This window comes from Monodon monoceros, unplaced genomic scaffold, assembly GCF_005190385.1.
Source record: "Monodon monoceros isolate NGI ecotype Baffin Bay Population unplaced genomic scaffold, NGI_Narwhal_1 Super_Scaffold_16, whole genome shotgun sequence".
Classification (NCBI taxonomy): Eukaryota; Metazoa; Chordata; class Mammalia; order Artiodactyla; family Monodontidae; genus Monodon; species Monodon monoceros.
The window spans coordinates 8,406,124-8,475,884 of NW_021703772.1; the positions used below are offsets into that span (position 1 = coordinate 8,406,124).

A 69,761-nucleotide genomic window follows, 5' to 3' on the forward strand; every position below is an offset into this window, starting at 1 on the left:
CTCCTACTTGTAGAAACTCTTTTAATTTTTAACCTTTTTATTTTATTTTTCTGGCTGTGCTGTGTGGCACGCAGGATCTTAGTTCCCTGACCAGGGATCCAACCCGTGCCCCCTACGTTGGGAACGCAGAGTCTTAACCACTGGACGGCCAGGGAAGTCCCTCAAAATTATTTCTTAAACAGAACTTTTACCTTGGTCAGTCTTTGGTGATCTTTGGGGGAAGAATGGTCTTTTAAGCCATCCAGTTCATTTTTGTGTTTTTGTTTTTTAATCTAGAACGAGATGCGAGAACACTTTTGGCTAAAAATCTTCCTTATAAAGTTACTCAGGAAGAATTAAAAGAAGTGTTTGAAGATGCTGTGGAGATCAGATTAGTCAGCAAGGATGGAAAGAGTAAAGGGTATGTTTTGTGTCTACTGCAGTGTTTCATTAAAATTAATGAACTTTACTAATTTATAAAAGAAATGTTGATTTAATTTTCCTGTGTTTGTGATTTTGGGCAAATTAATTATTCTGTAACCTATGTCAGTCACCCATCTGTACAATGGGGATAATGTACTTTAAGTGATAAAATAAGAGTGATTTTATTATAAGATGAGCTAATGTATAAAATACTATACATGTGCCTAGCTTACAGTAAATGTTTTGGAAATAATTGTAATTATTGTAGTGAGGTGGACTTAATGTGAACAAATTTTCTAGAAGTGTTTGGCAAACTTTCTGTAGTGGGAGGAAAGTTTAAATTGAAAAGTGGAAGATGGCAGAAACCTTGAACATTTCAATTACTATAAAAGAAAGGACATTTTTATTGTACTCATCTGAAATATGGGCATATTGCTGAGATTAAAAAACATCTGTGTTAGAGAATTAATATGGTTTTTAAAATCAAGTGAGTTCTTAATGTTTTTTCCTTTTGTAGGATTGCTTATATTGAATTTAAGACAGAAGCTGATGCAGAGAAAACCTTGGAAGAAAAGCAGGGAACAGAGATAGATGGGCGATCCATTTCCCTGTACTATACCGGAGAGAAAGGTCAAAGTCAAGACCACAGAGGTGGAAAGAATAGTACTTGGACTGGTAAGAATTTATAGGCTTCCTACAGGGTTCTGGAATTGATGGAAGGAAAAGAAATCCTTTGCATCTTTGTACTTTATAAAGTTGACTTGATAAATTGGATGGAGATGTAGATCAGCAAGTTATACCTGTATTTGTAATTGAGTGTCTTGAATGAGGGCTATATGAAATCTTTGTACTAGAACACAGATAAATCTAGCTTCCTTTGCATGTTTTATACTGTAAAGGACTTAGATCGTGTGCATTTAAAAATTAGAATATGCTAGGAAGACACAGGGCTGTGGTCAGCTTACATCTGAATAGTAAGAGTGGAAAGAAGCAGCATGTAACAGTACATAGTAGGTACTTGATACGTTGAGTACCAGGTAGGGTTCCACTTGTATCAACATTGGTGTGTTAACTCTCCCAAGCACAGAGATTCTTTAAGAACAATGTATATCTGTGACCGAGGTTGGGAACTGCTGCTTCAGTCTTAATTTGACATCTCTTTATTTGTAGGTGAATCAAAAACCCTGGTTTTAAGCAACCTCTCCTATAGCGCAACGGAAGAAACTCTTCAGGAAGTATTTGAGAAGGCAACGTTTATCAAAGTGCCCCAGAACCAAAGTGGCAAATCTAAAGGGTAAAATAATTAGTATCTTTATGTTGTCAGTTACAGGCTTTTAAGAGTATCTTGTGGAGGTAAAGTCATGTTCTCCTGGCCATTAGTAGAAGTTGCACCATTGAAGTGTTTGAAGAAAAAGGCTTGGTGGCATCAGAGGAGCTGTGTGCTTGGTAACTTACTCTAAATGTTGACTCTTTATCCTCAGGTATGCATTTATAGAATTTGCATCATTTGAAGATGCTAAAGAAGCTTTAAATTCATGTAATAAAAGGGAAATTGAGGGCAGAGCCATCAGGCTGGAGTTGCAAGGACCCAGGGGACAACCTAATGCAAGAAGCCGTAAGTTAACTTCATTAACAGGATGTTGTTTGTGGTTGCGTCCTCAGATCTAGAGCGTTTGTTTCCGTTGCTGCTGAGTAAATGATACTGGATATGATGACTGATTATCTGAGAAATAACTGATGAAATCTCAAGAAAAGTCCTCTAGATAGTCAAGTTCTGATCCGGCGAAGTCAACACTGAGCAGCACATTTGCCAGGGGTTTACTGTCTTGTATGGTGTTTGTAGCTGCCTGGTTTAGAACTACTTTCACTTGCTTGGGTCGCTGCTTCTTCTGTTTTCCATAAAAGATTCTCAGCTGCTCTGGTGATCAGTGTAAACTTGACATGGCATTTGGTCTAAGCCCTTCGCTTTAAACGTTAGTTGACCAAGTTGCTTTTACCCAGACACTCAAGGTGAAATGCTACTACCTTTTGCTAAGATGAGCATTCTTAGCCAGTAGTCAGATACTAGACTGCAACATGCAAGTCCAGCATGTTGTCATAAATTGTGACTTTAATAAAAAGTACAATTTTTATTTTTCCTTTCCCAGAGCCATCGAAAACTCTGTTTGTCAAAGGTCTGTCTGAGGATACTACAGAAGAGACATTAAAGGAGTCGTTTGATGGCTCTGTTCGTGCAAGGATAGTCACTGACCGGGAGACTGGGTCCTCAAAGGGGTAAGTAAGATGCAGGGAACATGTGGCGTCCACCAGGTGGAGAGTTCCCACCTAAGACGTCTTCTCATTGAGCTCCTTTCTGTCGATCGGTGACAGTTTAGGATTCGCACGAGAAGAAGAGACAATTCACAGAGCTAGCATTGTTGCCTTCTGTCTTCACAGAGGTATATTCAGCTGTTTTGTGGGACATTCTGTTTCAGCTTTCCATAGGGAACTGCCCTCACCTGGGTCTTGCCCCAGCTAAGCATCACCATCCAACATGTGGGAGTAACTTGGCATTTGTTCCACGTGTTGGCTTTATAATGGGCGATTTCGTTTGGTGTTTTTAGGTTTGGTTTTGTAGACTTCAACAGCGAGGAAGAGGCCAAAGCTGCCAAGGAGGCCATGGAAGATGGTGAAATCGATGGAAACAAAGTTACTTTGGACTGGGCCAAGCCTAAGGGTGAAGGTGGCTTCGGAGGCCGAGGAGGAGGCCGAGGTGGCTTCGGTGGCCGAGGAGGAGGCCGAGGTGGCGGCCGAGGTGGATTTGGAGGCCGAGGCCGGGGAGGCTTTGGAGGTAAGGGGCGCGGTGGCCACCCAGCTGTGTGTGCCAGGTAGCCGTGGCAGTGCGCTCCTGGACCTGAGCCTGCAGGCCCCGGTTCCTGCACCAGTCCCCACTTGTCCTGCTGGGGAGGGCATGGCTGGCAGCTTTGCAGCCACTCTTCAGTGACGGCTTGCCTTCCTGCAGGGCGAGGAGGCTTCCGAGGAGGCAGAGGAGGAGGAGGAGGAGACCACAAGCCACAAGGAAAGAAGACGAAGTTCGAATAGTTTCTTCTATCCCTGTCTTCCCCTCTTCCATTTGAAAGAAAGGACTCTGAGGTTTTTACTCTGTTACCTGCTCAATGACAGAGCCTTCTGAGGACATTCCAAGACAGTATACAGCCCTGTGGTCTACTTGGAAATTCGTATAGATAACATTTCAAGGGAGATAACCCTGTTGGTGTTGACTGGATATTCGTATAAACTTTTTAAAGAGATGAGTGATAGAGCTAACCCTTATCTGTAAGTTTTGAATTTATATTGTTTCCTCCCATGTACAAAACCATTTTTTTCCTACGGAGTTTTTTGGTTTTGTTTTTGTTTTTTTGCGTTGGTGGGTTATAAAGGAAAGCAGAATGTTTTATCATGATTTTTGCTTTAGCAACTTTGGGACAAATTAAAAGTCCTAAACTCTGGTGCCAGACTTGTACTTCCTGTCCTAGAGTGTTTCTCCTGGAATACACTGAGAGTGGAGCATGGCAAATCAGTTCTGCCACTCCAGATCTCCACCCCCTGTGAAAATGCTTATGCTTTGGTTTCAAGTATCCCAGCCATAAGTTTTTGCAGCCCTGTGTATGTCACGTGAAAGGCTCATTGGAAGTCCACTGTGACCTTAGCCCACTTAGAAACAGGCCTGAGGGGTCAGGTGTCCTGAAAAAGTGCTCTGGAAAGAGGGCCAGGAGCACTTTGGTCCGGCCTTGTTTAGGTGGGCGCGAGAGCGACGACTGAGTGTACTTCCTGCTGGGTGCGTGGGCCAAAACGGAGGCTGTGGGACTGTGAGGCTGGAGAGGAAGCTACCGGTCTAGCCGATGGACCTGATATCTTTTGTAATTCCCCCAGCACCCTCAGGTTAAACCAACAAGAAAGGCCTTTGGTTTTGCACTATGATGAGAACGTGGACATTCTGGCTTGTTAAGCATTCCCTTGCCCACCCCCCACTTCCAGTAAAAGGTCACATGAGAGGCCTAGGTCAAGCGATTAACATGATACATTTAGTTGAAAAATGGTGCGCAAGATGGTACAGAATGAAAGTGCCAACTCAAAAATCCGGTACTGGTAGACTAGAGGGCAAACTAAAGGATTTGAATTAGCTTAGTTTTGGCCTGGTTATGAGTTGTTGGCAGGATGAGGGAATCTAAACCTTGTGCATATCACGCACCACTCACCAAGTCAAGTCCGTTGTAAGTACTAAAGGCGCAGACCAGGACAAATAACCTGGTTTGAAGGGGTGGAAGATTGGAAGTTTGGGTGCTGCTGGGAAGAAAAATCAAGCCAGTAGAGGGACATCCTCTCGTCAGGCAAACCTAAAAACTAAAATGAACCATTGGAGAGCCTACTGTCTAGCTCAGGGAACTCTACTCAGTGCTCTGTGGTGACCTAAATGGGAAGGAAATCCACAAAAAGGGGGATATATGTATACGTATAGCTGATTCACTTTGCTGTACAGTAGAAACTAACACAACATTGTAAAGCAACTATACTCTGATAAAAATTAAAAGCAAAATAATGAAATGAACCCTTGGTAGCCTATATTTTTCTAGAATTAAAAGTTTAATTAGTTGGAGCCCATTAGGGCTACTCACGAGTTAAAATATGTTACGTCTTAAAGCAACGCTGAGTAGAGTTTTAGCTGAGCATGTGAAAAGTTATGTCATTCATAGCAGCTCAGTCTGTCCCAAACTGGAATTTGAAGAAGGGGCCTGTGAGATTGGTCTTTGGGTCTGCAGGGCCTTCTCCATTACCCCGCAGCTGTTTTCCGGGTTTAAACCTGAAAGCGGAGTGCACTCTTCGGCCATCTAGCAACATGAATTAGCATTTGCCGGCTTGGCAGAGCCAGTGCTTATTCAGTACTTGTGTTAACTTTTAAGACCCTGTGGTGATGGGGGGGGGTTGGGTTCCCTTTGGCAGGGGGGCTGAACCTGACCCTGCTAGCAGCCCAGTTGCAGGAGTTCTTGGCTCCTAGGGTAGGGCCTGCATTGAGATAAGTCTGAACCCACTTTGCTAACCCACTGGCAGTCAATGGTGCTGGTAGTGTGCCAGGCGTTTACCTCAGCCTCTCTGTAACCGGCTGTGGGGCAAGACACGAGCAGAAAGATAGGATTCCTTCTTCCTAACTGCAGTTTTTCCTTCAAGTGAAGGAAACAGTCCAGCCCTGTGTCTTACTAGTCATTCCGGCCAGGGGTATTATGCCGACTTCCAGTGAAAGGAAGATGAGGATGGAGGGTGGTTACCCTTTGCGATGGCAGTGGAGCTCTAGGGCTTGCACGGAGGGAGTCCTGCAGACTTAATCCTAGGCCTGCCTGCTTCCTCTGGTTTCTGGTTTGGATTGGGTGAGGGTTTTGCAGCCATTTTAGAAAAGCAGCTCCCTACGGCAAATGGTTGTCGCCACTTCCATCATCCTTCCAGCAGGTGGCAGCACATCCACAAGGATGTGGACACCTGACAGAGGCGTCGAGAAGGAAGCCGAAGATTGTCTCAGGCCAATGGGTTTTCAACTCCAAACTCAATCTACGTAGTGATAGGGTCTGGGAATCTGCAGGAAGTGCACTCAGCACACAGAGATGGTGTGGAATCCCCGCCAAAAAAGTGGATTCCAGTTGGGTACAAGAACTACAGTTTGTTGAATGCTTGTCCTGTGCTTATCTCAGAGTTGTCCCATTTACCCATACTTGGCCCACTAATTACTTCATTGTAACCCAATCTTTGTCTGCCCTCAGCCTTAAAAAGTGCCAAAGCTACTTCCCTGGTGGCGCAGTGGTTGAGAGTCCACCTGCCGATGCAGGGGATACGGGTTCGTGCCCCGGTCCGAGAGGATCCCCGATGCCGCGGAGCGGCTGGACCCGTGAGCCATGGCCGCTGGGCCTGTGCGTCCAGAGCCTGTGCTCCGCAGCGGGAGAGGCCACAACAGTGAGAGGCCCGCACACCGCAAAAAAAAAAAAAAAAGTGCCAAAGCGTTTCTCATCTCAAGAGAGCTTGTCTCCTGAGCCTACCTCCCTGCCTAGCCGTTCCCTCTAGCCTTTATTGCCAGACTTTGAGAAGGACCACACTCCTGCCTCCCACTTTGCCTCCAGTAGTGTGGCTTCTGTCCCCACCTCAGCACTGAGTTCGTTAAGGGTGCCAGTGACCAAAGGCTGCAAATCCAGTGGTTGGTCCTCCCCTAGTTTATGGCTTCCCTGCAGCAGCTGACATTCCTCCTGCCCACCTGCAATGTCCTTTTCTCCCACGGTTAGGAAAAGGGTGGAGGCTCTGTGACAGTAGGATGAAGAGGGATGAGAACAAATAAACTTGTGAGTAGAGCCTCCCAACAGGATTTTATCCAATTAATATTTATGAGCCAGTGGCTGTTCCTCCACATCAGGTAACCCCATCATTGGAGGAGAAAGACTTTACTGCTGGTCCTTCGACATGGAAATGTGAAAAGAACACTCGTGTTCCTGCCAACCTCTGAGTGGAGGGACTTGGTTTTATTTACTGTTCCGTCTCATGGGCCTAGGACAGTCCCTGACACATAGTAGGTATTCAGTAGGTAATGAAGGAATCCTGGAGAAACTCCTTCCCTCAACTGCAGGAAACCTATGGCAGCAGCAGGAGGGACTCTCTAAGGCCAGGAGTTCTTAACGTATGTTTTTCAAGTTCTTAACATTTTTGTGTTGGGAGTTCTTTTGGGAGTCTGGCAAAGCTTTTGAAACCTTTTCAGAATGATGTTTTCAAATACTTTTTTTTTTTAAAGCATTATAAGGGAAATCAAGTATATTGAAATTTTTTTTTTTTTTTTTTTTTTTTCGGTACGTGAGCCTCTCACTGCCCTGGCCTCTCCCGCTGCAGAGCACAGGCTTCAGACGTGCAGGCTCAGTGGCCATGGCTCACGGGCCCAGCCGCTCCGCGGCACGTGGGATCCTCCCGGACTGGGGCACGAACCCACGTCCCCTGCATCGGCAGGCGGACTCTCAACCACTGCGCCACCAGGGAAGCCCTGAAAAAAGTTTTTAAAATATTAAAGTACATCATTTGTGATAGAATTGTGTTATGTGTTCACTAATACATTAGGTAAGATGTATTTACATTTTTTAAATTTGTAGTTGCTCTACAATTGTACAATGAAGTGAATCAGCTATATGTATTCATATATCCCCTCCCTCTTGGACCTCCCCCTCCACAAGATGTATTTACATTTAAAATACAGTTAGAGAGTTTGGTTCTGGTAATGATGGAGTGGCTTGTAACAGACTAACCCTCCTGTTGATAATTATAAACTCGACAAAATATAGGAATCAACTTCTGAAGGTGTTGAAGACCAAACAATACCAGATAGAAACTGGAGCAGAAACCATCCTTGAAAGAAGGTAAGGACACGGGAGGAGATACATGTTTAACCATCTTTCCCCTCAGGGGTACCCAACCCTGCACCCCGATTAGCATGAACCTTTGGGCATAGAGTTTAAGCAGAAAGGGAGTCTTACTAAACTGAGAAGTCAGGTTGGAGTTTGAGTCTGGAAACTTTCCTGAAGATGAGGGAGACAGAGAAGAAAGCCATAGAATATGCATACAAGTTGCCTTCAAATTCTTGGTTGAGTCCTAAATTGATGAGCAGAGCAAGAGTCTCGAGCACAGGGGAAAACAAGGGAAAGGTGAGATCGCTGGCTACAGGTTCCAGCACATACCTGGTGCTGGAGAGAAGTTTGAAGTTCAAGTTCTGCCCAGTTAGAGGTGTTTGATAAACACTTAAGCTTTTCTTTGAAACTCAGAAGAATCATACTTCAGAAGTAACAGCACGTTCCAGGCCCATGGATTAAACCCTAGGACTAAGGGCAAAATGCAAAACTAAGATAGACTCACCCTAACAAAACCTAAAGCCTAAAACTAAGCCCCCACGTAATCAATGGGGGAATCTGTTGGGAATTTAATTGCCTACTAGAACAAAATCCAACAGTGTTCAGGGGACGGTAACAATCCAAACTCTGCAATATGTCATACATAATGTCCAGTAAGAAAAAGGTAACTAACTATATGTGCAATGAAGTATGAAAATGTCCACAATCGAGAAAAAAGCAAACAACTCATGTTGAAATTTGTAAGCAAGGACTTTAATCGTTTTAAATATGTTAAAGAATTTACAGGAAAAGATAAATGAAATGGGGAATTTCTGGAGAGAGATGGAGACTCTGAGAACCAAATGGAAATCCTAGAACTGAAAACAATATATTAAAAAATTCACTAGAAAGGCTTAGCAGCAGGAGAAAGTATCAGTAAACTAGAAGATAGACCAATAGTAATATAGAGGTCAAAGCATGCTACCCCAAAATATGATATCATATTAAATATTTCAAGCTGAAGGAATTTGAGAAACAGCAGGTGCAGGAAGGACTTACAGAGCCTCCCCTGAAGCAAGTCATAGAACCCTCATATGAGAGGTGCCCTCCTTATACCCGGAGGAAAGGATCACCCTTATCTCTGAAGACAGACGGACACCAAGAGGGAATTTGAAGGAACAGGCCTTGCTGTTTCCCCCGGTTTACTACACTCAATTCATACCCTTTTTTGGGGGGTTCTATCATATTTTTCCACAACTCTCCACCCTTCATCAAATCTAACATAAAAATACTAAGGTTTAACCACTTCTTCAGGTTTTCATTTCCTTATGAAGGCTCCCACATCATGTAAGACTTATATTAAATAAATTTGTATGCTTCTCTCTTTTTAATCTGTCTTTTGTTACAGGGCTCCAGCCAAGAACTTAGAAGGGTAGAGGGAAAAGATATTTTTCCTCCCCTACATGATCCAAACTGAAGCTCAAAGAAAAAATGTTGGGAGAAAAATGAGCAGAACCTCAATGACAATACCAAACTGTCCATCATGTGTAATTGATCCCAAGAAGGAGAGGAAAGAATGAGTGGGCAGAAATAAATCTCTTAGAAAAGTAATGGCTTAAAAATATCTAAATTGACGAAAAACAACCTACTGACCCAAGAAGAAAGTCATACACACCTCAGCACATCATAACTGAATTGCCGAACAACAAAGATAAAGCCAGACAAGAAAGACCCATTATGTGCAAAGGAACACCTATAAGAATGATGGCTAAGTCTCATCAGGAAAATTATAAGACAATGGATGATATCTTTAAAGTGCTAAAGGAAAAATATCAATCTAGAATTCTAAATCTACAAGGTGTTCTTCAAAAATAAAGGAGAAATAAGTCATTTTCAAACAAATGAAGCTGAGAGAACTCATCACCAGTAAGTACACTTGCACTTCAAGAAATGCTAAAGAAAGGTTTTCATGCCGAAGGGGAATGATATCAGCTGGTAAACTGCATCTTCCAGAAGAAATAAAGAGCACTGGAAATGGTAAATAATTTATCCTTTGAAAGGTAGTCTTTGTCTAAGGCAAAAAACATACACGTATATTCTGGGGTTTATAATATATGTAAAAGTAAAGTACATGACAAAAATAGCACAAACTAAGGGAAGTAGGTCAATGAAGTTATATGATTTTAAGAGTCTAGTATTACACTTAAGCTAGTATAATGTTAATTTAAGGTAAGCAGTGATAAGTTAAAGATGAGTATTGTAATCCCTAGAGCAAACATTAAATAAAATAATACAAGCCAATAGAGAATATGGAATATTAATTCCAAAGATGTGAAATGTGGGCTTCCCTGGTGGCGCAGTGGTTGAGAGTCCGCCTGCCGATGTGGGGGACACGGGTTCGTGCCCCGGTCCGGGAAGGTCCCACGTGCCGCGGAGCGGCTGGACCCGTGAGCCATGGCCGCTGAGCCTGCGCGTCTGGAGCCCGTGCTCCGCAACGGGAGAGGCCACAACAGTGAGAGACCCGCGTACCGCAAAAAAAAAAGAAGGAAAGACGTGAAATGTTAAAAAAATAACCCCAAATAAGGTAGAAGAACAAGGATTAGATGGGATACTAGAAAACAAATAATGGAATGATAATTTATTTAAACTCAATCATACCAATAATTACAGTAAGTGAAGATGGACTAAACGAAAGGTAGAGATTGTCAAACTGGATGAAAAACACAAGAACTAACTATAAGCTATTTACAAGAGGTGCCCATTAAATACAAAGAAAAAGGTTGACATAAAAAGATGGAAAGGAATATACCATGAAAACACCAGGCGTAAGAAATCTGTTGTGGCTATATCAATGTCAGACAAAGTAGATTTCAAAACGAGGGGGATAGGGCTTCCCTGGTGGCGCAGTGGTTGAGAGTCCGCCTGCCAATGCAGGGGACGCAGGTTCGTGCCCTGGTCTGGGAAGATCCCACATGCCGCGGAGCGGCTGCGCCCGTGAGCCATGGCTGCTGAGCCTGCGCGTCCGGCGCCTGTGCTCCGCAACGGGAGAGGCCACAACAGTGAGAGGCCCACGTACCGCAAAAAAACAAAAAACAAAACAAAACGAAAAACCGAGGAGGATAACCAAAGATAAAGAGCATCGTTTCATAATGAAAAAAAGGTCAATTTATCAGAAATGTATAGCGATCCTAAATGTATATTAATAAAAGTCTTACAATATGTGAAGCAAAAATGGACAGAGCTAAAAGGAAAAATAGACAAATTTGCAAATCACAGTTGCAGATTTTAACACTTCTCACTTAGTAATAGATAAAGTAAGTAGACAAGTATCAGTAGTGATGTAGAAGAATTGAACGCTATTTAGCCAATTAGACCTAACAACGTGAGGATACACATTCAAGTGAACATTGAACATTCACCAGAATATTCTAGGCCACCAAACAAAGCTCAAGAAATTTCAGACTGAAAAACATATGTAGCGTATTCTCTGGCGTAATAGAAATAAATTAGAAATCAGTAAAAACAAGACAGCTAGAAAATCCCTAAATATTTGGACATTAAGTGCACTTCCGAAAAACACTTCTGAATGGGTCAAAGTATAAATCAAAATAAAAATTAGATGATACTACAAAGTGAATGATAATGAAAATGCATTTGGGATGCAAATAAAGCAGGGTTTAGATGGAAATTTATAACTTTAAATGCTTTAGAAAAGAAAGGAAAAAGATTTTAAATTAGTGACGTAAATTTCCACCTTAAGGTAAAAAAGGAAGAGAAAATCTCAAAATAAGCAGAAAAAGGGAATAATAAAAATAAGAATGAAAATGATATAGGAAAATCAAGGCAAAAGTTGGTTCACTGGAAGGATGAAAAGGATTAGTGTAATTGATAGCAAGACTGATAAGAAAAAAGAAATGAAAAGACAAATAGCCAATAAATTTAACAACTTAGACAAAATGAGCAAATTCTTTGAAAACACAACTTTCCAAGACTGACACAAAAAGAAATGGAACATCTGAATAGCTAATCCCTACATCTACTGAAAACATTGAACTCATCATTCAAAACCTTCCCACAAAGAAAATCCCAGGCCCACATGGCTTTGTAAATAAATTCTATCAAATGTTTAAAGAAGAAACACCAATCCTAACCTATTTCAGAAAATACAGGAAGGAAGAATTTCCAATCTGTTTTATGAGCGCTGATACCAAAGTATGAGAAGGACATTACAAGAAAAATACCCCAATATCCTTCATGAGCATAAACATAAAATCCTTTTAATATTAGCAAGTTAAATGTAGAAATATATTTAAATGATAATGCATCATGACCAAGTGGGGTGTATCCTTAATTCAAAGTTGATTAAGATTTGAAAATCAATGTAATTCACCACATTATAGGATAAATGAGAAAATACAATTGTCCAAATAAAAGTAAAAAGAAATTTGTCAACATTCAATAATCAACATTCATAATAAACAAAGCCTGACAAACTTTAACAAACTGATGAACATCTATGAAAAACCTACCACTAACATCATGTTACATAGTGAAATGTCGAATCTTTTTTCCCTAAGATAATGAACAAGGCAAGGATGTCTGCTCTCATTATTTCTACTTAATATTGTATTGGAAGTCCAGTGCAATTAGGCAAGGAAAATAAATAAAAAGGCATAAAGACTGGGAAGCAAGAGGGAATTCACTGGCGGTCAAGTGGTTAGGACTTGGTGCTTTCACTGCCAGGACCTGGGTTCAGTCCCTGGTGGGGGAACTAAGATCCCACAAGCCGCCCATGGCGTGGCCTAAAAAAAAAAAAAGAAAAATATTGGGGAGCAAGAACTAAAGTTCTTTATTCACACATGATATGATTGTCTACGTAGCAAAATAACAAGGAATCTTCCAAAATACTATCACTAAAAAGAAAAATTTTTATAAAGTTTACAAGGATTTATATAACAAGGATCAACATATAAAAACCAGTTGTATTTATGTACAAATCATTAAGCAATTGGAAAATACAAAAAATTTTAACTACAATTTATAATTGCATTAATAAAAACAAAATACTTAAGTAAATTTAATGAAAGATGAGCAGGACATTGTGAAAAGAAGTTAAATAAATAACTGGAGAGATACACCATGTTTGTGGATTGGAAGCCTCAATATTGTTAAGATGTGGATCTTCTCCACATTTATAGATTCAACCCAATCATCATAATCTCAGCAAACTTTTTTACAGAAATTGACAGCATAATTTTTGGGGGGGGGGGGGCCGTGCCGCACGGCATATGGGATCTTAGTTTCCTGACCAGGGATTGAACCCGTGCCCCCTGCAGTGGAATTTCGGAGTCTTAACCACTGGACCTCCAGGGAAGTCCCAACAAGATCATTTTAAAACTTATATGGAAATGCAAGGGACTAGAATAGCCAAACAGTCTTGAAAAATAAAAGAAAGCCAGAGGACTTATACTAAATAGTTTCAAAATTTATTATAAAGCTACAGTAATCAAGGCACTGTGTTACTATTTTAAGGATAAATATATAGAAAATGAGACAGACTAGAAAGTCCAGAAGTAATTCCTCATATACACAGTCAGTTGATTTTTGATAAAGGTACTGAGACATTTAATGGGGAGAAGATAGCCTTTTTAACAAGTGGGGTTTAAAAAACTAGGTATTCATATTTTAGAAAATGAACCTTGACTTTACTTCACCCTATATATGAAAATAATTCACGATGGATCACAGGCCTAAATACAAGACCTAAAACTATAAAGTTCTAGAAGAAAACAAAGGAGAATGTCTTTGTGACTTAAGGGTAGGGAAAGATTTCTTAGGACACAAATGGTATTTACCATAAATGGGGAAAAAATGATAAATTGGACTTCGTCAAAATTAAAATGTCTGCTCATCAGAAGACACTGTTAAGAAAATGAAAAGACAAGCCATGGATTAGGAGAAAATGTCCACAATATATATGTATTTCTGATAATATTCACAATACATATGTATTTCTGATACATATGTAGTTCACAATACATATGTATTTTCAAAATAATAAAGGATTAAAGATCCATAATAAAAAGACAACCCAATAAAGAGACTAAAGTCTTGAACAGACACTTTAAAAAAGAAGATATCTGGTTAGGAAAAAAGCACATAAAAACGTGCTCAACATGATTCGTCATCAGAGAAATACAAATTAAAACTGCAATGAAAAAAAAAACAAAAAACTGCTATGAGATACTACTACATACCCACCACCGTGGCTAAAGTTAAAACTGCTGACAATGCCAAAAGTGGTCAAGGATACAGAGCTAGAACTCATATATTGCTGGTAGAATGTAAATGGTATAGGCACATCTTGTTTCCTTTTTGTTTTTTTGGGCCATGCCACCCGGCTTGTGGGATCTCAGTTTCCCAACCAGGGATGGAACCCGGGCCACGGCAGTGAAAGCCCGGAATCCTAACCACTAGGCCACCAGGGAACTCCCTAGGCACACCTTATTTTACTGCGCTTTGACTTGTGCTTTGCAGGTATTGCATCTTTTATAAATTGAAGTTTTGTGGCAACCTGTGTCAAGCAAGTCTATTCACGTCATTTTTCCAACAGCATTTGCTTACTTCGTGTCTCTGTGTCATATTCTTGAAATATTTCAAACTTTTCAATGGTAATTCTAGCAATATTTCCAACTTTCTCATGATTATTATTTTTGTGGTGGTGACCTGTGATCAGTGATCTTTGCCTTTTTTATTTTTTCGGCCACACCGTGAGGCATGCGGGGTCTTAGTTCCCCAGCCAGAGATGGAACCCGAGCCCCCTGCAGCGGAAGCGAGGAGTGTGATCAGTGATCTTTGATGTTACTACTGTAATTGTTTTGAGGCACAACGAACCACACCCACATAGGACTGAAAACTTCATCAATCAAGGTGTGTGTTCTGCCTGCTCCCCCTACCGGCCGTTCCTCCGTCTCTCTCCCTCTCCTTGGGCCTCCCTATTCCCTGAGACACAATATTGAAATTAGGCCAATTAATAACCCTACAATGACATCTAAGTGTTCAAGTGAAAGGAAGAGTCACATGTCCCTTAATTTAAATCAAAAGCTAGAAATGATTAAGCTCAGCGAGAAAGACACATCGAAAGCTGAGACAGGCTGAAAGGTAGGCCTCTGGCACCACAAGTTGTGAATGTAGAAGAAAAGTTCATGAAGGAAACTAAAAGTGCTGCTCATCAACACATGAATGATAAGAAAGTGAAACAGCCTTATTGCTGATGTGGAGAAAGTTTCAGTGGTCTGGATAGAAGACCAAACCAGCCACAACATTCCCTTAAACCAAAGCCTAATCCAGGTCAAGGCCCCAACTCTCTTCAATTCTATGAAGGCTGAGGGAGGTGAGGTAGCTGTGAAAGAAAAGTATGAAAGCTAACAGAGGTTGGTTCGTGAGGTTTAAGGAATGATGCCCTCTGCATAACATAGAAGTGCAAGGTGAAGCAGCAAGTGCTTGTACATCTGGTTGATTTGTTTTCCTTTTCAATGTTATAAGTCCTGAAAATCTTGACTTGCAAAGATCTATATCTAAGCTTCTAGGGCTTGCTTTACTAGGAGAAGACAGGCTTTTCCCAAAGAATACCAGAATTCTTCAAGGCTTTTTTAGTTAAGCTCTCCTCGTCATAAGTATTTTTGTCCTAAGAAAAATGAGTTCATCTTTAGCTAGGTCAAAATTCAGGAACACATTATCTCAGGAAGAAAAGAATTGTGGATTCATGGTTCAATTTTGATTCCCTAAAGACTGAAATAACTTTTGAAAGAGTTATGAAATGTTGCCAGGTGTTGGCAAATTTCTCTTTGCAAAGAGATTGTTAGAGCATTTTGTGTCTGCTCTCTGTCCTAAGAGAGCACGTCCCCAGCCCGGGATCATTTGCAAAGATGTCATTGGTACTATATTCTCCTTCCTTATTGTCCCAGTTTGTAAATTTTTTAGGAGCAGCATAAATGGTGACTCCGGGACCTCGAAGAGGAAGACATCTCTTGTTACAGTTAAAAATACCTACCAAGTAAGCCAACCCGAGGATAAAATTTTTTCCTTCAAAGTGTTTCCAGAAGTGGCCTTTCTTTTTCTTTCAGAAAATAATAAGACTTCTGCTGTTAGTCTGAACAGAGCACTTGTCCTTTGAAAGCCAATGAGAAGCACTTCACGGACTGTGTTCCCATTTCCTGACAAGCTGCTTGCAAATGCAGTCATTGAGAGACCTGCTTCTGATGAAGTTGAGGACTTTTATGAAAGTTGACAAAACATCTTTCAGAGATGTCACAAAAGTCTTTATTGCCCGTGCGTTGAGTGATGACAACATGGAGAGTTTTATCACTAAGTTTGCAAAATCAGATTTGCAGGAGGTCCATCTGGATAGAGAATGAAGCTTTTCTTCCCAGGCAAAGTTTTATTTGGCAAAGATACTTTTTACTGCTTTCAAAATGTCCACAGCCTTTGTAGTTTGCAAAAGCCACTCGGAAAGTAAGAATTCTTTGGTAGCACCAGCACGCCCACAGTGAGGAGAGTGAAGCTGCTGTTTCCCCAGCGACCTGCTTCAAAATGTTAAAAGAAATGTCATCTATTCTAGAACATATCACACCATGTGACAAGGAAACTGCTTCCAGTGTTTTCTTCTGGTCCAATCCAAAAAGCAGTTGGATAATCTCTGTGCATGTGCCATGGCACTGTAACATGTCCCCCCGACAGCGTGGGAGACTTTTCTCTGGGCGACTGGTGAGCAATTTTGGAGGATGCTCCAATAAAAGCTTATTGTGAAATAGCACATCCAAGTGCTGGAAGTGTTCCAGCTTTTTTTTTTTTTTTTTTAGTTTCTGCTGTATAACAAAGTGAATCAGCTATAGATATACATACATCCCCATATCCCCTCCCTCTTGCATCTCCCTCCCACCCTCCCTATCCCACCCTCCCTATCCCACCCCTCTAGGTGGTCACACAGCACCCAGCTGCTCTCCCTGGTTCCAGCTTCTTTGAATTGAGCTTTCCTTACACAACACCCTTACCCCCCACCCCAACATCTTTAAATGCATTTTCAGAAGGGATAGACATCCCATGACATTTCCATTTTGCTGGTTCATCCTTCCATTCACAAGAATTTTTCAGTACAGAAAACACTGTGGCTTTTGTGTTCTGTCATGCTCGCTATTAAAAGCGAAACCGGATAATACATTGTCTTTATCATACTTCAGTATCACTCCTGTAACGTGACTTCTTTCGGTGACTTTGATGGTCTTCTGATGTGTCAGCCTGCCTAGGCTACCGTCCCTGGTTCTTCAGTCAAACACTAAACTGGGTGTTGCAGGGAAGATGCTTTGTAGATGGGCTGAAAGACCATAGGCAGTTGACTTCAAGTAAAGGAGATTATCCTAGATAATTTGGATGGGCCTAATTCAGACAGTTGAAAGACTTTAAGAGCAGAGTGGAAGATTCCCCAGAGAAATTCTGCTCGTGTATGTCTGCTCCTGTCCGAGAGCTCCGGTCTGCCCTTCCCGACAGCCTGCCCTGTGGATTTCGGATGAGCCCACCCCCATAATCCTGAAAGCCAATTCCTCACAATACAATAAATCTCTTAATATATACAGGTGATCCTCATTATTTTTGGATTTTGTATTTGCAAATTCAACCACTCACTAAAGTTTATTTGTAACCCCCAAATCCATACTCATGGTGCTTTTGTGGCCATACGAGGTTGTTCCCACGGTCATCCAGGACACGTACAGAGAGGCAAAAATTGTGAGGCATCCAGCATGCGTGTTCCTAGCGGAGGTCGAGTGAGGCGACCTGCCTTCTTGGTTCAGCTCTCACACTGCAAGCAAGGGTCCTTTTGACAGTACATTTAGTGCCATGGTTTTAGCATTTTTGTCCTTCTTGTTGGTGATTTTGCTGTTTGAAATGGCCCCCATGCATAGCGCTGAAGTGCTGTCTAGTGTCCTAAGCTGTGTATCATGAACCTAAAGGAGAAAATATGTGTGTTACATGAGCTTCGTTCACAGCTGAGTTATAGCGATGTTGGCTCTGAGTTCAATGTTAACGAATCAACATATATATGAAATTAGGTGTCTTTAAACAGAAACACACATAAGCAAGGTTGTATATTGATCGGTTGATGAAATTTCCCCCAGGAGCAATGTTTCAGTGTTTACTAATTCAGTGTTTGCAGCAATTTTATAGAACATAACTACCGCAAAGAATGAGAATTAACTGTACCTTCTACTGATTGTTTCTCTGCTTAAAACCCTCACTGATAGAGTGACAGTCACAGAACCGCTAAGATAACTGTGGTTTGTTGCCCACTTTTACAATTAAAGGAAACTTAAGGCTCGGTGAAAATGAAGATGCGGGTTTTGTTCCCATCCCAGTTTGTGGCTCCCCTGAACTCATGGCCCCCAGGTTAAGACCACATCTGAACTGAGGCTCATGGAGAAGGACCACACGACCGTGGCAGTCAGGTGGTGTGGGCCGAAGGCAGAGAGGGTCCCATAGACGCTAAAGAGGCCAGAGGAGGAGTCCCGAGTGCTTTGCTGCTTCGGCCCCACCCAGCATGCCGCCTGCAGTTCTTCTTCAAGGGGTGGTTGTCCCCAAGGCTGGGCCATCGCATACGGAAAACAGTGGTTGCCTCCAGTGCTGAGGAGGAGGGGCCTGCAAGGAGGGGAGTTTGGCTGGAGCAGTTCCAAGGTCCCTCCCTCAGAAGATACAACGGCATCTTGATGGTTTTGATGCGAAATAATCCGCATGCTCAAGAGACATTTTGGGGTGGCAAATTTTGTTCCTCTACAGTCCCGCCTTTAAAACTTCTTGTACGAAGTTTCAAGGCCCAGAAGCTGAATTGGTAGATGGCTCCATCTCATGAAACCAGTCTCTCCTTAAAGCAAAACAAAGGTTTATGGTTGGGCTTCCCTGGTGGCGCAGTGGTTGAGAGTCCGCCTGCCGATGCAGGGGACATGGGTTCGTGCCCTGGTCCAGGAAGATCCCACGTGCCGCGGAGTGGCTGGGCCCGTGAGCCATGGCCGCTGAGCCTGTGCTCCGCAACGGGAGAGGCCACAACAGTGAGAGGCCCATATACCGCAAAAAAATAAAAAATAAAAATAAAAATAAATAAACAAAGGTTCATGGTTGGAGCACATGATCAACCTGGGGTTTGAGTCCTGAGTGCTGCCACTCGGAAAGATTTCTAGATGTCAGGGTCAAAGCATCCTGGGCAGTTTGAAATGTCTCTGATGCTGCGTTCAGGTTAACCTTCTGAGTCGTTTCCACAGCAACAGGCATGAGGATGAGGATGGTCTAACGAGGGGGCAATTGTCAGCTGTCTCAGGTGGATGTCAGATTTCTCAGGTTGACTTGGTGGGGCTTCAGGAAAAGGGCAGCTGTCTTTCTTGATGATGCCAAGTCAAAAGTGGGAGAAAAACTGGAGACGTGAGTTGGAAGAGTGGTAGCCAAATATTGGAGAAAACTAGAATTCAGGATGCAGCCTAGTTTAGAGGTGGGGGGGGAAGAAAAGAGAAGATAAAACTGGTGTCACCAGGGGTTGTACACCATTTGGCTTTATTTCGTTTATTTATTTATTTGGCTGCACTGCACGGCTTGCAGGACCTTAGTTCCCCGACCAGGGATCGAACCCATGCCCCCCTGCAATGGAACCACAGAGTCCTAACCACTGGACCACCAGGGAATCCCCAGACGCCATTTGTCTTGACTCATCTGTTGTTCTATCTGTGGCTTTAAACCTCCTTCTGTATGGACAAGCTCACCTTTTGTCTTTTTGTTAAATTAACCAATAAGCCCTGGTTCATTGGACCTGGGAGGATCCTTTGGCTGCCTGTCTGTGCACACAGGCCCACTCTACCATCCTAGAAAGTGAGATCGGTCTGCCTGGACAGGCTCCTTACAAAGGGGGGCTGGTAATCCATCCTGTCCAGGCCACCGTGCCCTTCAGCTTAAGGTCCTGGGGACATGAGGACTTGCTTCTGGCATCTTCAGGCTGTGGGGCTGGACCTTGGTCCTTCTTGGCTGGGCCTGAATTCACCTCCAGTGGCTGGCACTCCCTTACGCACGGATCCACGGACCGCACGATAGCGCCCTCTATTGTGGGTCTCGTGCCCATTTTGTAACTGAGAACTGAGCTTCGCAGGGTAACTAGACTGACCTGCACAATGCTTTTTCCAGGCTGAGCTGACCCCACCTTATCTTGCCCACTCTCAGATTTCAGCTTTGCCAGAACCTTTGTCTTAACACCTCCACTCTTGGGTAAGGATGCGGCCCTGCTTTTGGCCCTGGCTCTGTGACGTTCCATTCCTGAACGATCAGCCCCCAGTCCCAAGTGTGAGGTGGGAGATCCTCACATTTTTCCTAGAACCCATTGTTCCATCTCCGGCTCCAGCCTGCGGAAAAGCTGTCACCCAACTGGGATCAACTCTGCCCTTCCTGCTGCGTGAGACTGCATTTTCACACTCTTTCCAACATCACAACTATGCACATCCCAAGACACATGGCTCAGGAATTATCAGATGAAATCTTTGGATATGACTTTACCCCAAGCGGACATATTTGTCTTCAAAGGCCTCCTCTAATCTCTTTCCTGGAGCCTCTTGGTGTTTTGTTAGCATCTTGACACCTGCCCATGAGCCCAGGGTGAATCTCAGATGGATCTGTATGCGCTTCATGTCTTGGCACCTGCAGTGTTGCTTTGAGAATCTGAGGAAAGCCATGGATCCTCTCCAGAAAAATCCACAGATCCATACACATAGAATATTTTTTGAAATTTTATATTGGACTTTTTTATATTGTTGATTAACAATGTTATGTTAGTTTCAGGTGTACAGCAAAGTGATCCAGTTATACGTATACATGTAACCATTCTTTTTCAAATTCTTTTCCCATTTAGGTCATTACAGAATATTGAGCAGAGTTCCCTGTGCTATATGGTAGGTCCATAACCATAGAATCTTGCAAGCAACTTCAAGGGGCTCAGGAACCCCCGACCCCGAGTCTTTCCCTCAGTCTCATCCCCTGTGTCAAGCTCACTTGATCAGGCAAAGCGAAGACAAAAAGTAAAAGATTCCAGCCCTACACTTACAACTGCTCTAAGACAACAGGGATTGTGAGTCTAGGGGCAGGGTCCTGGCCACAGAGAAGGTCAGATAGCCTGTTGGCCACTTGTAGCGGCCCCACTGGGAAAATGTAGGAACAGAACAGCCCTGCCTGGGAGGTAGCCAAGCTGCTAGGTTAAGGGCAGAGCCCTCCAGACTGCCACGTCTGCCCAAGACTTCTCACGCTAGCTGCAACAAGTTCGGCCAACCGGCCTATCTGAGGGAACAGTCCCCACAAGACTGCCCTGACTGCAGGCACCAGCTGCAAGTTCAGGGGTCTCAGGACCACCTTTACTTTAGATCTAGGGGCTACAAATTTCAGGGTCCTCGCAACCACCCTCAGGTTTGATCATTTGCTGGAATGACTCACAGAACTCGCTGAAAACTATTATACTCACAGCCACATTTATTACAGGGAGGCATACAAATTAGAACCAGTCGTACGGAGAGAAGCATAAGGTGGAGTCTGGGGGGCGTCCAAACGTGAGCTTTGCCCATCCTGTCCCTGTGGAGCCATGCGTGGCATCACCCCTCCCAGCCATGATGCGTGAGAATGCACAGAGGCTTGCCAACCTGGAAAGCTCACTCAGCTTCCGTGTCCAGCGTTTGTGTAACCGAAAGTGGGGCCCGGCTGCTCGCCGCTCAAAAGCCAATAAAGAGGCCAGGTTGGTGGAAAAGAAATTTTGCTTTCTTTTGGATGTCGGCAACTGGAGGGGAGGGTGGACTCCCGTCCAAAGGCCGACTCCCCCACTGACAATCAGGGGGCAAGAGCTTTTATAGACGGAGGCTGGGGGCTACATGCAGAAACAGCACAGTCAGCTCTGACCGTCATCTTGAAATTGGCCATCGGTGGTCTGATAAGCGTCATCTTGATTGTTTTAAGTACAATTAATCTCCATTTCCAGGGTCGGTTTGTTCCCATCGCCTTGAGGCCTGTTCTCGGAATTGTGGCAGCTTATGTCGTGGCTACAGTCTGGTCATCACGTAGTTAACTTCTTCCACCTGGTGGGGCTTTCAGTATCTATAACACAGCTCGCAGGATACGGCCCAGAATAGTATCTATAGCCCCTGAGGAGGAACTAAACGTCCTTGACTTTGTTTAATGACCAAACTATTATTATTTGGTCTCCTTTGACTGTTTTCCTTTGTTTCTGCATGTTCTCACTTCTCTGATTAAAATTGTTCTTTGGCTAAAGTTTTTCCACAGGCAAAAGGCAGGCAGAGGACATGGGGGGCAAGGACCACAGGGTCCTGTTTCCATTTCATTTGTATGGGGGTTTCATTACGAAGAATGAATCAGGGCCCACATAGTCTCCAACCCACCTCCTATCCCTGGAGGATGAGCTGATATCACATGATAAGTCACTTTCTTAGAATAAAATATCTGGTGTGGTCCAGGGGTCCACCATGAATAACAAATAATCTCCTGTTACTTGGGAGATTCCAAGGGCTTGGAAGTTCCCTCCCAGGAGCCAGGACAAAGGGACCAAGGCCAGATCTTTCTCTTGGGGGAGGCCCAATTCCTTAGTACACAGCTCCTGACCTCAGCCCTCTGCCCCTCAGTTGGGCGATCATCCCAATTCTGACTTCAGAAGCACATTCCGCTTTGTAAGCGACCCCACAAGTCTTCTCCAGGCTGCAAACTGGCAATGGGGAAAACGCTGATGCAGGTGGCTGGACCCAGGGCCCGGTCCACCGATGGGAAGTGCTGTATGCCACCCTCCCAGCAACCACCGGGCACTTCTCCTGCAGACCCCACTGGTTCTTCAGGAGCTTCAAGCAAACTGCAGCATCTGTGGAGAGACCCAGACTGCCGACTGGTCACTTGTGAAAGGGTGACAGGTGGCTACCTCCCAAACCTCCTGCCCTCAGCCTCCCTGTCCTGGGCTCTATGTGGACGTGGATATCCCGAGCCACGTCCTGTCTAGTCAGAATCCTGCTCCATGTGGACTGAGCCTGTGGTGGTTCAGAATTGGGAGGACAGAGCAGAGGACCGAGCATGGCCCAGAGTTTCGCTTCCCTCTCGACGCTATGCTGATGGGGGTGGAAGCTGATTCAGTGGATTGAGGAGTGAACAGGAGATGGGAATGAGAGACGGTAAGTGGCTGATGCTCTCAGAGACCCGGGGTCTGAGGGCCAGAGTAAAGACAGCAGTAGCTGAAGAGGATCACAGAATTGAAGGAGGGTTTTTGTTTTTAGTTGTTTTTAATGTGTGAGAGACTTGAGTCCATTTGGACAACCACTGAGAGGGGGTAGGGAAGCAACACTTAGATGTTGACCACAGAAGAGAGTGTTCCTGAGGGGCTTGGGAAGGTGGGCTCTCAGAGGGGTGCAGGGGCTGCACCCTCTTGCAAGGGGGACCCCAGAAGCTAAGGAAAGACACCAGTGATGATTTTTGAGGAGGGAGGGTGGGCCTTCCATTTTAAGCAGGAGGCGCTCCCCCATGAGTCCTTGCATTTCCTTGTGCACTAAAAGGCAGGGACCCAAGTGCACAGGAGAACTCCGTAGATAATAAATAGAGCACTTCAGGTTGGTGCAGGAAAGGCGGAATGATGTCGGGGCAGCTGGATAAATACCTGCAGAGAGAAAACACTGTTCCTCGTGGCTTACGTTAAAATAAGTTCCAGGTGGATCAAAGGTATTGATGTGAAAAGTGAAATAGTAAAGAACTAGAAGAGGGACTTCGCTGGCGGTCCAGTGGTTAAGACTCTGCGCTTCCACGGCAGGGGGCACAGGTTGGATCCCTGGTCAGGGAACTATCCTGCATACCGCGTGGCCAAAAAATAAAAAATAAAATGAAATAAAGTACTATGGGAAAATTTGTTTTATAACTTCAGAGTTGGAAAGGACTTTCTGAGAATGACATAGAACCCAGAAGCCATAAAAGAAAAGATGGGTAATTTACATAAAAATAAAATATCATTGCATTGTAGAAAAATTATGAACAAAATTGAAAGATAAATATTTGCACAGCATATTGGATAAATGGCTTTAATGAAGCCCTTCTACAGATCAATAAGAGAAAGACAAATACACCAATAGGAAGATGGACAAAGTTTGAGAACAAACCATTCTCAGAAAAGGAAATACAAATGAGTCATAAACTCAGGAAACAGCTGTTAACCTCGCTCAGAGTAAGAGAAATGCAAGTTAAAACAACACTCTGTACCTTTCCTACCTATTAGATTGGCACAGATCACCAAGTTTGCTAACATTCTGTCAGCAGGTGTGTGGGGACGGGGCTCACTTGTGCGTTGCTGTAGGGAGTGTAGTTTGGTAAATCTCTGGGGAGAGAGCTAGTTGTTAGCCGCTATCTGTTATGGGCCGAGTTGTGCATCCCCTGCCCCAGTTCATATGTTGAAATCATAACTCCCAGTACTTTAGAACATGAATGTATTGGAAGATGGGGTCTTTACGGAGATAATAAAATTAAAATGAGGTCATTAAGGTGGGCTCTACTCCACTATGACTGGTGTCCTATAAGAAGAGGAAATTTGGACACACCTGTGAAGCCTTAGAAGAAACCAGCCCTGCTGACACCGTGATCTCAGACTATGGGCCTCCAGACTGTGAGGAAATAAATTTCTGTTGTTCAAGTCACTCAGTCTGTGGTACTTCACTTTTTTTTTTTAACGTTGATTAATTAATTAATTAATTAATGTGGCTGCGTCGGGTCTTAGCTGCGGCACTTGGGATCTTCCCTGCAGCATGCAGGATCTTTTGTTGCGGCACGCGGGCTCTCTAGCTGAGGCACGCAGGGTCTAGAGTGCATGGCTCAGTTGCCCTGCGGAATGTGGGATCTTAGTTCCCTGACCAGGGATCGAACCTGCGTCCCCTGCACTGGAAGGTGGATTTTTTACCACTGGACCACCAGGGAAGTCCCATTTGGTACTTTGTTATGGCAACACTAGCTGAATAATACAATATCAAAATTTAAATTGACCTGGAAATTTCACTTGCAGGAATTTATGCTACAGTTAGAGTGGCTCACGGGTTCATGAGCACAGACAAGGATATGCAAGCTGTACTGTTTGTATCATTCAAGGTTTAATCAGGAAAACAGAAGCCACTCCAGGTATTTCAAGTAGAGAGGGATTAATACAGGGAAATGGAGACTTGCAGAAGCATTGGAGGGGTTGGGGGAGGAAAGGACAGGAAGCCACTGGAAGTGAGGGGATGGCAGGGAACGTGCCACCAATGATCCCAGGTGCCAGCAGGACCAAAGCAGGGGTTCCCCAGGAGGACACCTGGAGCTGCTGGAAGCTTTCACTAAGGGTCTCAGCTGCCCACAGCACTGAAGTGGGGGTCTTGCAAGGGGGACCCCAGAAGCTAAGGAAAGACACCAGCGATGATTTTTGCTGCTTACCCATAGCTGCTTCTCAAGAGGAATGGCTTCTACTTCCTTCAGCCTTCTGAATCTGGTGAGGGTGCCCCTCATAGGCAGAATTCAGCCTAGAACATACTGGAAAGGGATTCTGGAAATTCAGAGGAGATATACAAGGGGATAGAGATGATGTTATGTTACGATGATCTCACATGCCATGGAGCAAATAAACCCGTGCACCCCAGCTGCCGAGCCTGCGCTCTAGAGCCCGCGAGCCACAACTACTTAGCCCAGGCGCTGCAACTACTGAAACCCGCGCGCCTAGAGCCCGTGCTCCGCAACAAGAGAAGCCACTGCAATAAGAAGCCCGTGCCCTGCAACAAAGAGTAGCCCCCGCTCGCCGTAACTAGAGAAAGCCTGCGCGCGGCACGGAAGACCCAAAGTAGCCAAAAAAAAAAAAAAATTATCTACTGTTCATCTATTATTGTGGTAAAATATGCATTACGTAAAATGTACCATTTCAACCTTTTTAAAGTGTACACTTTACCGGCATTAAGTACAAAGACAATGTTGTGCAACCATCATCACTACCCACCTCCAGGACTTTTTCATCATCCCCAACACACAAATTCTGCACCCATTAAACACAAACCCTTCCCTCCCCGCATCCCCTGGTAACCTCTATTCTGCTGCCTCTATGAGTTTGACTAGTCTAGGGACCTCATATAAGTGGACTCATACAATATTTGTCTTTTCTGTGTCTGATTTATTTCACCTAGCATAATGTCTTCAAGTTTCTTCCATGTTGTAGCATGTACTATTCTGTAGCAAGTTCATTCCTTTTTTTGTTTTTCTTTTTTGGGCCATGCCGTGCGGCATGTGGGATCTTAGTTCCCCAACCAGGGATCAAACCCGTGCCCCCTGCAATGGAAGCATGGAGTCTTAACCACTGGACCGCCAGGGAAGTCCTGCAAGTTCATTCCTTTTTATGGCTGAATATTATTCCATTGGACATATACCACATTTTGTTTATCCATTCATCTTGATGGACATCTGGGCTATCTCCACCTTTTGGCTATCGTGAATAATGCTGCTATGAACACTGATGAACAAATATCTGTTTGAGTCCCTGCTTTGAATTCTTTTCGGTGTATTCCTAGAAGTAAATTTGTTGGATCAAATGGTTTCTGAGGAACAGCAAAATGGTCTGCATACCCACAAGTGGGATTGCTGGACATATGGTAGCTCTATTTTTAATTTTTGAGGACCCTCCATACTGCTTTTCATGATGGCTGCATCAGTTTACATTCCCACCAACAGTGCACAAGTGTTGCCTCTTCTCTACATCCTCACCAACACTTGCTATTTGTTGTTTTTTTGGTAACAGCCATTCTGACAGGTGAGAGGTGATATCTCATGGTGGTCTTGATTCGTCAATTTTTTTTCTTAAGGAACAACTTTTGGATTTATTTAATCAATTCTACTGCTTTCAAAATCATTAAATTCAACTTTCTTTTTTTGCGGTACGCGGGGCTCTCACTGTTGTGGCCTCTCCCGTTGCAGAGCACAGGCTCCGGACGTGCAGGCTCAGCGGTCATGGCTCATGGGCCCAGCCGCTCCGCGGCATGTGGGATCTACCCAGACCGGGGCACGAACCCGTGTCCCCTGCATCGGCAGGCGGACTCTCAACCACTGCGCCACCAGGGAAGCCCAACTTTCATTTTTATTGTGTCTCTATTGTTTCCATTTTCTGGCTTTGCTTTAGTCTGTTTATTTATTTTTCATTAAAAAAATATTTTTTGGCCACACCATGTGGCTTGTGGGATGTTCCCCACCAGGGATTGAACCTGGGCCACAGCAGTGAGAGCTCCGAATTCTAACCAACAGGCCACCAGGGAACTCCAGCTTTAGTCTGTTTTAAAGTTCTTTCCCTGAAATTTTGAGTTGAAATATTAGTTCAATTATTTGTATTATTTTTTTCGTAGATAATGAATGCATTTAAAGTTATTAAATTTCACAGTGTTCAACTGCTTTAGGGCCAAGGCCTAACACCTTTGAAGTCATAATGACATAAATTGGTGTTATCTTCATAAACATAATTATGTGGTAGCCCTGATTTCAAAACAATCTGCCTTTATAGCTTTTATTTTCTCTTTGGCGCACAGTTATTTAAGAAAGAGGCTAGGATTGTTGTCATTGTTCTTGTCATTTGGTTTACTTTTGTGGGTAATTTCTGTGGTAAAATTTTCTTGTGCAGAAAGGACGTACGTGCTGAGCCTGGTACAGAGTTTGATATGAATCTTTGATTCAGTCCCACTTCCTTGCTGGCTGCCAACCAAGGCCTGCTCTCAGCTTCTAGAAGCTGCCCTCACACTTTGTCACTTGGCCACCTCCATCTCCAAGTCAGCTATTGTATGTGGAATCCTTTTCCTGCTTTGAATCTCTCCAATTTCTCCTGCTGGCAAGAGAAAGCTTTCTGCTTCTAAGGGTTCATGGGATTAGATCGGGCTCACCCAGATAATCTCCCTATTTTAAGGTCAGCTGTGACATACAATGCACTGTAGTTATAAGAGTGCTACCTCATCAAACATGAAGGTTCCTGGGAGCAGGTAGGACGTCACTGGGGGATGCTGAGTGTACTGTGGTTCACAATGGCTCACAAGTCTTCATTATAAAAGACACATTTTTATCAGTAACTCTCTATTAAGTGCCAAAGAACATAGGTTCAAATTACATAAAACAAATCTAGTAAGAAATGTTTGACTAGGTCTGGATGTGCTGGGCTGCCTGATTTGAGTCTGACCTTTCAACCAGCAGCTGGTTTCAGCTAACTGCAGGTGGCAATGGTGGATGGTCAGCTGTTTCCAGACCTGCCTCAAAGTTTTCCAGACCATTTGCATGGGTTCAGTATGGTGGTCAACATGCAGCTTTTGCAACCTGAGTGCAGATCTGGCAAGTGGGGAGGCTGCCCTGTGCCTTTATCCTGGATGAGCAGCTGGATCAGACCAACCCTGAAGGTGGCTGCCCTTGGCCTTTCACTCATGTGAGCCAGCAAATTGCTTTTAAAGTTTCAACCAGCGTGAGACTTCCCTGGTGGTCCGGTGGCTAAGCCTCCACACTCACAATGCAGGAGGTCTGGGTTCGATCCCTGGTCAGGGAACTAGATCCCATATGCATGCCGCAACTGAAAAGGTCCCACATGCCACAAGGAAGATCCCACACGCAGCAATGAGGATCCCGCGTGCCGCAACCAAGGCCCGACGCAGCCAAATAAATAAATTAAAAAAAAAAAATGAAGTTTCAACCAGCTTGAGCTGAATTTTATGTCATTTGCAATCAAACTTATCCTAAGTAAGGCTGGCTATACGTCAGCTTTTATAGCATACGGATTATTGTATCAGTTGTCGAGGAGGGCTTAGCTAGTAAACAATTACAAGGACAGCAAGCTGTTGCCAGGTATCTAAGGCCTTCCTTCTGACCTCAGAAGGCCTCTGAGGGTGGGCGGGCCAAGGCGATTTCTGTCAAGAGGCTGCACTCATGCTTGGTGAGTAAAACAAGAATCATTCCTCGAGGTGGCCCTGAGGGCCTCAAAGCCATCTCCCTCCCTCCAAGGCCACCGTGTCTGTCCGAATATTGGCCTACGTGTATCTCCTAAACTTTACCCCTCAACTAAGTGATAAACGCTCAGGGTAGAAAGCCTTCTTTATACAGATAAGCTAAAAGAAAAGGATAAACCCCCTGGGATCCCACTACAAGGAAACAATTCCTATTGTACAGTCTGGCGTGGAGATTTCCGGCATTTTTGAGGCACACATGGCCTGAGGTACCGCGGATAACTTGGGCTACAAGTATTCCAAGTTACAGATTTCACGGAACAGCTCTAATCGTCCCTCCCCTCATTGTCACGATGTCCAACGTGGTCGGCTGGGGGCGATCCCCGCCCTCTCCTGGCATCGCTCTGGCCCCGCGGACGCCTCCAGCCCTCCGGCCCCGCCCCGCGCCCTGGATCTTCGCAGGGCCCCGCCCACGGCCCGCTGCTGCGGAGCCGGCGCAGAGGGGTCTGCCTGCAGCCGTGCGCCCCTCGCCCCTCTACGGCCGCGTCACGGGCCAGCAGGTAGGTCTCACCGGGAGATGCCGCGCTCCTCACCTCCTAACCAGGTCCCCGGGATCCGGTGGATTCCGCCACCATCCACCCCTGTCTCCCCCACCTCCGACGGCAAAGCGCGATTGTCCCCACTAAAGCCTAGGTGGTTCAGCGATGGCCTCTGGGTCGCGGGTTGGGCTGACCGCCCTCCGACGCCTGCACCCTTTGTCCAGCCTGGGGCGGGAGCAGGAATTCCGGGCATTCCTGTTAGATTTGGCACCAGAGAAAAGCAAAGCGCGAGGAGATTCCTGAGCGGTCACCTGCGGCTCTGCAGGGTCAGGTAATCCCCGCCGGGGCGCCCGCCGGAGTCACCTGGCCAACTGTTTAAAACACCTAGACTAGCGCCCGCCCCCGAGGTTCGGATGTAACCCGCCTGGGTTGGGCCCTGGACGCAAGCGTTTTTCCAAAGCTCCCGGGGGCGGGGAGGGCGGGGGGAGGTTGCTTTTCAGATGAGTAGCGGGGCTGAGCCCCTCCGGAAAGGATTGAGCTCCAGGCTCACCTGGAAGGTGTAAAATTTATTCCGAGATGCAAGTTTTGTATCAGAAATATACGCAAAAATTGCATTCTACTCCATAATGTGTCTGTATTCGTTTTAATATAGAAGCAAATGTAAAAGATACTTTTCAGAAAAAGAAACTCCTAACTCCTACAGGTATAAAAATGAACGCGAGGTAAAGATTTATTTTATTCATAAGAGGGCAAGTGGATGCTATAACTGGTTCACAGGAGACTTGTCAAAATGCACAAATTTATATGGAGAGAAGGAATTAAATTGCAAACGGAGGCAAAACTGGTTTTTCCATAGGGGGGAGAGAAGTTGCTGGAAGCTCTCGCTTCCTGCGATTTTTTTATTATTATATTTACAATGTATTTCTTAAAATTTTTTATTTAAAAAAATCTAAAATTGAAGTATAGTTGATTTACAAAGTTGTGTTAGTTTCAGGTGTCCAGCAAAGTGATTTAGTTTTGTGTGTGTGTCTATATATAGATATATTCTTTTTCAGATTCTTTTCCATTATAGGTTATTACAAGAAATTGAATATACTTCCCTGTGCTGTCCTTGTTGTTTATCTGTTTTATATATAGTAGTGTGTGTATGTTAATCCCAAACTCCCAATTTATCCCTCCCCCACTTCCTGTGAGTTTAAAAAAAGGTGCAGAATAGCTCCAAGACCATGAACTGGGCTAGAAGCAGACAGCTTGGGGGCTGTGCTTTAAACAGTGCATAGTGTTTCGCTGCAACAGAAAAGTTTTTCTTCACAATATTTGAAAAAACTACCTGGAAAACAGCCTTCTTACAGTGTTAATACTGCTGGGCTCCCCGAAACCCAAAATACCCAATTTCCAATCACTCATGGGACATCACATTTTTCTACTTTTGGGGCTTTGGGGCAAAACCCCACAAATACACATGGAAGTTAGTGGGTGAAGGGTTAGGTGCAGAGACCTGAGTTCAAGTAGTGCCCTGTCACACGATACCTGTGGGACCCTACTCTTGGGAGCCTCCATTTCTTCACTTGACCGTCGTATATAACAGTGTTCCAGAAGCTTCCCTCCCTGCTTCTTAGCTTAGGTGGACAGAGTAAGTCACCTCAGAACAGGCTTTCTTTGTTAAGGGGAGGTTTCTTTGAGTGGTCTCTTTAGTTATGTAAATGTGGCAAAGAGAGCACCCACTGCCCGGCGGAGAGCAGACCGGACCTTCTGTGGCCTGACAAAGCTTCCTCTTCCCAAGGCCCCTAGGAATGCAGGGCTGGTGGCTGGGGAGGAGGGGAAGTGTCTTGCATTTGAAGCTCAGGGCCCTTGGGGAGGAAAGGGTTTGAGACCCACCTCCCCCCACCCCTACCTGTTCCCCAGGATCTGATTGAGGAGTGACTAAAATTTACTGTCAGGGAAGGCTTGGAAAGTTGCTTCCCAGGGACAAAGAGAACCTGAGTGCGTTTGTGGGGCTCCCCAGGAGACTGTGTAACCGACTGGGAGTCTCGGGACCCAGCACCCCTAGCTTGCTTCTTCTCTTTGGGGAAGGATGGCAGCGCTAGCGAGGGTGATTAAGAGAGTCACTCTGTGTCTGAAGCGTGCGCCCCGCTACAGCCTCTGCCAGGAAGATAATGCCTGAGGGTGCATGGGACTGGGGTGCGGGGGACCGCGTTCCGCCGTGTCACCGTGTCGGGGGAGAGGCAGCAGCTGAAGAAGGCGGCTCAGACTTTCCAGGGAACACGCTTTGGACTAAGGATGTCCTTGAGGGTCCAGACGATTTAGGAGTGAGTGGGCTCCAAAAGGGAGAGGTAGCATTTTGTAGGGAGGAAAGATAATTTTCCCTCTACCCTTCTAGGTTGTTGGTGGAGACTCCTCCCTATAATAAAAGACACATTAACAGGAGAAAAACAAACAGAAGTTGAATAACATGCATACCTCTTATATGCACGGAGGATACCCAGGAAAACTCTCCGAAATGGCCCAAGCCACCACCTTCAATACCATTTTCGGCTAAAGACTGAAGAAAGATATTGTGGGGTGCAACACCAGGACGCCCCGCCCAGCTCCTCCCATCTCCAGCACTGCCCACCCGATGCCCCACTTTTCTGCACTTCTGGACTGCTGCACGTGTTCCCAGCCTGGACTGTCCTTCCTTCCCCTTCCACCACAGGCGAGCGCCCACTCCTCCTTCAAGATGCAGGTGCTCCCCGCCCTGTGCTGGGGGTCCTGTTACACCAGCCCCTTCAGGTGGGCTCCCCGCACTTCCTTCCTTCCTTCTGCGGTGCTAACGTGGGCGCCCCACCCCTTTCCCAGCCCTCTCTGCCAGCCCAGCCTGGGCCCCTGAGGTTTGAAATGGGGTCAGGAACAAGGGTCCCCCATGGGGCAGAGCCTGAGGAAGTTCCCATGCTGGAAACTTGCTGCTCCCACTGAGATCTCCCTGTGCGTGCGGCTCAGCTGGAGAAAGAGCGAGCCCAGAGGAAGGGGTGTGCCGCCAGGGGCCCCCGCCCCGCTCCTCGTACCTCTCTCTCAGGATCGAGTCTGAACACCCTCCTGCAACCCAGAAGGCCTGAGATCCCCAGCAGCCTTCCCCTCTCACAGCCCTGTTCCAACACCTGCAGCCTCACCCACCGCAGCCCCCCGCACTGCAGAGGGGCTCCTATCTGCTTCGGCATGCACCCACCTGTCTCCCCTCCACCTGCCCAGCATCCTTCAGGTGGCAGCTGAACACAAAGGCTGCCTCTGGACCCCCACCTGGGCCTTGGGTCCAGTGGCCCTTCCACCTCCATCTCCTGGGTGTCCCTCCATGGCTCTTGGCTTCGCTGGACTGAGCCCTGGGTAGGCAGAGACCCCAGAGCCTCTCCCTGCTTTCTGCAGCCCCTGGCTTCAGAGGGTGAGGGATGGACAAACAGGGCTAGCGACCTGTACAGTCACAAGGCTCCGCCTCAGAAGGGCCCTGTGCCCAGTTCAACTCTCTGCTGTGCCATCATGAAATTCTTAACATTCTAAGACAGTGCATTACATTAGGATCTAGCCATTCCTCTCACTCACCTGGAGGAGAGTCCTAGCGTGGGCATTAATAAGTAAGTGACCCTCTCGGGGCGTGTGACCCACTGGGCGCAGGCAGGGAGCTGCTGTCTTGACCACTACAGCCCCAGTGCCCCTTCTCCTGCTGGTGGCTGCCCTTGCCAGCCTGGAAGTACGCAGTTTAGGCCGAGGTTCCCTGCACAGTGCGGTCCCGCTCACACCAGACCCCACACAGGCACTGTTTCAGTGCCGCTTGTCAACCTTACCAAGGCTCCAGGCTGGCTGAAGGAACGTCAGGAAGCCCACCAGGCCCTGCATGCCCCCGACCCAACCCCACTCGCTGCAGCGCCGGCCTCGGGGCGTCTCTGGCCTGGCGCTCGCTGGGAACACTCTGCGGGTGGCAGGTCTCTCTTGCACCCCGCTCCCCACCCAGGGGGCGTCTTTCTTGACTCTGCTTTCATCCTGGCACTCAGCTCCCTCTAAGGTCCTTCAAAGGGTCCTTGTGTACCCACCAGCCAAGAACAAGTTACGAGCTGTGTCTTCAGAAATCTCCAGCAACCTTGGCCCCAGACAGGCCCTCCGACGGAGATGGCGACAGGAACTTTCACACCAGAAAGAAAATCAGTCCCCTTTTATTGAGAAAATAGAGTCGACCCCTCAATCTTTTCCCAGGTGATTCGATCCTGATACGAGGTGGCATCCTTATGCAGCCACCCCCAAGGACCCCTGAACCTGAGTGGGGCGGCTCACGAGGGCCACGCCATCCCTTCACAGGGGCGAATGCTGGTCTGCTTAGGCCCTGCAGAAGCAGGCGTGCAGGTCGGGCAGGGTTCTGGAGCGGGGCTGGGACAGGCACGGGGGTGCCGGGGCAGGGTTGTGGCTGTGGGTAGAAGAGTGGCCGAGGCAGGTCGTGTCTTGCTGAAATGAGGGAAGTGGAGGGAAGAACACCACCTTCTCCCGAGGCCTGGCACCTTCTCCCTCCAAATTCTTCATAAATAAAACTTCACATTAGTAAAGGAATGTCCACTTCCAGGGTCGAACCGGCTGGTTTCCGGCTGGGGAGCCAGGCCTCACGGGGCTGCAGGAGGGCCCTTGGCTTGGGCTGGTTGGGCAGCACCGTGACTGCCCGGGCCGGAGCACTGCTCTTTGGCCCTGCGTCAGGGGGTGAGGTGGGGCTGCAGCCCATCCAGAGGTTCTGAGGATCGCTGAGGTAGTCAGAGTGGCCGGTCATGCTTCCAGACAGACGGGAGCTGGAGGGAGCGTCACAGGACGCAGCTAGGAGTGAAGCCAACTGGGAGTAGACTGGGCAGCCAAACCCCAGGCAGGCCAGGGGGCGGGGGTGTGCTGAGGGCCTTCTGAGGCTCAGTCTCCAGGAGACCCAGGGGCGTGAGAGGGCCTGTGTGCCTGCACAGGGCTAAGCTTCTCCTGAAAGGGCTGCTTGGGACCGTGGGGAGACTGAGGCATTTCACAGGAGAAGGTGAGAGGGCAGCCGCAGACCCATCCAGGGGCAGGTCTAGCCCAGGTACCTGAGCACAGGGTTCCTTCAGAGGCCACCAGGGCCTCCCACCGGGTCAGAGGGAGCCAGGCCACAGACCCAGGTTAGGAGGGCTGCCAGGGGCCAGTGGCCTTGCTCCCCAGAGAACTGTCTCCAGTCTGGGCAGTTCCAAACGTTCCCGGGCCTCAGCTCCGGCTACCTGCACCCCACCACACCTGGGGACATGTAAGGCCCACCCCTCCGCCTCCCCGCGGAGACCGAAGGCTGTGCCCTGGCCTCGCACTTGCAGCCTCATGCCTTCCGGGGCTCGAGGGCACACGCCTTAGCCTACCCTGGCGGCCCGCCCGGTGTCAGAGCACCTGGAGCTTGCGGGAGCAAGTGAGGTTGCCGTGCACCAGACCCCACATGGCAAGCAGCTCAGTGGGCAACAGCTTGTGCACGACGAGCATGGAGCGGAAGAAGCAGGGCTCCTTGTTCATGCGGCTGTTGCGGTTCCGCGAGATGCCAAACGTCTTGAAGCCCTCGTGGGCCGTGGGCCGCACGCCCAGCACCTCCAGGCACATGCCCAGGAACACGTCGTCGATGGGGTAAAGCTCCAGGGTGTCGCAAGCGTGGTGCAGGCGCCGGGCCAGGCCCCCGGCCATAAGGAAGCCCCCTCCGCCTGCGTACGGCGGGTAGCTGGCCTGGCTGTACAGGGCCCCGGGGATGTAGTATTTGTTATCCTTTCTGCGGATGGGCCGAGCATGCTGCAGGACGTCACCCACAAACAGGTCTTCCTGGGGCCGCCGGTCAGCCAGAAATTCCAGCAGGTTGGTGGGGTTGACGAAGACGTCATCGTCGCCCTTGAAGATGAAGCGTACGTCGGGGCAGTAGATGTCAAGCCACTTGAGGAAGTGGATCTCCTTGAGGGTCAGGTTGAAGAAGCTGTCAAGAAAGTCCCACTGCAGGATGTCCCCATAGATGCGGTCCTCGTAGGCCAGCAGCTGCTGGTAGTGGGCCCTCTCCTCCTGCTTGGAGGCTGTACCCAGCAGGAAGAGGGTGTGCACGGCGCCGCGGCCCCGGCCCGCCGACTCCTGCTCGCGGCCCCAGGTCTGGCGGATGGCCTCGCGGCGGTCGTGCTGTGTGATGACGGACTTGACAACTACCAGGAGATAGACGTCGCCGCTGCACTTCTCTGGATGGTTCAGCAGCATGGGGAAGTATCGGCAGTGGCGATAGAACAGAAACTGCTGGAAGTGTGGCTCCAGGCCCTGGAACCAGGGCTGGTGGGTCAAGTTTACATTGGCTGAGCAGTTAGTGGTGGTCACATCCCAGGCCTGGGGCCCCCGTGAAACCATGGGTGTGAGGGTGACCGCATCCTCCCGGTTCTTCCAGAAGCTGTCAGGGTTCACCAGGTGTCCGCTTGCTTTCTGGGCCTTCTGTAACCCGAGGGTGGGTAGCAGGGGCTCCTGCAGAAACTGGCTGGGGGTCAGACTGCGCTGGAATACTGTTACAGCCACAAGCAGGGCCAGCGACAGGCACACACTCTTGTAGATGGTTCTCTTCCTTGGGGGGGGGGGCGGGTAGTGAGGTGGGGAGAGGATGGTACAGAGGAGAGAAGAAAGGATGAGTCAGTCCCCTTTTACAGAGGTGCAGTCCCAGATGGGCAAGTGGACCCTGGACACAGACTCAAGTCCCTGGGCCCCTGAGCGGTCAGAGGAGGGTCCTGCTTCCTCTCTCATCCTGACCTCCCTCCTCTAGGACCAGGGGAGCCACACAGCACAGAGCTTAAGTACAAACACTGTGGAGTCAGGCTGCTAGGATTCAGATTTTGGTCCTGCTAATTACAAGCTGAATGGAGAGGTCCAGTGGGTCTCCCTTAACCTCTCCGAGCCATGATTTCTTCTTTTCTGAAATGAGGATATCATGCAATTGGAGTGCTAGCTGCAGTGCCGAGCACACAGTGGGTATGGAGTCAGGGGAGTGCTGTGATTCCCCGAGGATGACCTCTGCCCTGCTCCCCACCTCTCCCCCAGGCACCCCCTTTGCTTTGTGCAAGCCTGGTGAACCATCAGAGTACACCTGCTCAAAAAGTGTGGGGGACATTGGGGAGCCTGCTCTAACTTGGGACCTGAAGAAGCCTGTCCCTCCCCCGTCCCCCTGCATCCATGTGACCCAGCAAAAAACAACAGCTCTCATGCTCGACAGAGGCCTGAAAATGGGGCGAGCATCTCCTAGCATGCCCACTGCCCCCATACGCGCACTAGGAGAGGTGAAGTCCCCCAGCTCTGCTGCTTTGGGAAGGGCGCAGCTGTATCCCCACTCTCCAGGGTCCCTCATAACAAGTTAACCTCACCACACCCCTTTCGGAAGCAGAAATCAGTTTTTTCTTTTCCAGGAGTGCTCGCAGAGCTAGAGCCAGGGCCCTGAGTCCCTGGACCCTGAACCCTTGGACCCCAGGACCCTCTCTCCTCAGCTCACACTCTGGAGGTGGCCAGGCCACCTGCCATATACTCTCCTGTGGAGACATAGGAGCTGGGGACTCCGGTAGGGGGGCGGGGGGCAGGCCAGAAAAGTGTAGCCTCACAGGGCCAGCCCAGCAGGGAGATGGCCCTGAGTGCCAAGAGGGGAGATATGGGAGAGACAGACTGTGAAGTGGTGAGACAGGAACCAGGTGGAGCAGCCCGGAGTGGCCTCAGGACCGGCTGACTAGGCAGCAGGCACCTGGGGCGAGTGAAGGCTGAGCCCCACGGACGGCAGTTTTCCATGGGGTCCCAAGATTTCCTGGAGGAAGACTGGATCCTCTCAGGTGCTGGGACAGGGATGTGACCCAAGACCGGATCCTCCCAGGGGGTGGGAGCGGAGTGCTCCGGGCTGGCTTTCCCACCCTGGGGGTTTCGGCAAAGCCGTCCACACCCCAGGTCGGGAGGCCAGACTGGAGGAAGTACAGAGGGGGTCATCCCCCTCCACTCCAGGCTGGTTCCACTTGCACCACCCCACTTCATTTGTGGGAAAAAAGCCCCCAACGGGAGGAGAGGAGAAGGGGATAGGTGGGCAGGCGGGAGGCACGAGCTCCCCGGGAGGAAGGAGAGCCACTCGGAGGTTGAGGGTAGAGGACCGGGGTCGCCCAGGACGCAGGAGGCCCTCGGAATGGGGGACGGGACCCAGCTGCCGGCAAGACCTTGCGTCGCTAACTCCCCGGGTGCGGGAGTGGATGGGCGTGCCTCGGTGCCCGGGCGTAAGGGAGCAGAGGGGCCGCCGGGGAGGGCTGAGCGCACGGGCCCCGCGGTCCCCGGTCGCCGACCGGCCGGTGCAGGCGTCGCGCACAGCCGGGCATCTCCGGCCACCGCTGTGCCAGCCCATGTGTGCCCGGGAAAGTGAGGCCAGCCCGGGACACCCAGCGGGGCATGCCTCCCCGCGCCCCCAGCCCGGGTCCCCCGGCCCGACGGCCCCACTCACCACAGAGACATGGCGGCCCGGTCCAGGGCGGCGGCGGAGCCGGGCGCGCGGATCGCAGCTCTGGGCACCGCGGCTCGGGGACGGCGGGCGGGGACCTGGACCTGGATGGGGACCGGGACGGGGGCGGGCATGGGCGGAGGCCGGGACGCGCCCCCGCCGAGGCTTTCCTCTTCCCCGCGGCCGGAGGAGGGGCCGGGAGGGTAGGCGTTGGCACAGGTACCTTAACCCCTTCGGCGCCCTCGGCCCTCCATCCCCGCGGCCGCGCGCCGAGCCCTCAGCCCCGCGCAGGGCGGCAATTACCCATTTCCCGGGGTTGGCGCCCGAGCCCCGGGAGCGCCCGGAGCCGCCCAGGATCACTCGGCCCGAGCGTGAGTGGCCGAGTCAGGACTTCGGAGCCCACGAGGGTCACTCACGCCCCCAGGGACGCGGTTTCCCCCGCGGGGCTTCCCTGGGGTCGCCGGCCCCTCTGGACTCTTGCGGACCGGGACCCCACCCACCTCCAACCTCCCCAGGCGCGCGGGGCCCAGCCATTTCCCTCCGGCCCCGTCCGGACTTATTCTGGGTGGGGGAGGCAGAGGCAGACAGGGCTTCCTTTCCCCCCTCTGTTTCCCTCTGCCCTCTCCCCTAACACCCCCCGGCCCCCCCACCCCCGCACCTAGCTACCTAAGGCTGGGTCTACCGAGGAGAGGGACTGGGGCTGGGAGAGCAGAAGCCCGCGCAGAGGTCAGGGGGAGGCCGGGCTGCCTGGGTGGGGACCCCGGCCCAGGCCGCAGCTCAGCCCTGAAACCTTCTCTGTGTCCCCGGACAATAGCCCTCTCCATCTCTGGGGTCCTTCTCGCCTCTGGAAGCCCCTCCTCACCACCAAGGAAAGGCCTCTCTGCCGGCCCAAACTTCCTTTTCATCCATCAACAAGTATTTCACTCGAAACCTTTTTTGTCCCTAAGCCTTTATTAATCTGTTTGTGTACGACACACCCAGGGACTCCTAGGGAGTGGGCTGCACAAAGACAGAGAACTCACAGGGGCGTTCTTGGCCCGGGTGGGTCTGGGGTGGTGGGCGTTCCATCCAGGTGACTTCCAGAATCCTCTAACAGGTAAAGTCTGTCCTAGCCTTGTTCCATGGTGAGGTCCCATCACTGAGCTTACAGTAGGGCCTCAAAAAGGCCCACAGTAGGGCTTCCCTGGTGGCGCAGTGGTTGAGAGTCCGCCTGCCGATGCAGGGGACACAGGTTCGTGCCCCGGACCGGGAGGATCCCACATGCCGCGGAGCATCTGGGCCCGTGAGCCATGGCCGCTGAGCCTGCGCGTCTGGAGCCTGTGCTCTGCAACGGGAGAGGCCACAGCAGTGAGAGGCCTGCGTACCGCAAAAAAAAAAAAAAAAAAAAAAAGGCCCACAGCAGTGAAACAGAAGCATTTCACAGTCCAGTAAATAACAGCTAACATTCATCAAGCAGTGCAATATGCAAAGCACGGTCTAGGCCCCTGCGTGAAATGACTGAGTCCTAGAGGCTGTTATTATTACCACTTTACAGAGGAGGAAATGGAGGTGCCTGCCTCCAGTGGGTCAGGTCTCATAGTAAGCAAACCCAGGAAGCCTGCCTGGCTCCGGAGGCAGACCCTTTTGCCCTTCACTCAGGGAAAGCAGTGACAGGGAGCAACTTCCTGCCAAGGGGCCCCCAGGGAGGCCAGGAGGCCTCCAGGCACAGTCAGAGGCACATAGTAGGGAGCCTAAGGAGGCTGCTCTTTCACAGCTGGACCCCAGGCCCCTGGGGCTCGGTGAGGAGCCCTTGCTTTAAGGCTCGAGGGCCCATTGGAGGGGGAGGAGAAAGCCAGCGCTCAATAGAATTTTTCCTGGATGTTGCAAGCCTCAGGGAGAGACTGTGAAGGGCCTTTCAGGCAGAATTCCAAAGGAGAACCCTGGGGCCAGCGCCTTAGTAACAGCCCCTCCCAAGTACCAGAGCAGGAAGAAGGTCTGATCTGCAGCCCAGAGCCCCCTTGGCCTGTCAGCCTGTTGTTGAGGGCCACCCACAGTCCCACTGGCCACCCATCCTGCAGGGCACCAGGTAGTTCACTGCCCAGGCTTCTGTGTTCTCTTGCTTTGCCCTGCAAGTATGACCTTGAGGGAGGGCTAGTGCTGGCCTGGCTGAGGAGAGTCCGCCCTGCCTCAGCACTGACCTCTCACCTGGAAGCTGCGGGGTCTTTTTAGGAGCCTAATGAGGGGTGGACACAGTGATCTCTGGGAAGGGGATTTGAGCCCAGGGTTAGGGACTGGAGGGGCAGTGTCGGGTCTGTGGGTCTGCACTTCCTACATGTCACCGGGGGCAGGTGGCTTATCGCCCTGAGACCTGTTTCCTGGCAGCACGGAATTACAGAGATGACGCATGTGAAGCTTGATCAGTGCCTCCCGCGACGTGGCGAGCCAATCCATAGGCCCCAGAACCCAGGAGGGTTCAAAGGTGATAACGGGAAGACCGCCGCCAAAAGCAGCAGAGTGCTTGCCAGTGGAATCTGGTCCATTGAGAGGAACAATTTGTCATCATGGATTCATTTGATCTGTGCCTCGGTCAAACTCAGCCTGGGAAATGGATGACAGTTAAATACTCGGTGCTTGACTCTGGGGTGGGAGCCAGGCCAGCCCCTGGTCAGCTTGCACCGTCAGTCTGCCAGGCTCCCCTGGGGCTGCTTGGGCCTGTCCCTCTCAGGAGTGCCAGAGCTCACCCAGTCTGGCCCACTCCACCTGTCCCAGCCCCTGCCCTTCGGGCAGAGTCCCAGCAGCAGATTCCTGCTGATGTCTCAAGCCTTGAAGGGGGTGGTCGAGTGAGGCCCCTGAGGAGGCAGAGGTCAGTCTGCAGATGGAATCTGTCACCTGCCCCACAGCCATGGCTGAAGACAGAGGGAAGCTGCAGAAACTGATCCGGGAGGTGGAGGGGGCCCTGGAGGGAGGGTGGGGAAAAGGAAGCAACTGGTTAGGCGGGGGCTGGCGTGGGTCCCAAGCATGGTGGAAGTGGGTCAGCTGTCCCTGTCACATGGTCATCCTCTGCTCCCCTCTGGTTGACGTTCTGCCCTGAAAGAGGGAGCTCAGTGAGCCCTGCCTGGGAGATCGCCAAGAGCCCCCTTCCCCCTCCCCCCCCTTCCTCCTCCCCCTCCCCACTTTCTTTCACATCAGCCCCACCAACCCTCCAGAACTGGTTGGGATCCCGAGCCTGGTGGTTTCCCCTGGGATGAAAGCCCAGGGCCCAGAGCCTGCTGGGCCCTCAGATGTTGAGGGCCCTCTGCAGGACCAGAGGATGCACTGGGCCAGACTCTGGCCAAGGTGTGAGGAGCTCTGGGCACTTGGGAGAGAGGGGATGGAGCTCAGAGCTGGGCAAAGGCTGCAGGGTGGAGAGTGGCCCTGGCTGTGGTCCCTTAAGTGCAGCATGTGTGAGCGTGTGAATTCACATCCTCCCCAAGTAGGAGTCTATGCTCCAGGGGCAGCCACGGCCAGTGCTTCGAGGGTGGCCATCTACACTTGCACCATGGGGTCTGTTAATTCACACTGGAGTGTCAGAAGCCATCGCTCTTTGGTGAAGATGTGTGCCTGGCAAGAAACTGCACAGGCCCCTCTGTTCGAGCCTGAATGAGCCCCATAACCCAGCAGAGCAGTGCCCTGGGCCCAGAACTTTCTGATCACCTACAGTGATCAGACTGGAGGGTTAGCCAGTCCTTGGTCAGCATGAGCATGTCCTTGAATTTGCCCTGGGGTGGAAAGTGGTTCTCCCTCGGCCTCCTGGGCAGGGATAGGAGGTCTGCTTATGTGCTTCTCCGCAGTAGGTGCTTTACGTGGGGTAGCATTGATTGCACTGTCACGCACCACCTGCCCAGGAGGTGTGGGGTGAGGCCCACTGTCCTCACCTACCTCTGGTCCTCAGAGGCCACCATATCCCCTGCAGAAACCTGACCCACCCTGCAGGGCATGCTGGGAGGGGCTTCCTGGTCAAGGGGGGCAGTGCACAAACTGGCACTGGAGGAGCCCCCCGCAGGCAAACTCTGTCCCCCCTGCAGTCTTCCAGGGGAACGTGTTTCCTGTGGGTTGGCCCTCCCTTTAAAGAGTGGGAGGAACAGGAGGAGGTCCAAAAGGAGTGAGCAGAGGGGTGGGGGGATGGGGGAAGAAAGGGGGGCTCGGGGAGGGGGCAGGGAGGAGGGACAGGGTTTTGAAGCACGGGTGGTCTGGTTTGGAGTCTGAGAGGTCACCTCACCCAAAGGAAGACTGGGCCAAAGAGAAGCCCAGATCACAGGGGCTTGAGAGAAGATGGGAGGAAGGTAAAAGGGGCTCCTTGCAGGGTCCCCATATGAGCAACACAACGGGCAACCCCATTGCTTCCAGGGAAGCCCGAGATGCCCTTCTAGGGCCAAATCCTGATGGAGCCAAGACTGACCCAACAACTAAGAAGGTGATGTCGCCATAACCGGTGAAGCTGCTTTCAAATCATGATTCCAGGGCCTGCCTGCAGAGAACCTGATGGAACCTGGGAAATTGTATTTTCCCACTTTCCTAGATGACTCTGCTGCACAGGGAGGTTTGGGAGCCACTGGTGTTGAGCCCTCCAATTCCAGCTCTTTTGGTCAGCCGTGGGCAAGGGCCAACGGAGGGACAGTTCCTCCTGGGAGCCTGGGGACAGGAAAGACCTAATGGGAGGCAGGTGTGGAGGAAATCAGGCCAAGATGGAAGAGCTGAGGAGTTCGCTTTTCCCATCGAAGCAGGAGGCAGTTGAGGAAGCGGCCGTGGAGTCAGTGGCTTGAGAAGAGGGGGGCAGGGTGGCCACAGCCCTTGTATGGGATCTGAGAAAGCCAGGGAGGGACAGAGGAGTGGTAAGCGCCAGGCAAGGGTGGTCCCGTGCACCCTGGAGACTCAGACCCGCGACTGAGGCAAGGATTGTCCGGGGCCCCTCTGGCTGCAAGTGACAGACACCCAAATCCAAGTAGCTCAAGCTTGTTTGATGGGCCAGTGATTGTGTCTGGGGGGTTCGGGTGCCATGATCGGCCGGGCCTGGGCCACGTGTCCGCTGCTGTAGTCGAAACAACTGTGAGGGGGCAGATCCCTTAAAGGAAGCTGCTATTCTCAAGAAGGCAAGGGAAGAGCTGCCCGGGCCAGTCCTCCTGCTGACGCCCCCTTGGACTGTCAAACTGCCCTGAGAAACAAGTCCTAAGCCTGAGGGCCCCAGAAGGAAGAAGAAGGGTGGTGTCTGTGTGGGAAGTGTCTGTAAATGTTTTCCTGACAAGTCCTTCTCTCCAGGCTAGCCACTGGGGGGGGGGGGGTGGGCACAGCCCCCTTGCGGGGCTGGCCTCCCCTTTCCTGTGCCTGGGCCCCCACTGGCTGGCCTGGGGGAAGCCGAAGCCACCCTGGCCTTTGTAGGGGTGGGAGCCAGTCACATGTGGGTGGAGCTGGTCAGACGAGAGAGAAGCCACAATTGAAACAGGCCCAGGAGCAGGGTCAGGGCGGCCTGTGAAGAAGCTGGGCGGGAACGAGAGGCACACTCCCCGGATGCTGCCCTGGACACAGGCCAGCTGGGCTGAGCCCCAGGCTGCTGTGGGCAGGGCGTGGTGGGCACTCACAGCAGACACACACAGAGACACGCAGGCAAGCAAGCGACAGACCCAGACACACACACACACACACGCCCAGGGACAGGCATGAACACACAGACGTATTTAGAGACACACAGCACTCAGACACAGATACATTCACACACAGAAGCATGCATGTTTGGCATGACAGTCATAGTCATACACACTCATACACACAAGAGATACATGCACACCTGGTAAGAAATACACACAGACACACTTATACACCTACAGAGACACACATTTCCACAGAGAGAGGCACATACACACACCTAGACTCACCCATAGACACACCCAGATACTCATCACACATGCACACACACCTTCACACACACACACAAGTCCAGGTTGGAGGGGCTTCCCCCAACCAGCTCATTTGCTACCAGTGAAACCCTGCTTGGCAGGCCTTTGAGAATGGGCTCAGCACCAGGCAGCTCCCTACTGCATCCTTGAGTGGCCTCTTCTGATCTCCTGCAGGTCCTCAAGCCTATGCCCACCCATACCTCCAGAAACCTCCAGCTACTGACCACAGGCCCTTTGCACCACCCGAGTCTACCTCCCATCCCTACTCCAGCTGCCCTGGCCTTCCTCTCTCCTTCACCAAGACTCCAGCTTCCTTCTCCTCAAATGCGCTCCCCCCTGCTGCATCGAGTGAACTTCTGCTCATCTTTCAAAACCCACCTCAAATGTCCCCTTCCTTGGAGCAGGTGCTCCCTCTCTTGGCTGGCATCATGTCTGTCTGTCTGTCCCCCCTCCACCTGTCCCACCACAACCAAGAGCAGGGGCAGGCCCTTCTGTTCTCCTGGCGGCACAGGGTGGGGGAGGCACCGATGCCGTTGGCTGAAAAACGGAGGCCATGAATTACCAGCACTGGCTGCCTCGAGGAGACCCTGGCACAGACTAGGCCAGTCTCGCCACAGCCGTATTCAGAGGATGACGGGGTGTGCCCACCCCAGGGAGCCTTGGGAGGTCCAGACAGATCTGCAGGGCTCCCGCCCCACCCCCAGCACGCACGTTCAAATTCACACTGACACGCATTCACACGAGGCTGGGCATTGTGCCCTCTCATCCTGGACAGCTGTGTGCCCCCTCCCCCCAGGCCATCAATGACTCACATCCCCGCCCGCCAGGCGGCCGGCTTGGGCACACACAGCCTCCTTTCAGCCCCTCGGCCTCAAACACACTAGCTTAGTCTTCCTTCCCCGGCGCCTCCCTCTCGGCTGTGAGCCGGCCTGCCCTCCCCGGCCTGGCAGCTCAGCCCCACCGGGAGGCCTCCCTCCTCTCCGAAGCACAGGACTCCCTGTCTCTTGTCACCCGGCCCCTGTCCAAGCCCTGAATGGTTGCCTTTTCATGGCCCAGAGCCTGGCCAGGTGCATTCTGGGCAGCCCTGCTCCTACCACAGCCCGCCGGGTAGCTGTTGGCCTGGTGCTGCTACCACCGAGGGGCCAGAGCCAGAGGGACCACTGAGACTCTGGCTGAGACTCAGAGCCCCAAAAGTCCCACCTAGGCTCTGGTCAAAGGCCTCTCCACATTGACAAAGACTCTTCTTCACACACATACCCTCCCACCTGCTTCCCTAGCAGCCCTAGAGAGCTTGGCCAGGCATGGGGTTTCATTATTCCCATTTTACCGAAGGAACAACTGAGGCCCAGAGAAAAGTCAGCCTGCTGGTGAAAGGCAGAGCTGGGACTGGGTCTCGGTAAAGACGGGTTAATAACACGATGGGCCTTGAAGAACTGCAGTGAACACGGTAAAGGGCTGAGCCAGGAGCCTTGGAGAAGGGGTCCAAGAGTGGGCTTCATGTGACAATGGTCACAAAATCTGTTCTGGGCTTTGTGCCCAGCACCCCTCCCTTCTTTTGGTAACAGACCTCCTCCCTCTGGTCTCAGGGTGGGCTCTCAACCAGGCTGGGCCAGTCAGTCTCTTATGCCCCCTCCTGCCCTGACAGCATGCTTGGTCCAAGGGGTGGGCCTGTGACCTAAACTGGACCAGTCAGGGCTCTGCCCTGGGGAGTGGAACCTGGAGAGGGACACCCACCCCTTTCCTCTCTGGTTGCCAGGCTTTTGAGAGTGTGGCTCTGAACATATTGGGGAAGTGTTGTGCTCATGCACCCCGTGCCCCACTCACAAACAACAACAAACAACACGCACAGCAAACAGAGAAACAGGGCCGGAATCCTGGATCTAGAGGTCCTGTGGTTGGCAAAGTATTGCCCCTCCCACAAAGCTGTCCCTGCCCTGACCCTCAGAACCTGTTACCATATTAGGAAACAGGCAAAAAGGATCCAGATGTAATTAAGGTTCTAGACCTGGAAATAGGGTGTTTAGCCTGGATTATCCAGGTGGGCCCAATCTAATCATGAGAGGCCTTGAAAGCAGAGAACCTTCTCTGGCTGGAAGCAGACGGGAGCATCAGAGAGACTCCAGGTGTGAGAGGCATTTGACGTGCCTTTACTGGTTGTGAAATATAGGGACCCACTTGGAGCCTAGAGACCAGAGAGGCCCCTGGGAGCTGTAGGTGGCCCCCAGTTAACAGCCAGCAAGGATTCGGGAACCTCGGTCCTGCAGCCAAAAGGAACTGGATTTTGCCCACAGTGTGAATGAGCTTAGAAGCATATTCTTCCCAGAGCCTCCCAATAAGAGCCCACCAACACCTTGATTTTTTTTTTGCGGTACGCGGGCCTCTCACTGTTGTGGCCTCTCCCGTTGTGGAGCACAGGCTCCGGATGCGCAGGCTCAGCGGCCATGGCTCATGGGCCCAGCCGCTCCGCGGCATGTGGGATCTTCCCAGACCGGGGCACGAACCCGTGTCCCCTGCATCGGCAGGCGGACTCTCAACCATTGAGCCACCAGGGAAGCCCCAACACCTTGATTTTGACCTTGTAAAATTCTGAGCAGAGAAACTATCTGAGCCACCCTGGGCTTCTGACCTACTGACGTGTGAGAGAATAAATTTTGAGCTGCTAAATTTGTGGTAATTGGTTACTGTAGTATTAGGAAGATAAAATAGGGCCTGAGAACTAGTGCCACCCTGCCTCCCCTGATTTGGTTACAGGTGCCGATAATTTTTTGTTGGTGGTTTTTGTCACCCGCCCACAAGCAAAGACTCTGGACTTTGCCCAGAAGCTCAGGTGGCCCAGCTTTGCCCCTTCCTCACCCAGCAGGGCTGATGTCACTGGGGAGAGGTCCAGCACCTGAGAGACAGGGATGAGTGACTTATCTGAGAATTTTCTATGGTGACTTAGTCAAAACTTGTGAAGGTTGGCAGGGTCAATAGACATAGGGAGTTGTGGTCCAAGGCGGCGACATAGGAGGTGCCTGAGCCCACTTCCTCCCAGGAACACACCAAATCTATGTCTACACATGGAGCAGTTCTTTCTGAAAGAAACCCAGAAACTAGCTGAGTGACAACTACACATCGAGAAAATGGGGGAAAAAACCTACATTGAAAGGATAGGAAAGGCTGAGACACACTCTTGCCATATACTCCACCCCTGGTAGAGTGACATGTACCAGGAGGGGACTCACAATTCCCAGCTTCTCTCTCAGGGGTGGAGGGTTTGGACCCCAGTCTAGTGCGCCAAATTCTAAAACTTCCACCAGAGGGAAGAGTCCCCCAAACACCTAGCCCTGAAAGCCAGACTATACCAAACAAACAAACAAACAGTTCTTAACTGGCTATACTCCCAGGGCTCTACGATCAAAATTCCAAAGGTATTTTTCACAGAAATAGAAAAAACAACCCTACAACTTGTATGGAACCACAAAAGGCCTCAAATAACCAAAGCAATCTTGAGAAAGATAAACAAAGTTGGAGGAATTACACTTGTGGTTTCAAATTATATTACAAAGCTATAGTAATCAAAACAGTATGGTATTGGCACAAAAACAGACACAAAGATCAATGGAACCAAATAATGAGCCCAGAAGTAAATTTATGTATATGTAGTCAATTAACTTACAGCAAAAGAGCCAAGGCCAAGAATATACAGTGGGGAAAGTATGGTCTCTTCAATAAATGGTGTTGGGAAAACTGGTTAGCAACATGCAAAAGAGTGAAACTGGACCCCTTTCTTATACCACACCGCAAATCAACTCAAAATGGATTAAAGACTTGTATGGATTACGGCCTGAAACCATAAAGCTCCTAGAAAAAGACATAGGGGGTAATCTCCTTGACATGAGTATTGGCAACTTTTGGGATTTTTTTGGATTTGATACCAAAGGAAAGGCAACAAAAGCAAAATTAACAAGTGGAACTACATGAAACTAAAAAGTTTCTACACAGAAAAGGAACCATCAACAAAATGAAATGGCAACCTGCGGAATGGGAGAAAATATTTGCAAATCATATATCTGATAAGGGGTTAATATCCAAAATATATAACGAACTCAAACAACTCAACAGCAAAAAAACAAACAATCTGATTTTAAAATGGCCATTTTCTCAAAGAAGACATCCAAATTGTCAACAGGTACATGAAAATGTACTCAACATCGCTAATCATCAGGGAAATGCAAGTCAAAACCACAATGAGATATCACCTCATACCTGCTAGGATGACTCTTATAGGAGAGAGGAAAAGATAGCAAGTGTTGGTGAGAATGTGGGGAAAAGGGAACCCTTGTGTGCTTTTGGTGGGAATGTAAATTGGTGTAGCTACTATGGAAAATAATATGGAGTTTCCTCCAAAAAATTAAAAAAGGAGCTACCATATGATCCATCAACCCCATTTCTAGGTATATATCCAAAGGGAATGAAAAAAGTGTTTCAGAGAGATATTTGCACACCCATGTCTACTGCAACATTATTCACAATAGCCAAGATATGGAAACAACCTAAGCGGCTGTCAATGGATGAATGGATAAAGAAGATGTGAGATACACACACACACACACACACACACACACACACACACCCCACACGTACACACGAATATTATTCAGCCATGAAGGAAATCTTGCCATTTTTATTTCTTTTTTATTTTTTTGCTGTACGCGGGCCTCTCACTGTTGTGGCCTCCCTCGTTGTGGAGCACAGGCTCCGGACACGCAGGCTCAGCGGCCATGGCTCACGGGCCCAGCTGCTCCATGGCACATGGGATCTTCCCGGACCGGGGCACGAACCTGTGTCCCCTGCATCAGCAGGCGGACTCTCAACCACTGCGCCACCAGGGAAGCCCAAATCTTGCCATTTTTGACAACGTGGATGGACCTTGAGTGCATTATGCTAAGTGAAAAAGCCAGACAGAGAAAGATAAATACTGCATGTTATCACTTATATGTGGAATCTAAGAAAAAAGTCAAACACATAAGAAGAGAAAATTGGTTGCCAGGGGCTGGGGGTGGGGGAAATAGGCAGAGGTTGATAAAAGGGTACAAACTTTCAGCTATAAGATGGATAAGGGGAATTCCCTGGCGGTCCAGTGGTTAGAACTCCGCCCTTCCACTGCTGTGGGCCTGCGTTCGATCCCTGGCCAGGGAACTAAAATCCTGCAAACTGTGCAGTGCAGCAGCAAAAAAAAAAAAAAAAAGATAAATAAGGTCTAAAGATCTGAGGTGAAACATGGTGACTAGAGTTGATAACACTGTATTGTATACTTGCGATTTGCTGAGAGAGGAACTTGAATGTTCTCACCAAATAAATAAATAAATAAATAACTCTGTGAAGTGATGGCTGTTAATTAACTAGATGGGGGGATCATTTTACAGTGTATTAGAAGGTCTGAATTACCAAGTCTGAGCACATCGAGTGTTCCTGAGGATGCGGGGCCCCTGGAACTCTCGTCCACTGGGGGTGGGAATGTCAATTGTTGCAACACCTTCAGAAAGTTTGATGGTTCCTTAATAAGTTAAACATATACTTATCACAGGACCCAGCCATTCCACTCCTAAGTATTTATCAAAGGGAAACGATCCTCAGTCCCTACAAACACTTGTACATGAACGCTCACGGCATCTTTATTTTTAGTAGCTAAATAAACCAATGGTGGTATTATAAAACGGACTACAGCTCAGTAATAAAAAGGACTAAATTCCTGATACACACCACAACAGGGATAGATCTCAAAATAATTATGTTGAGTGAAAGAAGCCAGACCAGAAAGAATACCTGTTGTATGATTCTAGTGTGTACGTAAAAGTTGGGAAAATACAAACCTGCCTTTAATGACAGAAAAATCACCTAGAGGTGGGGGGAGGAGACGGGAGAGGTTCCAAGAGGCCGGAGGAAGCCTTTGGGGGTGATGGGTCTCTTCACTCTGCTGCTTGTGGCGTGGTTTCATGGGTGTTTACACGCATCCGAATTGATCACATTGTACACTAGACAATTTACAGTTGATTATATGTTGATGACACCTCAGTAAAACCATTAAAAAGCAGCAGCAGCAGTACTAGACACGGGCTCCCTGAGGGGGTTTGTGGTTTGCAGGGAGGAGAGTTGAGGCCCAGCCAGGAGTAGCTCCAGCGGGGGAGCCCTGGACCGAGAGCCAGGGCCCTGGTGCTCTCGGGATGCTGACTCCAGGCCACTGGCCCTGCGCCGGTGAATCCTGCACCTTCAGGTGTGCTGTGCCCACCCCACAGGACACTGGGGAGAGGCCCTCCCTGCCCTCCCAGAGCTCCCGGCAAAAACCTCCAGGGTGTCTGTGCTGTGATGGGGGGGGAGGGGTAAGAAAGGCCTCCTGGGAGCTGGTGTCCCAGCAGAGGCCCAAGGAGGAATGGGGGTGTGTGGGGAAGGGCAGGCACACGTGGGCTGTCGGCCAGGGACAGGGAGGAAGGAGAAGCCTGTGTCTCCTGGAGGCTAACTGCTCCCTGGGAGCCCGCGGGGCCGTCCTTCTCCACGGTGTGGGCCCCTTGACCCTAGCCTGGGCCGGCGATCCGCTCAGCCCCTCCATCGCCTGGCTGCTGGTCCTGCTACCCTCCCCCCAGCACAGGGCAGGGTCTCAGGAAGCCGGACTCTGCCTAGAAAGTGATAACACAGATGCGGGGTGATACACATTTCAGGGCCTGGACCCCTGCCCCAGTGGAGACCCCAGCCTGCTCCGGGCACCGTGGGAGAGCATCCCTCATCCAGGGATAAGGGGACGATGTGATCCTGTCCAGGGTTGGCAGAGACACAGTGACATTGTGTGCCAAAGGTGTCTGGGCTGTAGGCAGCTGCCCGCCTGTGCGGCCTCCCCCTTGGGCTTCGGACATGGAAGGAATGAAACCGCGAGGCTCACCTTCGTGCTGACTTTTCCCTCTCCCCTTCAGCTAAGGCTGCTTTGGGAAGGTGAAACCTCACACCCAGTCCTGCTTGACCAAGGAAGTTTCCAGCAGGACCGGGAGAGCTGGGCTTAACGCCCCTTCCCACCCTATTTCCCATGGATGGAAATCCCTCTCAACAGCCTCGGGCTCCCTGCAGGAGAGCAAGGCCTTTGGCCGTGGAAGACTGAGCTGATCCACTTCCAGAGAAGCCAGGGGGCCAAGGGAGGCCTTGTCTTCAGAGGTCCTCCCAGCCCCCACTTCTGAGTGGCAGCTCTTTTCCCATTCCCCACCCCATCCTGCTCTCCCCATCAAAATGGGGAGGGGAGACACTGGCGGAATCATTTCTTCTTTGACTGGAAGCTTCCTCTCTCTGGGATTTGTGGTTCAAGCCATGTTGGCCCAGTCGTGCGTGGACCACAGTTCTGGATCGGTTTGGTCTTGGTTTGAGGCTCACCTTAGACACAGGATACCATCTCGATTCTCAGTTTATGGAGCCAGAGGCGCCGGGACAGAGGGGAGGTTCCCTCCGCTCCTTTCTGCTTAGACCCTCTTGTCGCAGGGTGAAGTCCCTGGTGCCCTCCCATCTTCCTGAACTGTCATCTGGCTGGAGCAGGGGCTGGAAGATTCGCAGGAGCCCCAGAAAGATGAGACCTGAGAAGCGCTGGGAGGAAGCGGGTCTGTGAGGGGTGGGGTGAGGGACAGGAGTGGATAAAAGCATTTTCAGAGCCGGGGGCCCCATGATTCTGGAGAGTGGGACCCAAGATCTTTCTTTAACATGGGAGGGTCACTGCAGGTACAGGGGAGCCACTGATTATAGATGTTGGAGAACCAACAAAGGAGAAAAGAAAACCCAGCCTGGATCTGATGTAACAGCAGAAGCTGACCAACGGAGGCGTGAGTGAGGGCGGGGAGTCTGAGCCTGGAGCCCAGCGCTGGGAGGTCTGCTCCAGGGCACAAAGAGAGGGGAAAAGGCCTGAGCCGTTCCAGGGGGCCAGAAACAGCAGTGAAGGCATTTCAGTGCCTACCTGACCCACCCTAGGCAGTAGTCATGGTAGCTTACCTTCTGGCAGAAACCTTTTTTGTTAGCCACACCACCGTGCAGGAAAAAGATGGCAGTGTGTTTTATCCCTGAGCCAGACTGAGTTTCTGAGAGGATGTATTTAACCACAACTATGACCTTGACTTTTTGGTCCAGTTTGTTTGGCCTGCTGCTGCTCCTGCCTTATGATGACCTCCGAATCCTTGCAGGACCCCTGACCCTTACGACCGAGGCTGTGGAGGGAGTCTAGTCCCCAGCAGACCGCGAGCTTGTCACTGCAGCATCACCCTTGGTCCCTTTGCCGATTCCCCACACCCGGCCTCATGGTCACCTCTCTTGTCCCCTCCTAGTCTTACATTTACACACATCACAGAGGGATGGAAAAAACAGTGCAGGTGGAAAATTGTTCTCTCAAGAAAGAAGGGTGAGTGGTTTGGAACTTCATGAGGGGGTGTATGTTGCTAAAGAATCACAAGGGACCCAGCCAAACGACGTTTCCTTGAAGAGACCTGAGGCGGAAGGGGACGAGCCACAGCATCAGGCCACACTTCCTGTGGGCCAGAGCGGGGAGCACGTGGGTGAGTGGGAGGGCAGTTGCCTATGAAAATAATCAGAAGCAGAGTTAGCGACGCTTTTCCCCAGCCGCTAAGAGAAGGTGGGTTTTGAAGGAAGGTTGGGAGCGATGTGGCCGGCAGAACCCGTCAGCAACCCGAGTCTAAGCGGGTAGGTCACTGCTTCAAATCGTAGGCTTGATGGTAAGTGACACCCAACACGAAGAATCATTAAACACACAATCGAAAAGGCAGGGATTTATCAGTGATTTATTGGCCCAGATGAGCAGGAAGGATCAGGGTGTTGCTGGAGATGGCTGCAAGCAGGACTCTGTCCAGGGATCTCACCTCTGTTTCCTCCTCAGTGGCGCCTCCTTCTCTCCTCCTGCAGGAGGGAAGGCGGCCGGCATCTCAGCTTCGCCATCTAGAGGGAAAGGGGCCCCCAGGTCTGACTGGCGTGGCTCAAGTCCACCTCCCCCCCGCATGACTCCAGGGGGGCCAGGGTCAAGGCAGAGAATGGGATCTCCATTTGGACCATGTGGTGAGGGCGGGATGAGGAGAGACCCCTACTTGGAGGGAGGTCTGCTCAGGCATCCCGTGGCAGCACCCGAGTTTCTGATCACCAAGGAATACCAGACACAGGTGGGACGGCCCCACGGATGGTGCGGCAGAGGGTCACGACGCCTTAAAGCCATGTCGCTGTTGGGAGACGCCACCCTACACCTCAGCTTTGGTGGTGCCTCTGCAGCCTCTCGGTCAAGGCTCTCCCTTGCCAGCTGCCCCCCTGCACCTTTCTTAGTACTTGATCCTCCTTGAAGTCATTGTAATGGAAATGTCACTCCATTCTTCCCTACGCTCTGCAGTCACTGGGACAACAAGGGTGCAGGCTCCCTGGCTGCTCAGAGGAGGGACTGGCCGGGCCTGGCTTGGCCCCCTTTCTGGTGATGGGGGAGTCGGTCTCCTTGGGGTTCCAAGGCGGCCCAGTGATAGCCAGGTTCCCACCTCCCTATTTCCAGGTGTCCCTCCCCGGGGGCCCCCAAAAGCTCAGAAATCCTTCTCTTTTGCCTGATTTTTGTGTTTTTCCACTTGCCCCCTACTCCATGCCCTTTGTGGATGGAAAGTCCTGGTCACTGTATCCCTGCCCGGGAGCCCACGCCCAACGCTCCCCCCCCCCCCCGTCTCTGGGCCCCTCTGCCCTGGGCAACTGGGGCCTCACCTGTGGAGCTTTGGGCTCAGAAACTGGGTCCCCCTGAAGATGGCCCAGCTGGGAACCCCACACCAAAACATTAATCGACCCTCAAGTCCCGGGGCCCCGGGGCGCCCAGGAGGCCCCAAGCCCTCCAGTCATGCTGCCCCCCAGGGCGGCCCTGGAAGACTGGCCTTTGGCCTGGCGCTAGTGTCCCCCAGTTCAAGTCCCAGCCACTTCCGCCTGCACTCTTCTTGCTTCTGGCTTAGGCAATTTATCCAGGCTCTATGCCTGCCTTCTGCCGGTGCAGCCAGGTCCCCAGTACGCCCAGACCCTGCCCCTCTGCGCTTGTAAGTCACTGGGACCCTCAGCCTGGCTTCCCCCTTGAAGATGCTTTTGCCTGGGTTCAAGCCTGGCCTGAGTGCTGCCCGGGAAACCGCTGACGTGAGGAGGGCATCCACACTTATCTCCTCCTCAGCCCTGTCAGTGCTCCCACCTGGGTGTTTCAGAGTCAGAACACAAAGCCCTAGGAGTGTATCTGGGGAGCCCTCCTGACTCTCTGGGAGGGTGGCCCGCCACCGTGACTGGGAAGCAGCAGCAGTGTGTCAAGAGGGAAGGTGCTCAAGGGCACCCCCAGTGACCAGATGCCACCCTCAGTTATCACGTGACCCAGGAGCAAGGCGCCACGTCAGCTCCTGCAGGGCAAAGGTCTGGAAGTGAAGTGATGTAGCCACCACCAGTCCCCGCCACGTGTCCCCCTTGCCGTTCTAGGGGGCACACACTGCCCTGATCCTTCCAACTTGCCCCTGACCCACCCAACCTTCTGCCCCAGGCTGCACCTTGCACACGCCTTAGCAACCGGCTCTGCTGCTGGGGGGCAGGGGGAAGCCTGGTTTGTAGTGTTCGTCACTTTCTGTGGTGTAAGTGTCCCCATCACAGCCAATTTCAAGCTACCAAAGTGATGTCACTGAACACAGACTTGTGAAGGGGTGCATAGTTAGGCAGCATTATGGTGTATCTCCCTCCTACAAATACAACAGGTGTATGTATCCTCCAGGATGTAGACAATATAAACAGTAAAACTAGGAAGGGATGAGTTTTGAGTATTTATTACCTTTGTTTTTAATAGAAATTATTTAATTTTAAGTTTATAAAATTTAAGCTTTGAAAATGGCTATGTTCAACACCAGCTCATAGAAATCCTGAACATTTAGCGAGCGGGCACAAACTGACTACAGGACACCACTGCCTCCTGCCCAGGTGGGACCTGGCCCAGGGCCTGGACCCAGCACTCCTCAAGATCACTGCTCCGTGGCCTGTGCTCCAGCTGCCCCTCTTAGAGCTCACGCCATCACTTTGGCCCCTCGTCCTTCTCCAGGAGACCCCACTGACCTCAAAGCCTCTAGCATCCAACTCGTTGCCTCAGCTTTTTCCCGGGGCCAGGCTGACCTCTGGCCCAGCACCGCTCTCTGGAAGGTGTCCTCAGGCAGCCCAACCCTCCTCCAGCTCTGACCATGGTGAGCACCCTCCACGCACTGCTTTCCTCCCCGGGTTCTGGAGCACGTGCTCCCAGCCTGGCTCCTCCCTGGAGACTGTCTCCTGCACCAGCCACTCTTCTTTCTCTCACCCCTGGTTCTGCCCTAGTTTTCTTATTTCTCCAGTTCCCTCCTCTGAGATCCCATCCATTCCCAGGCTTCAACTGACACCTTAAAGAGACGACTCTGTGTAGGTCTCTCTAGGCCTGACTTGCTGCGAATTCTACAAGCTCCTCCTGGAAATCTGCCCATCACTTCAGTCTGGTGCTGGTGCCCTGCCCTGAACTGTGGCTGTCTGCAAAGGCCAGGACTTCTTCCTAGAAGATGGACAGCAACTCACAGGCCAGTGGAACCTTGTCTCCTGCTGCGAGTTTAGCCAAGCTCCTCTGTGATGTTGCTGCAGCATCTGTTGTGTGGCTGACGCCGCAGAGGCTTTGAACTGACCCCAGCCCTCTCGCTAGTGCGTGGCCGAGGAACAGCCTGCAGCTCAGAGGTAAGAGTAAGTTCCCGATAGGACTTCCCCAAGGGCCTAGTGATATATAGTCTCCCCCACCTCCCAGGACCTCCCCGTGTGTCCCGTCCCCGACCCCAGGAGAGCCGTGTACCTCCCCCGGAGGTACTTCTCTGTTGCACTTTCCCTTCACCGGGGCTCCACCTAAGCAACGTTAATTTAACAAAATCACAACACTCCACAACCCAGTGCAGAGCAGCCCCACAGGATACGTTTGTTGAACTGAATTAAAATGGGAAGTTTATGCCACGGTGGAAAAATCATCCTGAAAGATTTGGTTCTGAGGCGTGAGGTAAGTTCTGAACACCCTCTCTATGGTAGATTGTCGCAGACCTGTCGGGTTTGTTTCTGGGTCCTTGTCGGTCCCTCTTGCACAGACTTGGCCTTGGCCATGTAACCTGTGTTGGCCAATGGGAGAGCAGCAAACGTGATGCAGGTAGAAACCTGAACAGCACGTGGGTTTGATCTCTCTCACTGCAATTGTTGCCCTGAGACCACCATGTGAACGAGCCTGAGCTAACTTGCTGGAGGATAAACCCAGGACCCAGCCCGCAGCCAACCGCCAGACATGAGTGAGGTCCTTGACTGCCCTCTGATCAGCTGGGTCCATCCAAGCCCAAGAGAGCTGCCCATCTGGGCCCAGCCTCCATTGCTGATCCACACATTAGTGTGGATTAGTGCTGATCCTTCACATTAGTGAAGCTAATAAATTGTTGTTTTATGCCATTAAGTTTTGGGGGTAGTTTGTTATGTGCAAAAGTGAACTGCATCACTCCTTAGAACAACTCCCCACAGGGTCTGGAGAGCTGAAGATGGTCAGGCAGGCAGGCCCAGGCCCTCGGCCACGAGGCTGTACTATTAGCACCCTGGGAGGCCCCAGGAGGATCTCCCCAGATCCCAGGCGAGGCCAGTGAGGCATTCACCTCGCACACAAAATGTAAGGGGTGCCCCCAGATTCAAGATACATGATATTTTAATGCAATTCAGCAAACTATGGCTCGTGGGCTGGCTGCCTATTTTTGTAAATAAAGCTTTATCGGAATCAGGGCTGGGATTAAGGTTCTGCAAGCAAGGTAGGGCCACAGAAGCATGTGGTCAGATCCTGCTTGGTTTTTTTTTAAATAAATTTATTTATTTTTGGCTGTGTTGGATCATCGGTGCTGTGCGCGGGCTTTCTCTAGTTGCGGTGAGCGGGGGCTTCTCTTCGTTGCGGTGCGCGGGCTCTAGGCACGCAGGTTTCAGTAGTTATGGCACGTGGGCTCAGTAGTTGTGGCTTGCGGGCTCTAGAGCGCAGGCTCAGTAGTTGTGGCGCACGGGCTTAGTTGCTCCACGGCATGTGGGCTCTTCCTGGACCAGGGCTCGAACCCCGTCCCTTAAATTGGCAGACAGATTCTTAACTACTGTGCCAACAGGGAAGCCCCAGATTCTGTTTTTATTATAAGTTTGATACTTTGTCATGGATTTTTTGTGTTAATCTTATTTATTTGTGCTTTTTTTTTTTTTAGCTCCTTTGATTTGGGCCAAGTACTTTCCAGCCTACCGCGTGAGCCCTGGTATCTGACTAGATCTCAAACCTCTACCTGCCTATTATATTCCCACCAAGGGTCATAATTTAAGCTGTTGCCGGACTTTTACACTTGTTGTGAATGAAGCAAATGAGATCAAGTCCTACTCAGGAGAAATTAAGGGGCCAGTAACCAGAGAGCTGGGATCAGCTTTCAGGGGCAGAAGGACTCTTCCTGAAGGCCCATTTCTCCAAAGTTCCATGGACTCCTCTCCACATCTTCCCTGAGTAGGTTTCATGGGCAAATCCTCAAAGCTGCATGATTCGGTTTCCAGATGACCTGTGAAAACGTTCTGGTTTCGGTTTTGTATATTTGATTTCCCCCCCGCACCCCACCCCGTAGACAGTGTTCATATCCACCTCCCATTAGGGCAGCAGAGAGCTAGAATATTTACGCATAAATCATTGGTATTTTACAAAGTCTCTTTTGTGCCATCAGCCTTGGGATGTGGAAGTGTGTGTCTGCAAGAGGGCTCTCCCAGAGGCCGAGGCCATGTTTAGTCCCCAGGGAACCGCCCAGACCACTGCTGGTGACCTCAGTGTAGTTTGCCCACGTTGTTTTTTTATCCCAAATGGCCAGACATTTACAAATCACACTTGAGCTCATCCGCAGGCTTGAGGAGAAAGAGAAGTTCCCCTTGCATCAGGGAGGCTATGGGTGGTAACAGATGAGCCGCCCACTCCCTCTGGATTCTGGAGACAGGGCTTCTCCCACGCCAAGGCAGGGCACAGCTGTGCCAGTTGGTGGCATCTGAAGAATCTGAAGGGAGTGGACAGTGCTGGAGAGAATGGGAGAGGTTTTTCCATGATGCTCCTCTGCTGTTTATCAGCAAACACACTGCCTTTTCAACGTTTCACCGCGGAGCGCTTCCATTTCAGGGACCCAGCCTCTCCTCCTCCTGTTTGTCCGTATCAACAACACTGAGAGAAGTGTTCGTGTTTTCTCTTTATTCCTTCAGAGGTCAAGCCAGGAGTTCAGAGGGCCCGGAGGCTGACATTCCCAAGAAGGTAGGGCAGTGTTCCACACAGCCTCCTTCCCCAGGAACAGAGAGGGGCTCACGCATTTCCAGAGAATCAAGATGGGCCAGTGACACAACCACAGAGTTCTAATGTGCCCAGCCTGGCACCACTGCCAAGACCTTGCGAGATTAACCCAGGGTCCTGGCCCATGATGTGTTTACAGTCATCGCCGGGGCAACCTGGCCTCTTGCCTGCTCCAACATTCTCCCGTTTACCTCTCTGCCCGCTCTCCTGAGGAGTCAGAAGGCCATTGAAAAACGCAGTGCTTATCCTTTATTTACGTCCAGTGGGACCACAGTAATGTCTCCACTAATGGGCATGGCCAGGGCAGACGGACTGCCTGGGGGGCAGCATGTGATTTTATTCACACACACACACACACACACACACACACACGTACCATCTAAATACTGATAATTTTATTTCAATATTTGTGTTTTAGAAGAGGTCAGACCCTGCGACTAGCTTGAGTAACATTCCTGGCTCTGCAGTGAAGTGAAGTTTCTTCCTCTGTCCTCAGGCGTGGGCCCTGAGGGCACCCTCGGCAAGAAGCGAGTACAGGCCTCCACCAGCGGGGGACAGTCACACTGCCTGGGGCACTATTTGTGCTTACGGTCTTAATGGAGGGAGAGCTCTGAGTCCTTAAAACACACGTGCAGAAGCACGGGGCTGCCTTGGAATAGCCATATTCCCAGCCAGAGAGGGGAACACACTACATTCTTACCAGATTTTAAAAGAGGAAGAAAATACTAAGTCTGCTGCTCAGGCAGCGGGCTTGAGAATGAGTTTCTGTTACTGTCAGTCCCTTCTGTTTCCTCATACTCGGTCTGGGTGAGGGGGGCCAGTTTCCGCCGAGGCCAGGGTCCCGTCTCCGGCCAAGCTGTCTGGCTCCGGCTCCTCCGCAGAAGCTCCCGAGATGGACGAGATGGACGGGCTCATGGATTTGGCTGTGCTGTCCCCCCCCCAGCTGGGTGCCAGGGGGAGGGCGGTTAGGAAGGGCGGTGGCAGGACCCTGGGGCATGGGCTGTGGTGGGCCTGGTCCTGGATGCCTGGAGGGCTGTCCCCCTCAGCCCCTGAAGCCACCTGGCGGCTCACTGACAACTGTCTCTTCACATCTGTCACCTGCAGCTGCTGGCTGGCTGAGGGCAGGAAGTTGGCTGGTCACTGGGCAACGGGATGGTGACACCGGGGAAGAACCCAGCCTCACTTCCTGGAAGACTGGCCGCCTGGAGAAGAAAATCTAGGCAAGCTGCCAGCGCCAGGCCGGTCTCAGCACAGAGCCCCCTCTGTCCCACACAAGCCCTCCTTTCAACAGGAGAACCTTCCCTCCCGGGTCACCTGCTCTGCGGCCAGGGCCTGAGTCGGGCGGCCACGCTCGTTCCTTACAGGAAGCAGGCTGCCCGGTGCGGGGACTCAGTGAGCTCCGCCGGCCGCGCGCCTGTGTCTGTTGAGGCCCAGGGACGCGTATCTGCTGCTCCCCACCCCGTGCGCCGGCCAGCCCGTCCGCGGCCGGGTGCTGCCACCGTGGTTATGAGAGCGGGGGCGCCCGGCCTGCTGCAGCCCGGAGGCCGGGCAGGGATGGGCGGCCTGCCTGCCCCTATCCTGGCCGCGCCCCCCCCCGCCCCCCACGGTACTCGCCGTCATTTCCTCCGGACCTGTGTGCGGAAGCACCGCGGTGGGGAGGCCGGGCTGGGGCCCCGCGTGTGTTTCCCAGCAGAGGGGCGCTGAAAGAAGGGGAAGGGCCCCGCGGGCTTCCCAGCCTCGGCCCATTTACACGCTCCCAGCCCAACGGCTCCCCGGCTGGCCAGAGCGCCCAGGGCCGCGTCAGGAAGGGAAGGGGCTGGCCACAGGCCTGCATACATCCTGAGAGTGACTGATTCTGTGCCGCTTGACGTTCTTTTGTTCGGTTTCTCTTTTGTTTTCCCTTATTTTTAGTAAAGCCCTTTAGAAAGTTACGGGCTCAGCTGGGGAGTGGAGGGGTGTGGTCAACTAGCTGATGGGCTGGGGACAGAGAAGCGGTCTTTACCGCTAGTAAAAGGGCGGGAGGGGGGGCCCCAGGGACAGAGGGGGGCCCTTGGACACCCCCACCCCTCGGTCCCTCGGGCGACCCCTCCGCCCAGCCTGCGAGGAAGCACCTGCTTCTGTCTGATTTCGAGGCCACCCTGAGCTGCTGCTGGCTGCTTCCCACCAGAAGGCCGGTTCGGATTTCGGGGTTGACCTGCAAGCCCCACGCAGGGGGATCTTGTCTCTGAGTGGCACTGCCTGGAGGGTGTCATTCCGCCCATCTGTGTATGAGCCGCTGAGGCCAAGGGCAATTTCGTAAACAGAAAGATGAGTGAAGAACCGGTCCCTGGGGCAGAGGAAGCGACTGGCTAGGGCCCTGGTCCTGCGGGGAGGGGAAGCGGGCCTTGGTCCGGTGGGCACGGAAGGGGCACCAGTCAGATGTGGAAGGCCAGCGCCCTTCCCTGCAGGCTAACTTACTTTGCAGGCTCCTCGTGGCGGACGCTGTGGAGCCGGGGCGGCTGGCCTGCTGTGGGCCACACGAGGAGAAATGAGGGGCCAGAGCTGATGCCTTGGCCTTGGGTGGGTTCAGGTCCAGGATCTCCGGGCTGCAGGGGGCCCGGGGCTTGTAGGCGAAGCCTGGTGTAAACTCCCTGGAACAAAATGTGCAATCTGAAGTCACAGGCGGAAGGAAGGACCCCCCTTTCCAAGCACTAACAGATGGCAGGCAGGCACTGTCCTGGGCACGCGGCGGGCGTGAGGGAGAGCAGGGCACCCAGAGCCATAAATCCCTGCCCCACGGAGCTCACGTTTTAGGGCAGGAGGGAGACGATGAAAGAGGAATCAATGCTAAGGAGGAGAGGAAGCAAGGAAGGGAATAGGGAACTTGGGAGAGTATTAAATTGTGAGATCGAATGGTGAGGAAAGCTGTGGCTGGCAGAGTAATGGTCCCCAGTTAGGTCCATGTCCTACTCCCTGGGACCTTACATGACAAAAGGGAATTAAGGCTGCAGGTGTGAGATTATCCTAGATTACTGGGGTGGGCCCAAGGTAATCACAAGGGTCCTTAAGAGTGGGAGAGAGGCAGATGTTTCATTTTTCAGATGTTAAAACTGAGGCTCTAAGTTCATAAACTTTCCCAAGGTCACACACATAACAAGCAGTTAGTGAGGCCAAGCTCTGAACCCAGTGGGATTTTATAGCCAGCCATCCTCCAGACGCCCTCAGGACCCCATCCCAATGGACCAGCTTCACAGAGACAGGAGCCAGCTTTCCTCCGGCACCTGCAGCCACCGCAGCTGGGGTTGGTGATGTGACTTCCTGGCCCAGCCCTTTGCTCTCTGGCTGTCATTGAGCTATATTCATGCTCAATTCTTCTTCCCACCTCGACTTCTGGGGCCTTTGCTATCTATGCGCCCATTTTCCGGACAATAACTCTGAAGACTGGAGTCCCGGGTTGTCACCCAGGGTTGTTGTCACCATTGAATGAGCTGATGTCAGCGCCAGCTCCGCTCCCGGCAGGCAGCAGGTACTCCTATAGTCCAGCTGCCCTTCAATAAGTGGGTGTCTCCATCTGCGGGCTGCACACAGTGGGCGCACGGCAGGTACTGTGAGCTTGGCGAGTGAGGGGGTCCCCCCACTGCATCCCCTGGGATAGGGAGATGCTGACCGGCTGCAGGGCTTCCCAGTGGGCAGTGGGGAGTGTGTGTGTGTGCGTGTGCGTGTGTGGTGTGTGCTGGGGGTTGAAACTGAGGTCTGTGGGGAGTGCGGGATCCAGTGGCCGGGAAGGAGGGTGGGGGGCCCAGAGGGTGCGCTCACCGGAAGTGCCTGGACTCTCAGTCCCGCTGTGCTGCTCTCTAGCTGGTGACGAGAGTGAGCAAGTCTGCTGACGTTTTGGGAGCCTCAGTTTCCTCACCTGTAAAATGTTTTCTATAGGACAGCTCTGAAGGTAGGGGGGCTGTGCTCCGGGCCCAGTTGTGGTAAAGTGCCCCCTAAATGGGCGTTACGGCTCTGGGGAGTGAGACTCGGGAGGAAACTGCATAATTTTTGGATTCATTTCTATATGCCTCCTTTTTTTTTTTTTTTTTTATTGAGAATCTATTACTTTAATAATCAGAAAAATAAAACTTAAATATCTGAAAAGTCTCCAAATTCAAATTTAGAAAAAGACCGGCACACACTACTATATATAAAATAGATAACTAATAAGGACCCACTGTAGAGCACAGGGGACTCTACTCAATACCCTGTAATGGCCTCTATGGGAAAAGAATCTAAAAAGGAGTGGATATATGTATACGTATAACTGATTCACTTTGCTGCACAGCAGGAACTAATACAACATCGTAAATCAACTATATTCCAATAAAGCAAAAAAAAAGAGGCTGGCATAAAAACCGCCCATACTTTAGACAAGAAATCCTTCATACCAGGTTGAAAAGGATAGAGGAGATTCAGCCCTATTACTTTTTTTTAAATTTTAATTTTTTTTCTTCAAAAAGCAACATTTATTTTTATGTCACTCATAATATTGTCCCTCCAGGTGAACTCCCTAAGAGCAGCAATTTGGTCTAGTTGACCTTTGAGCCCCAGTGTCCAGCACGGTTTCTGAGCACCACATGCATTACCAGTGAATGAAAGAAAAGCAAAACGTTAGGGCAAAGGCGTCATAAATCCCGGTGTGTAGATCAGAGGAAAGAGCACACAACCATTAAAAATAATGAAGATGGGGGCTACTCAGGCATATGAGAGAGAATGGAATAAGGCTGAAAACAGAGCAATACAGAGTAGCATGTAAGTCTGACTGCAATTGTGTGAAAGCAGGCATGCATCGCTGACACTTCTTCCACATACAAAGAAGCTTCTTATATGGGCTAATGAGGTGGTTTTCCTTTCATATTACTTAGTTCAGATGTTTTCTCCTATTTTGCTGTTCTAATTTTGATATATAGATTTTTTTTTCTTTTTTTGGCCTGTGGCTTGTGGGATCTCAGTTCCCTGACCAGGGATTGAACCCGGGCCATGGCAGTGAAAGCCCGGAATCCCAGACCACCAGGGAACTCCCTAATTTTCATATTTTTTATCATTGTTATTGCAGTAAAATATACAGAACATAAAAATCTTGACCATCTTTAAATGTAGCCCCATTACACTTTAAGAAGGAATACTTGAGAGACACTAGTAAAAACTACTCAGGTGAGCACTGGGGCTATTCCCGGCAATGGTAACGGCACAGGGTCAGCCCTGGGTTACCTGGGGATGTCCCATCACACGGTCATGGAACAGGGTGGCCAGATTTGGAGGAGCTAGACGTGCAGGCCCAGGACGGCTGGCCCGCTTCACCCCGTGGCGCCTTAGAGCCAGTGGGCAGCAAGGTCAAGTTGCAGTGTCAGAGGCAGCCGAGGTGAGTTGGCAAGAAGTGAAGGGAGAAAAAAGTCTGGGCAGCAGGGCTGGGAATCTTTAACCTCCCAACCCAGGGCAACCAGGAAAGGGTCCCATCCTTTTTGGAGAGCGATTTGGCAATGCGTATGAATACCCTTACGTGCAGGTTAATTTTATGGGTCAACATTGCTGGGCCATGGCACCCAGGTATTTGATCAAATATTGTCTGGATATTTCTGTGCAAGTGTTTTTTGGATGAGATGAACATTTCAATAGGTGGACTTGTTTTTTTTTTTTTTGGCCGTGCTGTGCGGCTTGTGGGATCTTAGTTTCCCGACCACGGATTGAACCCGAGCCCTTGGCAGTGAGAATGCGGAGTCCTAACCACTGGACCGCCAGGGAACTCCTCATAGGTGGCCTTTGGGTAAAGCAGACTGCCCTCCAGAATGTGGGTGGGTCTCATCTGATCACTTTTGGATTTTGGATTTGTCAGGCCTCTGCTACTATGGGAGCCGATTCCTTAAAAGAAATCTCTGTATAGACACACTTCCTGTTGGTTCTCTTTCTCTGGAGAATCCTAACTAATACACCTTAAAAGGCAGCCTCCTCTCTGCCGTGGGACGTGGCCTTTGTTTGCCCAGGGCAGCGCTGCTGCTGCGAAAGAGCACCCTCAGACAGAGGCTCCCTCGGCTGGCTCCTCCCGTTGGCATTGGAGAAAATGGCCTTTGGCAGACACCAGGGGGCCGCCCTTCGGCTTGGCAGGTGCCCCCCATCCCATGAGGTTCCCCAAACCACCTGGGGGGCTGCAGGAAGCGGCGGTGTGGACTGAGGGCGCTGGCCACTGTCACTGAACTCTGCAGGGATGATGGCATCAGGACCCCCTGGAAAGGACTCTGTAGGAGGCGGGGATGGGCGTCTGTCGGTAAGGGTCAGCTTGGCCTCTGAGTGGCCCCTAGCCCCCTAATGCCCCAGAATGTTGAGCTCAGCAGTCTGGGCAGCTAGGAGCCAGAGCCAGGAACGGGCGACGGTCTGGCAGGAGATGGGGCCGGATGAGGGCAGAGCAGAAAAAGCACATGGATGGCAGTCGCCTACGATTTAGAAAAACGTAATCTGCTGCAGGAACACATGGTGCTGGGTCCTAGTAAGAGGTAAACTTCAATATATTGGTAAATTGGGAGGTGGCCTGCAAGGTAGGCGATTACTTATTAAAGAAGACTGGCCTGCTTATATTATCTCCCTTATCAATGGGAACATTGTTCTGGAAGGGAGTAGCAATAAAAGGCTTCTGGAGACATTTAATCTCTACTTGTGTTCGGAATGCTGCTGAGTCATAATCCGAAGATGGCTGGCGGCCAACGGGTCGGCAAGGCCACGGGACAGTCTGGGCAGCAAGGCCCCTCACCTTCCCGGAGGTGACGGCTGCAAAGCAACGCTGCACGTTCCAAGGTGCAGGTCAGCCCCTCCAGGTCTGGACCGACAGATTTCCCGGGAGAGGGCCTTGGCTCTTCTTGGGATAAATGCTTTTTTTAAAAAAATGCATTTTCATAGCCTGGTTAACAGCTACTCAAAGCTAAGCGGATAGAAAAAAGAAAAGGAGAACTTGGCTGTGGGGAGGTGTGGGATGGTGGGGTCCGAACATTTTTACTCCTGGCTTTTCTAGGAAGGCAACTGCACAGCAAGACCAGCTGCTGGAAGCCACGAGGCTGCAATCATCTTTACACCACCTCAAAGTTGGGGTTAAGCAACGAGGGCTAGGGCTATCATTCCGTCTACCAATGACCCACGCCCAGAGCTCCAGGGCCTTCCTTCTGCCGCAAATGAGGGCCCACCCAGCCAACTCATCTTCCTCCAGGGCCAGGGGCTGCCCTCCCCCCTACAGACAGAGAGAGGGGAGTTGTCAAGCCAGACAGAGAGCCACTCTCTCTTCCTTTCTCCTGAGGATCCATCCATCGCCTATTTTGAGCTCCTGCCCTGGGCCAGGTGTGGGAACACAGGGACAAACACCCTGCTCACGGCCTCTGTCTTTGAGGAGAGCGGGAGACAGTCACGGAGCACGTGACCACACAGTGAGCCTCGGGCTCACCATCTTTTAAGCCCTCGGCCCGGTAGAGACATCCAGGACTGCCCCCCTCCCCTGTGCAGGTTCCAAGGTCCTTCTGGCTCATCCCCACACAGCAGGAAAGAAAGGTGCAGGCTCGCTGCCTGCCTCAGTGGGTGCCGGCTCTGCTAGGGCTTCTGCAGGTCATCTCTGACTCCCTGGCCACTCCTGCAGGCGGTGGGTGGCTTCAGGCCTCTCTGGAGCCTGGAATGCGGGCCCTCCCACTGCCTCATCCAGCTCCCCGAGGCGCCGCTGCTGCCGCCGGAGCGTGACCACAACTGAGGTTAGGGTGACCCTGCGGACACAGCAAGGGAAGTCCTTCCCTGTTCTACGGGAAGGTGGGGCGCGGGAGGCCTGGACAGTCACTGTGGCAAGATCCCTCTACTTCCGAGACTGCAGGGCGTAGTCGTGTTCACCGTGACTCTAGCCCAGTGTTTTAGTGCAGGAGGTTGGCTTGTCTATGGTGACACGCTCAGCCGGCAGGGCGTTCTGTGACCAGGAGGAAGTGGTGGGCGGCAGTTGGGAGACAGGCTGGGTCTGAGTCCAGAGCCGGGCCCCTCCCCCTGAGCAGGCTTCCTCCGAGCTGAAAGAGGGGGCCTGTGAGAGATTGAGAAAAACAGTGCTTTCTAGGTTCTAAAGGATCCCTAGTAACCCGTCAAGCAGCAGTTTGTGCTCGTTGGGAAAGAGGGAGAGAAAAGAACTTTTATTTTCTTCTTGGAGGCCCAGTTTCGGTTTCAGGAAGCTGACATCGGAGCCCAACCATTTTACTGATCTCGTTCATCTTTCTCCCCTCCAAAGCCAACTGCTAAGATAGGACACCGACCTCAAATTACTTCTAATCACAAACCCTCCCAAACATGTTTACCTATCAGTTCTTAAAACTAGTCTCTTGGGCATGTTTGTAAGTTTTTCTCTCCTTCCGGTCTGACAACTGATAACTCTCCTGAGGCAGGTCCCTCCCCTTGGGCTCTGAGGTTATCAAGCGCGGTGACCACAGTCCCCCGAGGATCTCAGAACCGCACTTCAGGGCCCAGCGAAACGCTCCTTTGCTTCCATCGTCAGACGCTGGGCCTCAGAGGAGCCTCCCCAGGATACCTCCCCATCCCTACCTGGTGGTCTCGCCACTGTCCAGGGCACAGGGCACCCCCCTAGGCTGGCTCGGGCCCCCCGCTGGGGGCAGGTGAGGCTCTCCCTGACGTCCTGCTGGCAACCACTCTCCCGACTTGGCATCGATGGCGGCTGGGGAAGAGGAGAGAGCTCAGTTGACTTCTGCTCTGGAAGCTCTTTGAGGATGCTCTTTGCTGGGCTGCGCCCTGAAGTCGAGAAAAGCACACACCCCGGGCCAGTCCCTCACGGCTCCCCGGCGCCTGTGGATGGGGACTTGTTTACTCGTGCAGCTCGGGGCCTTTCCAGATGGCCACTTGATGTACTTATAACCTGAGGGTGCAACAGGCATGCTCTGGCTGGAGCACACGAAGCGCAGAGAAGGACAGACCAGCGGCCCTGTCGCCTCCCACACTCCCACTGCCTCTCAGGGAAAAGCCAACAAAAGCCAGGATTGTCTCCTGGGCCCCTGCTTGGCACTGATGCACAGCGGCCCAGAGGCACCCTGAAAACCTCTTCGTGTTTATTTGAAATTCAAGTTCGCCTGGGTGTCCTGTATTTTTATTTGCCAAATCTGGCAACCCCAGAGGTGGGGCTCTCTTTGCCCTGTGCTGCCCCAGGATCCTTCAGGCCTGAATCCCTGTCTTCCCCCAGGGGCAGGAACCTCCATAATACCACCTAGCAAGGACAAGGCCACCTAGGTCACCCCAAGATCACGGGGAGTGATGGGAGAAGTCCCAGATGACACTGCCGCAGATGCCTCCCAAGGGTCTGGGGATGGGCCTGTTCTGTATTTCAAATGACGTGGACCCCTCTTTCTCCAGCCCTGCTTCTCCTCTTCTTGTTCTACAGCCAAAGGGGTCCGTGTCACCATCAGAGCAACACTGTGACAGTCTGGATTCACTGCTTCCTTAATCCAAGCTCTTTTCAGCTCTTTCATTAAAAAAAAAAAAGTCTCTCTAGCACCTTTGCAATGTGGCCTCTGCTTTATCTTAAATATAAAGAGTCTTCCCTACATAAACAGACATGTCTCCAAAGAAGACGTACAGATGGCCAACAGGCACATGAAAAGATGCTAAACATCGCTAATTATTAGACAAATGCAAATTAAAACTACAATGATATACCACTTCACACCGGTCAGAATGGCCGTCATTAAAAAGTCTCTAACAAATGCTGGAGAGGGTGTGGAGAAAAGGCAACCCTCCTACACTGTTGGTGGGAATGTAAGTTGGTGCAGCCACTATGGAAAACGAATGGAGTTTCCTCAAAAAAACTACAAATAGAGTTGCCATATGATCTAGCAATTCCACTCCTGGGCATATATCCAGACAAAACTATAATTCAAAAAGATACACGCGCCCCTATGTTCATAGCAGCATTATTTACAATAGCCAAGACACTAAATGTCCACTGACAGATGAATGGATGAAGAAGACGTGGTACATATATACCATGGAATACAACTCAGCCTTAAAAAAGAATGAGATAATGCCATTTGTAGCAACATGGATGGACCTAGAAATTATCATACTAGGTGAAGTAAGTCAGAAAGAGAAAGACAAATACCATATATGGTATTTGTACCATATATGGTACAAAAACACATACTCACTTATACGTGGAATCTAAAATATGACACAAATGAACTTATCTATGAAACAGAAACAGACTCCCAGACATAGAGAACAGATTTGTGGTTGCCAAGGGGGCGGGGGGTGGGGGTGGGATGGATTGGGAGTTTGGGATCAGCAGGTGCAAACTAGTATATATAGAATGGGTAAACAAGGTCCTATTGTATAGCACAGGGAACGATATTCAATATCCTGTGATAAACCATAATGGAAAAGAATATAAAAAAGAATGTATATATATGTGTAACTAAATCACTTTGCTGTAGAGCAGAAATTAATGCAACATTGTAAATCAACTATACTTCAATTAAAAAAAAAATCTTCCCTGCAGGTTTCCTCAAATCCAAAGCAAGGGGGCACAGCTTTGACTTCCAGATAACTCTCTTTTGACCCAAACAAGGACTCTGTTTCTGGTATGGAACCCAATGGGTGGCTTTATTTACAGTCCACATTGGACAGTCTCCACCCAGAACTGGGACTGGAACTAGAATTTCAGCCTTCTCTGATCTGCTCTTCAATGGACAGCTGGCCTGCTTGTCTGTGCTCTCTGCTCAGTGGTCGTACAGTAAGTCCCCTACATACAAACCTTCAAGTTGTGAACTTTCAAAGATGTGAACGTGGATTTGCACGTCCAGTCACGTGAGTTAGTTCACGTCTCTGGCGCACATTGCCACGTGTGTGCGTCCTCTACAAATGGTGGCAGCGGCCGTTCAGAATGCAATCCGGTGCTACCGGGTCATCTACGATGAGGAAAAAGAGCTACCACCCAGACGTCACTGGATCGTTTTTTCAAGAGGGTAGACAGAATTGAATCCAGCAAGGAACCAGAACCTGTGCCATCAATGTCAGGCGAGAGTGAAATTGCAGCTTGCCCTCCATCTCCTATTGCTGACGACCCTTCAGCTCTACCATCTCCCACCTCCTCTCCCTCCTCCAGTCAGTAACTCTTCTTGCCTGTTCCCTCGATGCCAGCCCCTGGATGCCCAGATGTTGTACTGCACTGCTGCACTTTTCAAGATACCGTGCTGTAAGATCAAAGATGTTTTCTTTATTTTGTGTGTTTGTTTTTTATGTATTATTTGTGCAAAAAGTATTATAAACCTATTACAGTACAATGTAGCTGATTATATTAGTTATAATTAGTTATATTAGTTATGAGTATCATATTAGTTAGCTGGGCACCTAGGCTAGCTTCGTTGGATTTACGAACAAATTGGACTTACGAACGTGATCTCAGAACGGAACGCGTTCCTATGTAGGAGACTTAACTGTTTAATAAAGTCCAGAGGACCAGATTTGGGTATATGAAATAATAGTTGAGTGGAACCACACATGAGTGCTGAGCTACACACAGAAAATCCCATGAGAGTTAATGGTGTTACAAGATGGTGCCCAGGGGTAGGCAGCCCTCCAGGATCAGGACCTTTCCCCGGCCGCTGGTGGTGGGAGACAGCTGGCAAAGCCCTCTGGC

The 69,761-nt window shown here is 50.5% G+C and overlaps 3 protein-coding genes and 2 non-coding genes across 17 annotated transcripts in view; 3 read left to right on the plus strand and 2 right to left on the minus strand.

Moving 5' to 3' along the window:
* NCL (nucleolin) overlaps positions 1 to 3,898 on the plus strand; it is a 9,437-nt gene extending 5,539 nt beyond the window's left edge. For all 3 annotated transcript variants that reach the window (XM_029225540.1, XM_029225541.1, XM_029225542.1), the window contains exons 8-14: positions 277 to 400; positions 920 to 1,077; positions 1,573 to 1,696; positions 1,884 to 2,017; positions 2,550 to 2,676; positions 3,006 to 3,232; positions 3,404 to 3,898. In XM_029225540.1, the coding sequence (XP_029081373.1) occupies positions 277 to 400; positions 920 to 1,077; positions 1,573 to 1,696; positions 1,884 to 2,017; positions 2,550 to 2,676; positions 3,006 to 3,232; positions 3,404 to 3,483 (974 nt within the window). In that variant the 3' untranslated portion in view covers positions 3,484 to 3,898. The remainder of the gene's footprint in view (positions 1 to 276; positions 401 to 919; positions 1,078 to 1,572; positions 1,697 to 1,883; positions 2,018 to 2,549; positions 2,677 to 3,005; positions 3,233 to 3,403) is intronic.
* On the plus strand, positions 2,106 to 2,185 carry LOC114897327. Its single transcript, XR_003794055.1, has one exon. It is a non-coding gene; the product is annotated as a small nucleolar RNA SNORD20 (small nucleolar RNA).
* On the plus strand, positions 2,735 to 2,868 carry LOC114897318. The gene has a single exon (XR_003794047.1). It is a non-coding gene; the product is annotated as a small nucleolar RNA SNORA75 (small nucleolar RNA).
* A 29,632-nt stretch (positions 3,899 to 33,530) lies between the features above and the next one.
* B3GNT7 (UDP-GlcNAc:betaGal beta-1,3-N-acetylglucosaminyltransferase 7) lies at positions 33,531 to 39,023 on the minus strand. The gene is made up of 3 exons (XM_029224459.1): positions 38,839 to 39,023; positions 37,820 to 37,920; positions 33,531 to 35,926 (listed from the first exon to the last, which is right to left on the minus strand). Exons 1-3 carry the CDS (start codon positions 38,950 to 38,952, stop codon positions 34,732 to 34,734), a joined length of 1,410 nt encoding a protein of 469 aa, XP_029080292.1. The 5' UTR covers positions 38,953 to 39,023; the 3' UTR covers positions 33,531 to 34,731.
* Positions 39,024 to 52,540: 13,517 nt separating this feature from the next.
* Positions 52,541 to 69,761, minus strand: part of ARMC9 (armadillo repeat containing 9) — a 146,895-nt gene continuing 129,674 nt past the window's right edge. For 4 of the 11 annotated variants that reach the window (XM_029224970.1, XM_029224969.1, XM_029224972.1 and 1 more), the window contains 2 exons: positions 66,662 to 66,791; positions 57,941 to 60,726 (listed from right to left, as the gene is read on the minus strand). In XM_029224970.1, coding sequence (XP_029080803.1) covers positions 60,345 to 60,726; positions 66,662 to 66,791 — 512 coding nt within the window. In that variant the 3' untranslated portion in view covers positions 57,941 to 60,344. Of the gene's footprint in view, positions 52,681 to 56,840; positions 57,333 to 57,940; positions 60,727 to 62,325; positions 66,358 to 66,661; positions 66,792 to 69,761 lie in introns of those variants that run through there. The other 7 variants (XM_029224973.1, XM_029224971.1, XM_029224975.1 and 4 more) reach the window with 7 other exon arrangements.

What these genes read in the sequence shown, in the direction of transcription:
- B3GNT7 (XM_029224459.1), bottom strand. Translation starts at nt 38,952, where the DNA reads ATGGGACCTCACCATGGAACAAGGCTAGGACAGACTTTACCTGTTAGA. An exon ending in CCCGGGCCAAGAACGCCCCT is followed by an intron (nt 37,921 to 38,838) that starts GTGAGTTCTCTG and finishes GTCCCCATCCAG; the next exon opens with GTCCAGGTCCCCGCCCGCCG. An exon ending in CGGGCCGCCATGTCTCTGTG is followed by an intron (nt 35,927 to 37,819) that starts GTGAGTGGGGCC and finishes CCCCCCCCCAAG; the next exon opens with GAAGAGAACCATCTACAAGA.